General features: G+C 35.9%; 1 protein-coding gene across 1 annotated transcript; it reads left to right on the forward strand.

The window, feature by feature from the left end:
- Positions 1 to 5,817: 5,817 nt before the first annotated feature.
- LOC131042701 (inosine-5'-monophosphate dehydrogenase 2) lies at positions 5,818 to 41,337 on the forward strand. The gene is made up of 5 exons (XM_057976027.2): positions 5,818 to 6,818; positions 8,064 to 8,261; positions 9,825 to 10,004; positions 39,873 to 40,130; positions 41,093 to 41,337. Exons 1-5 carry the CDS (start codon positions 5,997 to 5,999, stop codon positions 41,162 to 41,164), a joined length of 1,530 nt encoding a protein of 509 aa, XP_057832010.2. The 5' UTR covers positions 5,818 to 5,996; the 3' UTR covers positions 41,165 to 41,337.
- The last annotated feature ends 30,752 nt before the right edge of the window (positions 41,338 to 72,089 follow it).

The raw sequence follows: 72,089 nt of genomic DNA on the forward strand, positions 1-72,089 counted from the left end.
ATATCTTTATCTCTCCCTCTACCTCTCTCTCTATCCATTTTTCTCCCTCTTCCTATCTTGCTCTATTTGCATCTCTACATATATCTTCACTTGTACACCTCTATCTCTAGACATGTATCCCTTTCTATCCATCCATCTCTCTTCCTCTCTCTCTATCTCTAGCTCCATGTTTTTGTCCCATATCTCCCTCTATCTCTAGCTCCATATTTTTTCCCCATATCTCCCTTTATCTCTGCCTTATTACCTCTCCATCTCTCTCTACCCCTATAAATCTCCCTCTATGTATCTCTCTAAATATCACTTCCTATCTCCATCTCTATCTTTCTATCTCTCCCTCGCTCATTCTCTCCCTCTCTATGTGTTTATCTCTTCCATCTCTACCTATCCCTCCCTCTCTCTCTCTCTCTCTCTCTCTCTCTCTCTCTCTCTCTCTCTCTCTCTCTCTCTCTCTCTCTCTCTCCTCTCCATATCTATCTTCTTCTCCATTGTCATTTCAATCTCCACCTCCATCTCTATCTTTATCTCATTACCCCTCTCTTTCTTCCCCCCTCTATCTCTCACTCTTTTTATCCCCATCTCTCCTACTCTCCCCCTCTTTCCCTATTACAAATATAACATGAGCCTGTTTGTAATGGGCCCTAATTATCTTCTTGATTTATAAGTTTTGTTTCGATGATGGTTGGATCCTTGTAAGTGGATACATAGTTTATTTGAAGATATCACATCTTTATTAAGACATTTTGTTCCTTCTATATTGATCTTTGTCTCTCTTCTTCCTCTTTTATCCCTCCTTCCTCTACCTATCTCTCTCCCTTTCTCCTCCCCCTCCCTCTCTCTATCTCCTCCCTCTCTATCTCTTCCTCCCTCACTCTCTCCACATCCCCTATCTATCTATCTATCTATCTATCTATCTATCTATCTATCTATCTATCTATCTATCTCTCCATTTATCTTCCCATATATCTCTATTTGTCTCTCTTCCCATATATCTCTATTTCTCATTTTTCTCTCTCACTCTCTACCTCCCTCCTCTCCATCTCTATTTGTGTATCTCTAATCTCTATTTGTCTATCTCCTCATCTCCCTCTCTCTCCCTCTTTCTATATCTCCTTATATCTCTATCAAGTTCTATCTCACTGTCTACATATCTCCCTATATCTCTCTCTCCTCCCTCCTCTCTATCTCTCTATTCTCTCCATCTCCCTTCCTATATATCTCTATATCTATCGCTCCCTTTACCTCTCTCTATCTGTCTATCTATTTGTCTCTCTCTCCCTCATTCAATTTATCTTGCTCTCTCCCCCTCTATCCATCCATCTCTCTTCCTCTTCCTCTTCCTAAACATCTATATGCATATATGTTTGCCTCTCTATCTCTATCTCTCATATTTTTCCTTCCATCTCTCCCTCTAATCTCATCATCTCCACATCTCTCTCCGTACCTATGTATATACTGAACTTCATATCTCCATCTATATATTTCTATCTATCCTCGTATTGTCTCCCTTTATATTTCTCTTTCATCTCTATCTATCCCTCTCTTTTGTCTCTCTGTATCTCTCAATCTCCTTCTCTCCATATCCCTCCTCTTCATCTCCTTATCCACCCTTATCTCTCTCAATCTCCTTCTCTCCACATCCTTCCTCTTCATCTCCTTATCCATCTTTATCTCTATAATCCTCCCTATTTTGTCTTCTTATCTATCTCACGCTTCCCCCCTCTATCTCTTCCTCTCTCCCTTTTCCAACCATAACATTAGCATGTTCATAATGAAACTTAATTATCTTCCTAATTCATACGTTTTGTTTTAGTCATGTATAATTCACTTGAATTTATTACGCCGAAGGCGTCTCTTACTATGGAATGCACCGGTTAAGTTTTGCAAATCAATGGTTTACATTTACGTAGAGGCATGCAAGACGATTCAAACGTTTGCCGCCATTGATCGATTTTCATCAAATTTTGGTAGCGCTTTCCTCCGAAACTTTCATGGGAAATGGTGACATGACAACCGTATTGATATTATTCAAGCACTCAAAGTTCGTTGGCATTTAACAGTTCGCTGACATGACAACCGTATGGTACTGACATGACAATCGTATTTCAAGTACGTCATCGCTGAGGTTTAAGCACCCATTAATGTTAACAATGTGCCTCTGACGTTTTTCCTGCACCATTCCCCCACTTCATTTCCAATTAATCGTACATGTTTTCAATTTCAATCTTCATGACATTGTCGTGGAACCCATTATCGTATGGATTTTGATGTGACCACTCACATAATAAGATTTTGCAATTAATTTCTAGCACTCTGATTTAACATTTGGCAGTGTCAAAGCATAAATGCCCATCTCCTAGTTTTCCCTTGATACCCTTCTATTCACCCTTCTCGGTGTGTGGAACCCTTGGTGATATGCTTAAAGGTGGAGGGTAAATGATTCAGGATAATGGACAAAGTAAAATGCTTAATGTGAAAGACAAACCCTAGACCCGCTTGTTGCTTTTTTGGTTGAATGAATAGATACACATCCATCGAACCTACCAACTTCGTCAGTCTCGATTTTCATTTGTTACTTTTAAACCTGCCGCCATCAAACACGTCCTTCCAAGGTTATCTTGTACGCATGACCGTTCACTCAAATTGAAATAATTTGTATTTTTACGTACTTAAATAACTATACATTGACCTTGCATTCACCTTTATTCATATTCATATAGTTAAGTTCACTTTTAAAATAAAATAAAATACGGGTAACACTTTTAAGGAAGAATAAAGGCTCTTATATATAACTAAGAATAAATAAATAATAAATAATACAAATAATTAAAATATGATTTAGATAAAAAGTAAAAGAAATGAATTTTGTACTTTTTAATTAATTTAATAATACAAGTATAATTATTTTGAATTGATAGGTAATATGAATAAATTAATATTTTATATTATTTATAATAATTAAATATAAGAATGTGAATAAAAAAGATCAATGAGACTTTTTTCTTATAAGTTTTTAATTTATTAAAATAAATAAATAAAATTGTATATGTGATCTTAAATGTAGTTATACAAGAAGCATTCATTACAACTTAAATGCACATAAATAACTTCTAAAAATGTTAAAGATCAAGGATTGGATTGAGTTTGTCATGTGTCATTGTCTTTTAGTCATGCATTGGGAAAAATGATGCCTAAAGAGAGAGAAGAACATATATATGTTGAAATGAGTAAAGTGAATTGTTCAAAATTTACATCCACGCTAACATTTGTAATCATTTTAACAAAATTATCGACATATTCTAAAATTGATGGCTATATAATTTTATTAAGATTGTATTTTTTCTTATCTATTTTCATTTGGCAATGTGCAATGATTTTCTCATGTTCTTGGTGCAATATATTAACTGTCTTGAATGCATGCATACATTTCATGTGTGAAGATGCATGCAAAAATCACAAGGCAAAATACTTTTCATATGGTTATGAATGTAAGTCCTTGGCGATCAATGTTGTTGACATTAATCGATGCTCTTTAAGTTGACTTATCTTGTGATATATGGATCGTTAAGGTCCATACCATTTGAACAAGAACCTAGCATGACCCCTTGTGACTTATTAGGATGATTTAACTTGGATAGTTTAATCAATTGACTTTCCTTGGAATGTGTATAAATTTTATACCTTTCGTGAGATGTTGAGGAACTAGATGGGCATTGTTAGATTGCAACCTGTTGCTTAATCTATGGAGTGTTGTTGAGAAAAACTGATTCATAAGGTGTGAAGCTATAAATCTATTTCTCACATCCCGTTAAAGATAATATTTAATAAAATTTTGAATTTTGCAATCCCTCCCTCTCCTTTTCTCTCTTGTACTCTATCTCTCTCATATATATCATTCTCTTTATATATATTTACCTTTATACATTCTTTATTTTTCCTCTTTCAAATATATTTCTCTCTCTCCCTATCTCTCTTTCTCTTTCTACCTTCATCTTTATCTCAAAATCTTTATATATTTTTATGTTTATCTCTCTTTCTCTTCATCTCTCTCTCTCTCTCTCTTTGTTTCATTAGATTCTTTTTACTCAACTCTTTCTCCATATCCATGATCTCTCTCTCTCTCTCTCTCTCTCTCTCTCTCTCTCTCTCTCTATATATATATATATATATATATATATATATATATATATATATATATATATATATATATATATATATATATATATATATATATATTTCTATCTATACCTCACTTAAATGTCTATTATCTCTATCTATCAATATCTTTCTCTACTTCTATCTCCTTATTTCATCTCTCTCCCTATCTCTATTTATTTCTCTATCTCTCTCTATATCTCTTTATCACCCTCTATCTATATCTCTCCTTCTATCTATATCTCTCCTTCTCCCCCTCTCCCTCTTTATACATTGAGATATATCTCTCACCTCTTTTCTTCCTTATCTCCCTCTCTACCTATCTCTCTCCCTCTCTCCCTCTACTAATTTCTCTCCCTCTCTCCCCCTCTTTCCTCCCTCTCTTTTTGTGTCTCCCATCTCTCTTTCTCTTTGTCTCTCTCCCTCCCTAGCTCACTCCCTATCTCTACCTCTCTTCCTTTATCTTCCCATATATCTCCATCTCTATCTTTCCTTTCTCACATATCTCTATCTCTCCCTCTTTTTTTGGTCCCTCTTTCCATCTTCTCCTATTTATATTTCCCTCTCTCCATCTCTATTTGCGTATCTATACTTCTCCTTGTTTATTTTACTCTCAATTTGTCTCTTTGTTTCTTTTCCTCTCACCCTCTCTCTATGTATCCTTATATCTTCATCACTCTAGCATCATCTATATCTCTCACTATATATTCCTCTTCCTATTCTTCCACATCTCTCTATCTTTTTATGTCTCTTTATCTTTATCTCTCTTTACCTGTCTATATCTCTGCATTGATTTATTTTCCTCATCATCTCTCCCTCTATCTTTCTCTCTCCTCTTCTATCTTTACACATGTCCCCCTCTCTCTATCCATCTATCTCTCCCCCCCTCCCTTTCCCTCTCCTTTGTATACCTCTATATCTATATCTCTTTGCATATTCATTTCTATCTCTCCATATTTCTTCTATTTCTCCCTCTATATATATCTTGTTATCTACCCATCTCTATCTACCCCTATATCTCTCTATCTAACTCTCTCTTCATATCACTCCCAATCTCTAAATTTATCTTTCTATCTCTCCCTCTCTCATTCTCTTCCTTTTTCTCCCTCTATATATTTATCTCTTCCATCTCTATCTTTCTCTTCCTCTCCCACTCTCTATTTTTATCTCTTCCATCTCTATCTTTCCATCCTCCTTTCCTTATCTCTCACTCTCCTCTCAATATCCTTCTCCTCCATCTCCATCTCCATATCTATCTCTATCCACTATCTCTATCTCCTGACTCCTCTCTCATTGTTTGTCTCTTCTCCCTTGATCTCTCCTTTCTATCCTTACCTATCCATCTTTATGTCTCTTTATATTGTAAACATAACATGAGCATGTTTATAATAGGCTCTAATTATTGAACTTCCATGTCTTTTCAGCGTAACCATTGCACACCAAGGTGCAATTGCTAGTCATATCTCTATTGAGACTTTTGCTACACAAACAACAAGATGTAATATACAAATGTATGAAAAAAAAATAGATTAAATTTTTTCCTAATTAACCTTCCATACCTCTTTGGTGTACACAACATACACCAACATACACCAAGGTGCAATTGCTAGTAAATAAATTGAACAGTGTAAATATCAAAACGTTAATTCAACTGCTGTCACATTCATTGGTAGGCGCTGAGGTACTGCGTCCTTTCCCTTATTCATCGCATGAATGAAAAATAGACAATCTGTATATACCATATACAGTAACTATAAGTATCTATTTATTTTCTGTCGGCTTTGGCACGGTTAAAGTTGCAGAGCAACTTGCAATTTGCACCAGAGCTGAAAACCCTCGCAGTCATGGCGATAGTAAACAACAACGTAGAAATCGCTGGTTTAGAAGATGGGTTTTCAGCCCACAAGCTTTTCACGCAGGGATACTCGTATACTTATGATGACCTCATTTTTCTCCCCGGATATATCGATTTTGCTACCGAGTCTGTGGATTTATCTACGCGTCTTACGAAAAATATAGTTTTAAGAACACCGTGTGTGTCTTCTCCGATGGACACAGTCACAGAAACTTCAATGGCAGTAGCCATGGCTGCCCTTGGCGGAATAGGCTTCATTCATTACAACAATCATCCAGAAGAACAGGCCGAGCTTGTAAAAAAAGCGAAAAAATCCCGACTAGGGTTTGTTGCTGATCCGGTCTGCTTTAAACCCTCGGACAGCGTTAAAAAGATCGACGCTTTTAGAGAAACGCAAGGGTTTTCATGTGCACTGGTTACGGAAACAGGGGCCGTGGGGTCCCAGCTCTTAGGAATTGTTACAGAAACGAACTTAGCTTTTGATGCCGATGCGTCTATTGTTGGGAAAGTAATGATGACAGATGTGGTTACGGCACGGGAAGGTTTAAGTTTTGAAGAGGCTGCAAGTATTCTAGTTGATAAGGAATTGGATCATCTTCCTCTTGTTGATGAAAATGGGTATGTCGTAGAGCTTTTGTCGAGGAATGATGTGGAAAGAATTAGGCGGAATCCTGCGTTGGGGAGTCCTTCTGTTGGAGCTGATGGGAAGATACTCGTTGGGGCAGCCATTGGGACTAGAGACTCTGATAAGGAAAGGCTTCGGCTGCTTGTGGATGCTGGTGTGAATGCCATTATTTTGGATAGCTCACAGGTAAGAGAAGTTTTCAAATCCGAGAGAATCATACATATATAAATTTTGAATTGGTGAATTATGCTACTGGGCAAGCTTCCGCTTAGCTTCCATGACCCACTTTGCGCCATATCCATTCAGAACTAGACCCTAGCTATTTTGGCGAGATGACAGTTGGGATTCTGGCACATCAAAATATATTACCTGACTTCAACACTTACTCAAGTTTCCCAGGGATTTGGAGTCGGAGCGCCAAGTTGTAAGGCCCATGCTTTTATCACTTGAGCTGATCCTAGTTGGCAAAGAGTTATGGATTTTCAGAAGTTTTGAGTTTGTGTTGGTTTTTTTCCCTCTTTGTTTTGGGTAAATATTTTTTTGTAAAGGGAAACTACAATAAAAAGCATCTGCGGACTGCTATAGATTACAATCGAGTTCCTGGTAAATGCAAATTCAAACCAAAACACTAAACTAGGATGCTATGGGAAGAAGCACTTCACATTTTTTTTCAACCTTCAAGGGAGATTTTTAAACTAGCTCAGTGTTGAACATGCTACTGTGAAATTTGGGCTTGAATTACTTTACTAGCAAATGGAAAAGAGTAAATCCAATCCACCCATGGCTTCATAAACTGCAGGCAATCTATGTCCTAACGACCTTTGAACTATATGTTTATAAGCCAAAAATAGGTTTTTGTTTGAATAAAAAAATAAAGATGTCTGATCAAGAGTTTCTACGATTTTTCTGCCTAGACGGCATTCTGTCCTTATTATCTTTCCCATCTGCAGCATTTGACTAAATCGAAGCATTAGTATTCTACACTAGGAGGAAATCAAAGTTCTGCCAAGTTTCTTGGAGAAAACCGAGTCTTCTTTTTAAATATTTCAAAACCTGGTACACCTTTCAATGTATCCTGTAGTCGTTATACAACCTTCTTGCTACATATCCACTGGAGTTATGGTCCACTTTTTGTAGTGAGGGTTATTTGGATCCATTTCTTATTAATTCTTCCATTAACATTTTCCACAACGCCTAGGAATTGTTTGGTAAAAAATCTCTAACCTTTCCATTTCATCAAAACTCCTAGAAGAATTTTGGGGAGTCTTTTGAATCAAAATCGAGTTTTGAAATTTGGTCATTGTTAATTTCTTTAAGATTTAATGTCAAATGTGGGTAACTCCTAAAAGAAAGATGAGACCTCATTTTCAAGTGCTCATACCAAACTGATTCAACAATTGATTAGCCATTAATTTTGTTTGTTACTCACAGGGGGATTCCATTTACCAGAGAGATATGTTGGCTTATGTCAAGAAGGCTTACCCTGGATTGGATGTTATTGCTGGAAATGTGGTCACTACTTACCAGGCCAAGAATTTGATAGATGCAGGGGCGGATGCACTCAGAGTTGGGATGGGCTCAGGTTCAATATGCACCACACAAGAAGTCTGTGCTGTTGGAAGAGGACAGGTAATTCAAAGTCATTTTATGTTTCATCATTCGTGTCAATAGTCACATCTAGATTCATTTTTCTGGCTGGTAAATTTGTAAACAATGGCACCATTTTTTGTTTGGTAAACTGGTAAGCACACTCACTGGGAACTGCATTTGCCAAGCTTGATACAACATGGCTAAAAAGCCCTATTATGTTTGGGGTTGTCTATAGGTTCCCCACCCTCAAAAACACAATAAGGATAAAATGTATAATATGTCACATATAATTTAAATCACAACCACCATTAATAAAAATGTACTTCAATTATTTCGATGGATCACATATGCTTTGACAAAGCTTCTAACTTGGTAATTGGCACACAATGGAAGTTTGTTTCCCTACTGCTGCTCAAATGATCATTGAAGCACCACTGCTGCTCTATAAGAGCCACCATTGTAAAGTCTAATTCAGTTCTGCAACATAATCCTGCTACGAAGTTTGAAGTATGAGACAAGCTGGGAGGATGCCGGCAAATTTTGGCCAACACAAACTTGCAAAATGAACTCACCAAGGCCCATTTTGTGCACAGAAAGAGACCGCATTTGTTAAGAACCTTTCCAAAACAATTTTGTGCCTCCTGTTGTACCCACTTTTGCATACATATCTGACAGGATAGTCAACACTACAGTATCTGACAAAATATGCTTTCGGTTATATTCTGATGGAGTATGCAAACAATGCAAACAATAGTTGCCGATTCTGGCTTAACAGTTATACATATTGTATTCATGTCTATCATGGTCCATTCTCAAGAGATAGCTCTAAAAAATAAAATGTGCTTATCATAAATAGTTCTAAAAAATAAAATAACTCACAAGTTCTTAACTAAATAAAAATAGTTCTTTAAATAAAAATAAAGTAAACAGTATAAATAAAGTAAAATAATATATAAATAGGTCTAAAGTAAAATAAAATAATTCAAAACTGACATCTCTTGGCTTTTTTAAGATAAATGTATTTATGATATATATACTATTCATTAATCAGTGGAAACCCCTTAGAAGATACTGATAAAGATTTTGCCATAGCCTTTTCATGATACTGTTATAAGTTTATTTATTTAATAGCTTGATCATTGTAGTTATCCATTTCTTATGTTATTTAGGGAATCATGCAGTGGTAAGAGTTATCTTCTAGTTATAACTTTGGGACTTAAAAGTATGTATCTTGTTCCTAATGTAAGAGCCAGTGATAAATCTTCCCCATCTATATGGTGTGCATGCTATGCTTACGGTGTAACCCAGCCAGCCAGAGATCTTCCTTTGATCACTTGTAGTCTGAATTTTAGCAGTAAGCAATATTATTTGAAGTGCATTTAAGCTGTATGTAACAATGGAGTTTTAAGTTAGCGAACAAAACAGAGATGTTTCCCAAAAGTTAAAAATGTAACATTAAAGATACATGTTGAAAATATTCTCCAGAATTTTATAATATTGAAGCAGGATCTTTACATTTTCTGTTTGCTTTGAGTTCTGTGTAAACTGTAAAGCCTTTAGATCATCGATAGTCCCTTATTTAGCTTTTTTGAATTGGTTCAGGCAACAGCAGTCTACAAGGTTGCATCTGTTGCGATGGAGAGAGGGATTCCTGTCATTGCTGATGGTGGGATTGCAAATTCAGGACACATTGTGAAGGCCTTGACATTGGGTGCATCTACTGTTATGATGGGTAGCTTTCTTGCTGGTTCGGAGGAGGCTCCCGGTAATTATTTTATTCAGGTAAGCTTTGATTTGCATTCACGCATTGTTTTCTAGTCAATATCTGGACAATCTTCTGTATCTACTTTAGAAATGGCTTCAGTTTAACTTTATATGTACTCTACCTTCAACCAACCCTGCCAAACTAAAGCATAATTGAAAGAAACAATGTCTTCCCAAGTTATGGGGACAGGGGGATGGGGTTTTGAGGATGGCAATTTGTTTTTCCTGATTTTGGGAATGGGTATTAAAATAATATAAAAACATAAATTAAAAAAAAGTTAAACAAATAAATAAGAAAATATTAGAGAATTATTTCCAGCAATGTAGGATTCCAGAAAATATTAGAGAATTATTTCCATGTCTGTCGTCAAAAACGAGGACAAAGAATGGCCAAAAGGAATAAAAGTTCCTGATATTGTGAACAAGTGTCAAACAAATTGCCTACAGCGATTATCACCCTTGCAGGTTGCGGACAAAGATTTGTTGCCTGTCAGCAGTGATAATTACTAGACACCACTAAGCATGCAATAGTTTTTACGGGTTGTTATAGTTCATTTTAGAGGGAAAAAGTCCCTAATATTTTAAAACCCTTAATTTTTTTCCTTAAATAAATTTCTTTCCAATAATGGCAAGCTTCCATCTTTTCAAATTTTAGGGTGAATTGAAATGAATTAAAGCTTTTTTTCTAAGTTCACATGATTTTGAATTTTATTTATTGAAATGTGGTGAATCCTGCGAGACAAGCTGTGACTATAGAATCCCCAAATTTGATGGCACTGAAAACTAGAGATAAAAAGAGGTGATACATGTCATATCTAACTGGAAGACATTATTGACAACAATCTCCTTCACCTTCTTCCCTTGCTTTGTTTTAGATTAGTTCTATCTATCTCAATCTAAGTTGCAAATTGGAATTGGAATCAGAATCGGGTACGTGGGTATGGTATGGTGGTTCGTCAATTGTTTTTTGGGAGGTTGGGTACAGCTGTACAAAAATAATAAATAATATATTAATTTATTAAAAATATATAAAATCATTAATATATAAATATTTAGAGCCCTAATTTATTTTATTTTGGTCGGTAATAAGAGTTTTTTATTATATTGAAAAATAGAAAATACATTGTCAAGTATAGATAAACAACTAACCATCCAAACCACCCAGCAAAACATTCAGTTTCAACCACCCAGGCTAAACCAGAAACCACAAACAAAAACCACCACCCAAAACCGTCACCCCCAAACCCCCCTTACATACTATCTGAGCTAAAAAAAATTGCTCGTTACATTGACAGCATTCATAGTCCAGACTAACACAACACTTGAGCATATTCTATTTTCTCAGATTACAAAAAATTTAGGGTTAAACCCTGACAAAAAACCAAAACACAGAGGCCATTAACTTTAAAAAATTTACTGGATGCTACCCGGAGTCATTTTGATGACTTGTTCAGCTCCCATCACCCGCTTTCTCGGCCGCAACCGTCTGCCCTCCAGCAATCTCACCTCTTCGTGTGCCTGTTGCAGAACTTCCTCAATCTCCATTAAATCCACAAATACTTTTAAGGCTTCCCACCTCCTTCTTGCCTCCTCTCTGCAATGTGCCTTTACACCATCATCTTGCCACCTTACAAAGGGTACACAATTCACAGGGACCGCTTGATGAAAATTTTCAATTCCTTCACAAATATCAAACCCGGCACCAGGAACTGTCCACTCAATGATCGAGTCCATTCCCAAGAGGAATTCCTTGGGTACAATCGCTTTCATCACCCTTGTAACAGGTTCCAGTGTGCTTTCCAAGTCTAATCCCCACGCCATGATAAGGGAATAGACATTCATTTTCGTTCTGTACCTGTGGCTCACCACTCCAAACCTCTCTCCCAAGAGCAGCTTCACACACTCCAACAACCTCTCATCCTTGTACAAGAACCAATTCTTCAACCGCCTTTCCGTTACAGGTCCAAGGAAAGGATGTTGTTTATAACTAGGATAATGTATGGGTTCGGATTGCCTTAAGGCAACATCCGAACCCACTTAGGACTGGGCCCTATCCTAAAGGGTAACGTGCCCCAAGGTTAAGCCCAGCCCTATCCTAAAACCCACGCCTCAATAAATATTGGCGCCAAAATTGAAGGAGGCCGACTTGCAAATAAAAGTTAAAGATGCATATAAATGAAGGACACTTTGCAAGTCAGATACATTCATTCACTCAGTGAATTAGCTCTACATGGAAAAGTGCGAACTTGCTCTTGGAGGGTGCGAAATTGTCCAGACTTATGCGAACTAAGTTCTAGAGGACAAAGGCAATTTTGGTGCAGACTTGAAGAGGTTAGAAGTGCAGATCTGTCATTCAAGAAGGATTCAGATTTGTCAAGGAAGCTAAGTATTGTACTTGTGCTATCAAGAGAATATATAATCTGACCTGAGGGTCTTTAATGCTGGGTTTTTCCTCCTTGGAGGTCTTCCCAGGGTATTTGTGTTTGTCTCTTGTTTACTTCCTTCATTTCTGATTGTACTGAATTATGACTTACTAAATACTACAAATCTGATTACAATCTAGGGCATAATTAAAGGATATAAATCTGATTAACAATCCTAGGGTATAAAAATTACATGGTATCAGAGCCAAGGTGTCACTAACTTTTGATTTTAGCAAATCATTTGTTGCATATAGCTGCTGTTTGTTAATAGGTTAAAATGTCAGGTTTGAAGGCTGAAGATAGACTTGAGGGAGCCATTGATTTTGCTGCTTGGAAAGTCCGTATTCTATTGATCCGTGAAGAGAATGATTTGCTGAAATTTGTGGAAGAAGAAAGGCTGTCTCCTCCAGAAGATGCTGAAGAGCTGAAACAGTTCAAGAAAGATTCCCTCAAAGCTAGGAGGATCATAATTGAGTCCGTCAAGAATCATCTTGTCACTGTCATATCAAAGTTTGTGTCTGCTAGGGAAATGTTCAAACACTTGGAAGGGATGTATGAAGTCAACAACCTCAGCAGGGCCCTTGCTCTAAGACAACAACTTCTTCACATGAAAATGAAAGAAGAAGACTCAATCATAGCCTACTTCATGAAGATCAATGAACTAAAGGACAAGCTAAGCACTCTTGATTGCCAAATCTCAGATAAAGATCTTGTTATGATTGCATTAAATGGTCTACCTGATGAATGGGAACCATTCATTCGTAGCATTGGTGGAAGAGCTGATCGTCCCAACTTTGAGCGTCTTCAATCTGATTGCATCGAAGAGGAATCTCGAATTGAGGTAAGAGGAAAACTCACGAAGTCTCACAAAGATAATCATGTTCTCTTAACTAAAACTAGGAAAGGTGGTCATTGGAAGAAAGAAAAGAGAAGCAAAGATTTTAGATCCTCCTCCTATGATCCAAGGAAGAAGTCAAGAGATTCCTCTCACATTCGTTGCTTCAGATGTGATAAGTATGGTCACTATGCCAGAAATTGTTAGAATGATCCAAAGGAAAGGGAAGTCAACTTAAATGAAGTTGTCGAACAAAGTGAAGATTATCTTCTTATCTCTGCTCTAGCCAGCAATGTTCCTACGGATAGCAATACGTGGATACTTGATAGTGGTGCCTCCAGACACATCTCAGGTTTTCGTGAGCATCTCTCAGATCTGATTGAAAAGGACACCAACCTTCATGTAGCAATCGGTGATGATGCTCGATACTCGGTAAAAGGTTCTGGTACTACCTCTTTAAAACTAGATTCTGGTATTTCCTTACAACTCGGTGATATTCTCTTTGTACTTGGTATTAAAAGAAATCTTATTTCCATTTCTGCCTTAGAAGATAAGGGTTTACAAATAGCATTTTCTGAAGGGAAAGTACTCGCTTGGCCTAAGAAATCTAATTTCAAATCTGCTCGTATTATTGGAAATAGATGTGATAGTTTATATAAGCTTGCAGCTAATCCAATTCAGGCTGTCATTCATGAGACCCCTGAATCATGCAAGCTATGGCATAGAAGATTGGGACACTTACACTTTCAAGCTCTTCCCACTCTCGGTAAAATGGTTAAAGGTATGCCTAAACTCAGTTTATCTCATGATGATGCTTGTAAAGGTTGTGCAATGGGTAAGAATGTAAAGAATCCTTTTCATAAAAGCGATAGTAGGGCTAAAGAAAGGTTAGAACTTATTCATTCAGATTTATGTGGTCCTATGTCTATAGCATCTCCTAGCGGTTTCTTATATTATGTTATCTTCATAGATGATTTCTCTAGGAAAACATGGATCTATTTTCTTAAATCTAAAGAGTCTGAAGAAGTCCTAAACAGATTTAATTCAAAGCCTTAGTTGAAAATACTACAGGAAATCGAATTAAATGTTTGAGGTTTGACAATGGAGGTGAATACACCTCAAGTAGTTTTTATGACTTTTGTGTTAAAGCAGGAATTAAGAGGGAGTTTTGCGTTCCCTACCATCCTTAGCAAAATGGAGTTGCTGAAAGAAAGAACAGGACCATTGTTGAAGCTGCAAGAGCCATGATCCATGATCAAGACTTGCAACCTTTTCTATGGGCGGAAGCATCCAAAACAACAGTTTATATTCAGAATAGATGTCCTCATCGCGCCCTAAAGGATGTGACTCGTGAAGAAGCCTTTATAGGAATCAAACTTGACATCAGTCACCTAAGGATATTCGGGAGCCCGGTGTATGTTCATGTGCCTAAAGAAAAATGAACCAAGTTGGATCCATCTGGAAAGAAAGGCATCTTAGTGGGATACATCGAATCTTCCAAAGCCTTCAGGATCTACATTCCAGGTCAAAGCTATGTTGAGGTAAGTAGAGATGTAACCTTTGAAGAAGATATTGCTTTCAAAAGATCTAAAGGTTCATTATCCAACAATAATGATATGGTGATTGAAAATCAAGATTCAATAGTTGATGCTAACACTGAGATACAGGAGGAGTCAACTGAACTTCCAGATCAGGAAGTTCAGAATGACCCATCAGAATCTATGCACTCTACCGATATACCTCAGGATATTGTGGTCTGCAAGAAGAGACCACTTTGGGTTAGAAACACGATTCAAGATTCTGAAGCATTTGCTGCTCCCAGAGGAACTTTTAGAGATAGCAAGAGATTCCAAAATCATGCCAACTACATTTCTGTGATGTGCAATATCATTGAGTCTGAACCTCACAATGTCGAAGAAGCTATGTCCCATCATGCTTGGAAATTAGCCATGGATGAAGAATATGGGTCTATCATCAAGAGTGATGTCTGGGACATTGTACCCAGACCCAAAGGTAAGTCTGTTGTTTCCTCTAAATGGTTGTTTAAAATTAAACATAATGCTGATGGTAGTATTGAAAAATATAAAGCTAGGTTTGTAGCTCGTGGTTTTTCTCAAAAAGAAGGAATAGATTATGAAGAAACTTTTGCCCCTGTTGCTAGATATACTTCTATTAGATCTATAATAGCTATTGTTGCAGCCAAAGGTTGGGAGCTGCATCAAATGGACGTTAAGACAGCCTTCCTCAATGGTGTCATTGAGGAGGAAGTCTATATTGAGCAACCAGAAGGTTACGTAATCCATAAAAGAGATTCTCATATTTGTAGGTTGAAGAAAGCCTTATATGGGCTCAAACAGGCTCCTCATGCTTGGTATGAAAGAATTGATAAGTACTTACTAAGCTTAGGATTTTGCAAGAATGATGCTGATGCTAACATTTACTTGAAAGTTTATAATGATGAGATGCTTATTTTAGTTTTGTATGTGGATGATTTATTTCTCACTGGTGAAAGTAAATTAATCATAAGATGTAAGAAGGAATTAGCCTCAGAATTTGAAATGAAGGATTTAGGTCTAATGCATTACTTTCTAGGGTTAGAAGTATGGCAAAGATCCAATGAAATTTTTCTAAGTCAAGGAAAATACACTATTTATATTTTGAAAAGATTTAGAATGATAGATTGTAAACCTATGCATACTCCTATGGAATCTAACTTAAAGGTTAAGTGTTTCTGCAGCTAACTCTGATTTTGCAGATCCATCTGAGTACAGGCAGTTGATTGGTTCCTTGATGTACCTAGTCAATACTAAGCCAGATATCTGTTATGCTGTGAATGCTCTCAGTCAGTTCATGAGCTTACCTAAACTTGTTCACCTGGTTGCTGCCAAGCACATTCTAAGATACCTACGTGGCACGATTGGTTATGGGCTGAAGTATTCACTTAATACCTCGATTCTCTTGGAAGGCTACTCAGATTCAGATTGGGCAGGAAGTGTCAAGGACAGGAAAAGTACTTCAGGTATCTGCTTCAACTTGGGCTCTGCAGTGATCTCTTGGGCATGTAGAAAGCAATCTTCGGTAGCATTAAGCACTGCAGAAGCTGAGTACATTGCCGCATCTGTTGCATCCAAAGAAGCAGTATGGCTTCGCAAGCTCCTTGTTGGATTATTTGGTCAAGCTAGTGGTCCTACCACCATTCATTGTGATAATCAAAGTTGTATAAAGATGTCAGTAAATCTCGTATTCCATGATCGATCCAAACATGTGGAAACACACTATCATTTCATTCGGGACATGGTGCAAAGAGGCGCCATTCATCTAAAGTTCATTAGCACAAATGAACAGATTGCGGACATCCTTACCAAACCTTTATCCAGAGTGAAGTTCGAATACTTCAGAGACAGACTTGGTGTTGCGGAAAACGGAACCTTGATTGAGAGGGAGCTTCAATCTCAGTGACTCTACCTGCAGCACTTTGAATCATTCTTTGCTTGTGTGCAAAAATGAATTGTGTCCAATCTATGCTTGTGTGCTAGATGGATAATTGTAATTATGTAAAGACCCACTTGTGTATTACACTTTCTATGCTTGTGTGCTATGTGGAAGATGTAATTCTATGCTTGTGTGCTAGATCCATTCTATGCTTGTGTGCTAGATGGAACTCTAAAGGTTCAGATTATGTATTCTCTTCTTCCCTAGTTAAGAGGGAGTGTTGTTTATAACTAGGATAATGTATGGGTTCGGATTGCCTTAAGGCAACATCTGAACCCACTTAGGATTGGACCCTATCCTAAAGGGTAACGTGCCCCAAGGTTAAGCCCAGCCCTATCCTAAAACCCACGCCTCAATAAATATTGGCGCCAAAATTGAAGGAGGCCGACTTGCAAATAAAAGTTAAAGATGCATATAAATGAAGGACACTTTGCAAGTCAAATACATTCATTCACTCAGCGAATTAGCTCTACATGGAAAAGTGCGAACTTGCTCTTGGAGGGTGCAAAATTGTCCAGACTTATGCGAACTAAGTTCTAGAGGACAAAGGCAATTTTGGTGCAGACTTGAAGAGGTTAGAAGTGCAGATCTGTCATTCAAGAAGGATTCAGATTTGTCAAGGAAGCTAAGTATTGTACTTGTGCTATCAAGAGAATATATAATCTGACCTGAGGGTCTTTAATGCTGGATTTTTCCTCCTTGGAGGTTTTCCTAGGGTATTTGTGTTTGTCTTTTGTTTACTTCCTTCATTTCTGATTGTACTGAATTATGACTTACTAAATACTACAAATCTGATTACAATCTAGGGCATAATTAAAGGATATAAATCTGATTAACAATCCTAGGGTATAAAAATTACAAAGGACACAATTGTTTCTTCGTTTTCAGGGTGAAATTGGCCTCCACGACTCTCTGTATCTACAGTGCTACCACCTTACTCCCACCGAAACCTGTAGAAAACTACACTCCAGTGCTAAGGAAAATTTGGGAGACACATAAATGAGAAATGGCTCAGGCTAACATAAAAAACACAGATGTTAGACTTCCACATAAATGCACTGTACAAACAACCCTTCACCGCCCATCTCAATGCATTTATCAGGTGTTTGCATGCATTTCAAAAAGAGATCATAAATGCATGTACATAAATGCACCGTACTTGTCATCAAATCTTTAAACATCCTCTTCCAAGGTAAGAAATCTAAAATCTTCTAACTTCATTTCACCAACTTTGTCAAACGATAAAGCCCAATTAGATAGTTTATCTGCTTCCATATTTCCTGTTCTTCTGACATGGCTAATTCTAAAATCTTCAAAGGTTGCCAACTCCTCTACTATAGTAGAGATCAAATTTTGAAGGTGCCATGCATCAATGTTACCCTTCATTATTGCTTGAACAATTATCAATAAATCCCCTTCTAAATGAATGCTAGGAATATCTAACCTCTTACCAAGTCTTACCGCTTCCAATGCTGCAGATGCTTCCGCATTGTTATTCGTCCCAATCTCCAATCTCTTTGCCCCCATCGCCAAAATGTTGCAATCCCAATCCCTAGCAATAAAGCCAACACCTGACAGTCCTGGATTCCCTTTCGAAGCTCCATTGAAGTTGATCTTTCACCAACCCTCTGAGGGTCTCTCCCAGGCTACAATCTTACCCTCCAAAGGAGCTGGATTAACCCAACAAGCCCTAAAAATTATTATAAAGATATTATATTAAAATTATTTTTGAACATATAAAAAATTAATAATAAATATTGACAAAATCATAGCAAGATAGGAATATCATATCAAATATAGATAAAACTACTTTTCAAAATTTCTAATATAGGTATCCTTCAATAATAATAAATAATATTTTGAATTTAACAATAAATATTAAATAATGTTAAACTTAATAGATAACCAATTTAATAATAATTAACATAATTTAATATAAATAATTACGCCGAAGGCGTTTCTTTATTTGAACTGGACGACCCGCCTTCTCCAATCGACGGTTTACAATGCCTCGTAAGCTTGCAAGACGATTGAATACATCATAACCATCTATTTTTATCGCCGGTTTTTTTTTGGTTCGCATCCACCACTGCACTGTCCATTCGCCAATTTTTTTGGGCTCTGACAATTGCAACGGAAACAATGTTTAAATTTATGAAGAGTGACATTCAATCTATTCAGTCATACAGTCCTCTATTACATTTATGAAATGGACTGTATGACTGAATGATAGACCAAAAGATAGACCAAAAACTCCCTCTTTGACCTTTTCACACCTCTTCGGTGTACCGATTGTACACCAAGGTGCAATTGCTAGTATATAATTAACAAGTATTTTATATTCCAATAAATCAAGTTTAGTAAACAATAATCTTCATTTGTAATAATTAATAAAATTAATATTTATTTAAAAATATATTAATTTTTTTAAAAATCAGATAATGAAAAAAGGTATTAAATAAAATGGTCTAATTCTTTTGATTAAATAAAATTCTAATAAATTAAAAACTGTCTGTATATTATCTCCCATGACCCTAATGTAATGGTAATGAAATATTAAATTAAAAACCTCAAATGAAATGGTTGTTAAGGTTGTACTAAGGCTTTGGGCTTGTCCCATGTATGTCCAAGGTTCAACTCTTGCCGGCTGGATTTAACTGGCTGCTAGGCTGTTTGAGCCTGCTTGGTCGTCCGTAGGGGACTAGTTGAAAAAATACCAGTGTTCCACCGACGTTGGGGATGCGGGGACGGGGGGATGGGTTTCCGAGACGGGGGACCAAGGGCCTAAGTTTGGTGACGGTGGGGGGTGGGGGGGGGGGGTTTGGTGCTGATATAGTTATACATATACATATAGTACTTGAAAAACTAGTTTTGAAAAGATGTATGACAGTATAACAGTATAAGAATTACATTTCAAATGAAACTATAGGAAATTTGAAATACTAAATCTAAATACAAAGATTTCTTCAATGATAATTGCTAATTGCTAATTGCTAAATAAAATTTGACAAATGAAATTGTCAAATTGGAGATTTCTATTATATCGAAAAAGGAAAATATGAATATCTGATGCCATTGCAAAGTCTATAAAGATGATTACATGATTCATCATTACAATGAGTAGCCAAATACAAATACTAATAGCAATAGCATTACAAAAGAGACTAGAGTCAAAGACAAAATGACAAAACTCAAAATTTAGTTGGGGAAAGGGTGGGGCCCACATCCAGTTAGGGTTACCCCCCAACCCCCCAAAATGAAAAATGTCACTTTTTAAAAAAGTTTTAATTTTAAAACTTGCATTTCACGTGTGGCAACGGGAGACGTTTGGGCGGCTCCCTGTCCCTCCAGAAACACCCCCGGGAGACGTCCTCAAGTCTATGTCTCCCAAGGAGACTTGAGGACGTCTCCTTGGTAGACGCGGAGACGTCTCCCCGTCTCTGGCGGTGCTTTGGTGGTGGTGGCGGGATGACAGGGGACCCGTCCCGGAGACGTTGCCGTCTCCGAGACATGGCCAAAAAGGGGGGGGGGACGCCCCCCGTGGAACACTGAAAAATACACAACCAATGCTGAGAGAGAGGGGGGGGTGAATCAGTAGTGGAGAGTTTATAAAACCTCTAACAAACTTGAATCCACATGAAAAGTAAATATAAGAATGCAAGCTAAGCACATAGACAGACATAAATTTTTCTTGTGGAAAACCCTTTCGGATAAAACCACGGCACAATAATCCAATAATCTCTTCAATATCTTAACATGGGTACCAACCCAGATTACAAAAAAACTTCAGAAGGGCACGGAGCCTTTACTCAGCACCAACTGAGAATAGTAACCATACCAACACTTTTTGACAGCACCAACTCTCTTACAAACGGATATATTTAAAAAACAAAAAACTACAGAACTTTTAACAGCCCCTGCATCTTTCTATTGTTAATTTTCTCTTTAGAAATCTATACACAGTGGTACTATCTTCTTAGAATAATGCTCATGGAACTGTAATCTCTTATATCTTCTTGTGATCGCTTCATGCTCCAGGTATCCACAAAATAAATTTTTAATTATTTTTCAGCCCGACTCATAATGATTTCTGTCAAGAATGATGCAGTACCTTTACCCAGCCGCACAACACATCACAAAGCTTATCTCAGTTAATTTAACTTAACGTCTCTGCAGTCCTGTTCGCACAGAATAAATGCAGCGAACTTGGTCAATTCTTTTTCCAAAAAGAAACTCGACTTCCATTTTTAAAAAATATGACTTCTATCTTCTGAAGAATGTTCCAGAAACACGATATATCAAAAGTCAGAGACACCTCACATACAAGTAGGAAACGTCTCAGCTCCAAAAAAGAAATTTAACGTATTCCCACTTTTCAAACACCCAGCCGACCCCAAAGTTGGAGCACTTTTCAAATTTTTGAACAGTCGCTAAAATATGTTTTTTCTAAAAAAATGAATGCGCCAAAAATAGCCGATACCAGAGATCACATTAGAAATTCTACGAACTCCTCCCAGGCATCTGAAATTAAATTCACTCATTCAATTCAAAAGTCCCTTTAATTTACTCCACTCAACCATGAACACCCTTTTTAAAAAAAATTATACATATATGCCGTAAAAAGAACATATATGCTCAACCTGAGTTCAACGCACTTCCCAGAAAATGGAAATTGTGCATAGTAAGTTCTTACGGCACCACTAAGAGTCAATACAGTATACGATATGCAGAAAAAAAAACATAACTCTGAGAGTAATAGTTCTTGACAGCTGGAATGCACAGCCAATACGATATCAATTTGAAACGGACACACACAGCCGGAAATTTAGAGCACGTTACAAAGTCGTGAGAATATGAGGCTGCCGTAGGAAATTCAGAATCTTTTCGTTCAGAATAAAAACATAATCCTCCACTTCATGAGCATGCATATCGACATTTAAAACTTTCGGTTACAAACTCCCTTAATAGAGAATTAGGAACCATATACAGTAGCTTCAAACAATATTCTAACATCGTGACCTGTGCTGCATTAATATTCAAACATGGCATCGTATGCCTAAGATAGCGTCTCTTCCACAAAAAGATTTGAAAGGAATTGACTTGAAAGGAATAGGCCCCACAACATGCTTACGTGGCAACAAGGAATATTCAACATATGACTTGTTAGAAAAATCTGATGTGGAAGTTGATAAGGACAACATAGCATCCACTAGGCAGAAGCATACAAACAGGGATCGTAAGCAACTGAGCTAGCAGCTTAAGCTGTTCAACTAGCTTAATAAAAAAACAAGGTATGTACTCAGCATCTTTACAGACACAGACATCAATGACAAAAAAAAGTTCAACACTAGTCTCGCCTCAACTCGCCCCTTCGTGACCCCAACCTGGCAATAAAAAATTAAGCTCAAGGCAAGGTCTGGCGGGAATTGTTGGGTTGAGATGCGGGGATACCTCAGCATTAAAAATAAAATAAAATTTAGACTCTTAAATATAACACTCGAATAAATTAAAAACGACATTGGAAATCAATTTACATGGTTAATGTAATATTCCAAAGTTAATAGCGAAAAAATTATCTAACTATTTTCTTCCAATTAGGTGTGAAGTATGTATAAAGGATAATGTTAAATTAAAATAATTTTTTTAGTGTTAATAGGGTTCGTAGGAAGTCTCGCTTCTCTTCCCGTCACTCAGAACTCCTGTTACGGACTGGAAAGGCAGATGATTCAAATGCTTCTTCTTGAGATAGATTTAGAATGAGATATCTGACGACGAGTTTTGAGGTGACAATGTTCAGGGAGAAAAAGAAACCCTTCAAATATTTGTGCTTGCAGTTGAAACATGCAGAATTTCGAGTTACGAACCTCCATTTTGTTGTGGAATTGGTCAGATTTGATGTGTAAAACTAAAAAATTTTTCGAGCAAAGAAAATTCATAACCTAATCAAATCCATAGACAATTCAAACCAAGATCTGATTCCGGGACGTTTTTACTCGGAATCAGCTTGTAAATGCAACAATTTGGTTACCTAGATCTCAATCATATGTCATGATCATAATATTGCAAAAATTAATAGAACACAATATTTTAATATTCTATTTATTAATAGGATTGATCATTACAAAGAGTTTCATCTCCTTAGATAGATATTGGAGAAGAGACCACCCAAATGGATAAACCTTACACAACACACTAAAAAGCAAACTGAAAAAATAGAAAGAAATCACTTGCCACTAAGGTGGTTTTATGATCTTTTGGTATGTATCGCCCCGGATGGATATCCACCGAACGAGAAACTCCATAAGCCTTATCTTTTAATAATTTAATATTATTCTAATACCGCCTTTAAGGCTTACTTCATTGAAAGCAAAACATCACAAACTAAAAACACCTTGAACCATGAATATGCCATTCTTTAGAAGCTTTTCTTTGAAAACAGACCATATGCTAGGTAGAACTCCATCAAGCTGCCACGTACCTTCGTAAAGGTGTAGCTCCCGAGTTCTCAGGTTACTGTTGAAAATGTAGCTAGGTCGTATCCCTTGATTGGGCTGACCTAGCTTGGTAAATTTTAATGTGGCCTTCGGCCTTAAAATTTATTGTTTAACTGGGCCTATTTGGGCACACCTCATGTGTAACGTGTAAATTCAATAGGTCAGGACCTATTAATATGTAACTTGTAAAGTGTTATTGGTCAGGTCCTAACCAATGTAACTTGTGATATTGGTCTGACCCTATAATGGCGAATGTGACTTGTGAATTTGTAATTTGGCGCCAAAGCCGACCTAGGCATAAGGGTTAAGGGCATGTATATAAAGGAAGTGAATATATATCAAGCATCACATCTCTGCTACATATGCGAATTATGTAATTGTGGTCTGCACAAGATAAGCAGCGAATCTGATTCTTTCAGTCAGCGAAATTGTCTTCGAGCTGGGCGAACATCCTCCTAGGTCTGCCGAGCCTGCCCCAAGGCTGCCGAACCTGCTCCAAAGTTGCTAAACCTACTTCAGGCTGTGCTACATCTGTTCTAGGGCAAGCAAACTCCCTCACATGATCTGCAATCAACAATCTGGGCAATTGTTCAAGTCTGACCTGAACTGTGATTCAGATAAGTTCTTTGTATGCCCTAGAAGGGCAGTATTGTAATCTGCTGCTATATCTAATCTAATCAGATCCAAGATCTTTGGTTGCTGGGTTTTTCCTCCAAGAGGGAGGTTTTCCCAGGGTACATGTGTGTTATGCGTATGATTTACTTTGCATTTTGATTTTCTGTTCTATACTGCTAATCTGATCACTAAGAACTAACAATTACCACCTCTTCGAACTCTTGAATCATATTTCTCCCGAACCTTTGGACAACAATCCATGTTAAGCTTCTTCATTGAACTCCATCAAGTTGTCTTTTAACCCTCGTAAGGGTATGATTCCCATGATCATAGACTCCCAAGCTAACTAGGCAACCAGCCATTTTGAGTTTTATCCATGTTGGACTCCTCCTCTTCAAAGTGTGGGCTTCTTAAGATACATGCAATTCATTTGACATCGTAATATTTCCAGGCTCTGTTGGAAATGCATTAGGAGGATCTTCAGCAAGGTGACAAAGTGTCTTGGCATTAGCTTGAAGAAGTACCTCAACACATTTTACTTCAAGATACCCATAGACAAAGTGCATAACCTTTTGAGTCTGCTCCATCTTCATTGTGCTGGTCATTTAGAGCAACTCCAACGAAAATTTCTATTTTTGAAAAATATAATGAAATCGAATGTTTTCAAACCTTAGTACCTTCTTGCTGAAATTTTAAATAATTTTAGGATGTTGATTTGCATAAAAGCATCACACAGAACATCCACTGCTGTACACAAGCCTTTAGCAATATGCAGTAGCCAGACCAAGAAATTATGATAGAAGAAATACTCAGAACTTTAAACACCATGATTCCTTTACATGCAAGCACATGCAAGCAACATGCAAGCACATGCAACTCACATACATATATATGCAAGTTATTTCGCATGAAAATTTCTACACGATTCTTTGAAAAAAATCTGCCCACACAGAAAAAAGCCAACCCATTATTTAATTTTGAATTCCTTTTGAGTCTTTCCACAAGACTCAACTTCGTTTCATATGACTTCTTGCTTTGATACAATATTGCAAAAATTAATAGCACAGAATATTTTAATATTCTATTATTTAACAAGATTGATTATTATAAAAAGTTTCACCTCCTTGTATAAAGATTGGAGAAGAAACCACCCAAACGGATGAATATTACATGACACACTAAAAAATAATATAAAGAAAACAAATGCCTCTAAGGTGGCTTTATTACAACTGTAAGCCTTATCTTTTAATAATTTAATATTATTCTAATAATTTTCAAGGGCTCTTGCAACTTAATTATCCTCTCCATTAGAATGAAGTATGAAGAATATTTGTTCCCAACTATTTTGAGGAATTACTTCCGTGAAAAAGACTGGAACAATGGTAATGAGTTGTGGTGGTTGCAATTGAACAGTTGTATAGCTATTGCACCCTCCACAACCTTTTTCACCCACTTGATTTTCTTGATGTCATTGAATGCGTCGTTCATGGCATGCACCCAACAAGGCGTTCAATAATTGTGCCTGTACTAATCTCTCTGCTGCCCTACATGTACATGCTACATCAATAAACTTTTGACTCAATTTTGAAGACCAAGTTCCTCAAGGGCATCTTTTAGGATTTGAAACTGAAATTCAACATCATCGTGTTTTCTTGATTAGTCAATTGCCCTAAGAAAGTAAGACCCTTTTTTATTGTTCTATAATGTTGATGAGTGGGTGATGTGTAATGTCCATCGAAGCATCCATGATTATGCTGTAGCCACGTTATATCTGTTGATGTGTTTTTTAGGCACATGCAAACACAGAATAAAATATCCAAAAGTATCTTATCCTCCCTTGATCAAAGTCTCTCAAATGCTGAAGATTCGCACAAAGATCACTTGAGATAACTCCAAGGTTCTTCAATATGTCGGGTCATGACGTGTGGATAAGCACGGTTAGTCGTTGTGATTGCGGTTTCTTCAAGGGGCCTTACATAGTTCTTTAGGATATGAATGCTTAATTTTCAAGGAATGGTTTTTTTCGAATGATATGCAATGAGGCTCACTTACTACTACTAGATGTTTATCAAAAAATTGCAAAAGATGAGGGTTGAGAATTATTAGAATATTTAATTATATTTTAGTCCCCTATATTTAGTTCCTTGTTTAATGGTCATTTAGCTTTTTAGTTAATTAGCTTTTAAGCTTTATTTAGCATTTAGCTTTTTCTTTTTAGTTAATTAGCTTTTAAGCTTAATTTAGATTTTTAGCTCTTTAATCTTTTACTTTTAACGTTATGTTCTAATTATAGAACATCGTCTTGTAACCTCTATATATACGTGTGTATATCGTTCAATGTTTTTTGTTAATTAAAATTTTTCGAAGTTTTTATTGAACAAATTTTCTTAAAACTGTTTTTTTTTTCTCTTCCTGGGCAGATTTTTTTTGCAGGTTGAAAATTTTCCTAGGGTTTCTGCAATTTTCGACTAGGGTTTTGACCCTTCAATTGAAGTTGAAATTTTATTTTGGTTGCAGATTCTTGGTGGGTTTTTTTGAGACCTCAATTGGGTCATCGTTAGATTTTTCTAGCTGCATCGTTTTTTGTGCCTCAATTTTTGAGCCGTCAGATTTGCATTCTGTTTTCAAATTCTTGGTGGGTTTTTCGAGAGCTTTTCTGGGTTGGTCTCATATTTTTTTGGATGCCTCGTTTTCTGCACCTTGAATTTTGTGCTAGCAAATTTGCCTTGGAATTTAAAAACAGTTCACAATTTCTGCTATTTCTGTGGACGTTGGGATTTTTGCTATTTTTTTTGGGCACCATTTATGCTGTTTTAAGTGTGCAGAAAATTTTAATTTTTGGGTTTCTTCCAAACCTCGAAATTCGTGACTTGGAATTCGTGCTAGAATTCGCCTATATAGGGTTTCAGTTTTTTCAGCAGCTGCTTCTATTCTGATTTTTTTAAAAATCAGATTCTTCTGTCTCTTGCTTTCACTCAGTTGACCTTGATCAACCTTAATTTCCGTGATGGCATCATTAACCAACATCATGTTGGAACACAATCAGAAGTTCAATGGCTACAACTACAACACTTGGAAACAATGTATGCTTACCATCTTTGAGTATCGTTGCCTTGATCAACTTGTTTTGGGCAAGGAATCTCGTCCTACAACAGCAGGTGATGATCAAGACAAACATGATGTGAAGAATCAAGAGGCTGTCATGCTTATCAAACTCTCAGTCACAGATGATCAACTTCCACAGGTGCCTTAAAGTAAAACAGCAAAAGAGATCTGGGATTTTTTGAAGGATCTTCATGAAACGTCCAACAAGAGCCGAGCTTTCTTTCAAAAGAATATGTTGTTTTCTATCATGATGGATGAGAAGTCATCTATCCAGGCACATCTTACGAAGATCAAGGACATCCGTGATCAGTTAGAAGCTATAGGCCGAACCATGGTGGAAGAGGATATGGTAGTGATCACGCTGAAAAGCCTTCCCAGATCCTACGAGCATTTCAATGATACACTCAATATCTCCTCTACTAGTGTTGATTTGAATTTTTCTGATCTTTGCAACAAGCTGCTACAACAGGATCGATGGAAGCAGCAGTTTGGAAGCAACGCTAGTTCATCCACTTAACAGGCTTTCATAGCCTCAGCTTCGCATAAGTACAAGGGTAAAGCTCCGTCCTTCCAGCAGAAAGGACAAGGTCAAGGTCAGCCTCAACAGTCTTCCAAAAAGAAGAGCTTATAGTGTTCCTACTGTCATATATATGGCCATTTGGTGAAAGATTGCCGGAAATTGATAGCATCCCAACAATCCAAATAGGGAGGGTCCAAGCAGAAAGCCTTTTCTGCCACGCATCCTGATCAGAAGGAATTTGCCTTCTATGCGTTCATGGCCCAAACCTCCTCTGATGATGTTCAATCATCAGCTTGGTACATTGACTCTGGAGCCTCTCAACATTTCACACATAGTCGGGATTGGTTTACAGAGTACATGCCTTTCACTGATTCAGTGATCTTTGGTGGAGGCGAAGAGTATACTGTTGTTGGCAAGGGCAACGTTCAGATTTCATCTGGTGGGAGGGATTTAATATTCCTCAATGTATACTTTGTACTTGGTATGAAGCTCAATCTACTGTCAGTCAGTCAGATTATGCAGCATTCACCAGAGCTGGATGTCGTCTTCGGGTTGCACAAGTGCAACATTGTTGACAGGGAGACTCGCACTATAGTTGTAGTTGGTATTGAGGATCATGGTCTTTATAGACTTGTTGATTCTCCTGGTTCTCAGGAGCTCGCCATGGCAGCTAGGAGTACTTCCATCAGCACTCTTTGGCATCAACGATATGGGCATCTCAATGTCCACTATCTCTCTCAGTTGGTTCGAGAGGATCTAGTCGTAGGATTATTTGAGATTCAAACTCAGAATCATGGAGTTTGCAGAGCGTGTCAAGCTGGAAAGTAGCATAGGACTCCTTTTTTAGATGGAGACGCTTGGAGAGCATCCAAGGTCTTGCAACTCATTCATGCAGACATCTGTGGTCCCATGAATACTCCATCAGTCACTAGATGCAGGTATTTTCTATTATTTGTTGATGATTTCAGTAGATGCATGTGGGTTTATTTGCTTAAGCATAAATCAGAGGTGTTCACCATGTTTCAAACGTTTAAGGCCTTAGTGGAAAAAGAGTCTAGTTGTCAGATAGTCACTCTTCGGTCCGACAATGGAGGGGAATTTTGTTCTACAGAGTTCACCAACTTTGTGCATCACATGGCATTAAGCATCAGCTTACCACACCTTACACCCCACAACAGAACGGTGTTGTTGAGCGCAGGAACCGTACAGTCACTGAGATGGCTCGGTTTATGTTGGAGCATAGAAATGTTCCAAAACACTTTTGGGCAGAAGCGGTCTTCACTGCAGTCTACCTTCTGAACCGGTCTCTCACAAAGGCCGTTAAGAAGATGACTCCAGAGGAAGCTTGGTCTGGCAGGAAGCCCAAAATCAATCATTTGAAAGTTTTTGGCTTTACAGCTTATGTTTGGATTCCAGATGCCACGCGCACCAAACTGGATCCAAAGAGTTAGAAATTGATGTTCATCGGCTACAGTGACAACCACAAGGCATATCGGCTGGTTGATATAGACACTAATCACCTCATATTTAGTCGAGATGTAGTATTTGATGAAGAAAGAGGGCCTTTTCAGCCTTCCTCTCCTGATTTGAGCACTGAGGATCACCCTCCAAAGGCTGTAAGTATGGGTGTTCATCTTCCCTTAGCTCCACCTGATGGGAGGGATTTAGTTGACTCTGAAGTTGTGGGGTCTCCCAGGCATGATATTGCACCCCCTGACTTTCCTCGGGATCTTCTTGATCCACATCCAGAGGAGCTTGCTCCAGATATTCCAGGCACTCTTCATCCTGCAATAGATGTTGGTACTTCTACTCTCCGGCCTAAGTGGTGGGCCAAGACCATTGGTGATCTTCATGATGATGAGCTCATTGAGGGTAGATCAGTTAGAGGTAAGAGCAAGCAACACACAATTAATTTTGCTCTTATGGCCAACATTCACAGTATTTATGAGCCTCAAACATATACAGAGGCTAAAGGTGTACCTGAATGGGAAAAGGCTATGGCAGCGGAGCAACATAGTCTTATGAAAAACAACACTTGGGTATTGTCCGATCTTCCTGCAGGAAATAAGCCCATTGGTTGCAAATGGGTGTTTAAAGTCAAGTATAAAGCTGATGGGAGCCTTGATAAGTACAAGGCTCGGTTGGTGGCAAAAGGGTTTTCACAGAAAGAGGGCATCGACTATGAGGAGACATTTGCTCCCATAGCCAAGATGAGTACCATTAGGCTTGTAGGTTTCAAGGTTGCCGGTAAGGAACACCAGGTATGTAGGCTAGTCAAAGCACTCTATGGCCTCAAACAGGCTCCTTGTGCATGGTACATCAAAATTGATAAGTACTTGATTGATCAAGGTTTTCAGAGGAGTCCTTCAGATCCCAATTTGTATGTCAAACATACTAGTGATGATATTCTATTTCTAGTAGTCTATGTTGATGATCTCATCATTACTGGCAATGCAACACATCTGATCATGCAGGTCAAACAGAATTTGTGTCAGCATTTTGATATGACAGATTTGGGACTTTTCCATTATTGTCTCAGTGTAGAAGTTTGGCAGACTGATAGCCACATATTCATTTCTCAGTCAAAGTATGCCAAGAGCCTACTAGATAAGTTTCGAATGCAAGATTGTAAACTTGCATCTACACCTATGGAGATAGGGCTCAAATTATCAGCCAAATCAGATTCACCTGTAGTGGATGAGTCTTCACTCAGGCAACTAGTGGGCAGCCTCATCTATCTCACCGCCATTAGACATGGCTCAAAAAATCGAGGCACGGATAATTTCAACCTGCAAAAAAAAATCTGCCCAGGAAGAGAAAAGAATCTGCTCTTTTTTAAAAAAAAAAACAAACAGTTTAAAAAAAATCTCTTCAAGCAAAACCAAGGAGATAAATAAGAATCCAACCTCTATCAGCAATCCTGGAGAATGATTCGATGAAGAGCTGAACCTGTAAGCTCAAGAAATTCCTTCTCCCACAAATGCCCAAAATTTTCATTCCAAAAATGACAATAGAGGTTCCTCTATGGTACATCAAAGCACTCTATGGCCTCAAACAGGCTCCTCGTGCATGGTACATCAAAATTGATAAGTACTTGATTGATCAAGGCTTTCAGAGGAGTCCTTCAGATCCCAATTTGTATGTCAAACATACTAGTGATAATATTCTATTTCAAGTAGTTTGTGTTGATGATCTCATCATTACTGGCAATGCAGCACATTTGATCATGCAGGTCAAACAGAATTTGTGTCAGCATTTTGATATGACAGATTTGGGACTTCTCCATTATTGTCTCGGTGTAGAAGTTTGGCAGATTGATAGCCACATATTCATTTCTTAGTCAAAGTATGCCAAGAGCCTACTAGATAAGTTTCGAATGCAAGATTGTAAACTTGCATCTACACCTATGGAGATGCACATATTCCAAAAATGACAATAGACTAGTCAAAGCACTCTATGGCCACATATTCCAAAAATGACAATAGACTTTTCAAAGCACTCTATGGCCTCAAATAGGCTCCTCGTGCATGGTACATCAAAATTGATAAGTACTTGATTGATCAAGGCTTTCAGAGGAGTCCTTCAGATCCCAATTTGTATGTCAAACATACTAGTGATGATATTCTATTTCTAGTAGTCTATGTTGATGATCTCATCATTACTGGCAATGCAGCACATCTGATCATGGAGGTCAAACATAATTTGTGTCAGCATTTTGATATGACAGATTTGGGACTTCTCCATTATTGTCTCGGTGTAGAAGTTTGGCAGACTGATAGCCACATATTCATTTCTCAGTCAAAGTATGCCAAGAGCCTACTAGATAAGTCTCGAATGCAAGATTGTAAACTTGCATCTACACCTGTGGAGATAGGGCTCAAATTATCAGCCAAATCAGATTCACCTGTAGGGGATGAGTCTTCATTTAGGCAACTAGTGGGCAGCCTCATGTATCTCACCGCCACTAGACATGGCTCAAAAAATCGAGGCATGGAAAAATTTCAACCTGCAAAAAAAAATCTGCCCAGGAAGAGAAAAAGAATCTGCTCTTTTAAAAAAAAAAAACAAACAGTTTAAAAAAAATCTCTTCAAGCAAAACCAAGGAGATAAATAAGAATCCAACCTCTATCAACAATCCTGGAGAATGATTCGATGAAGAGCTGAACCTGTAAGCTCAAGAAATTCTTTCTCCCACAAATGCCCAAAGTTTTCATTCCAAAAATGACAATAGAGGTTCCTCTATGGTACATCAAAGCACTCTATGGCCTCAAACAGGCTCCTCGTGCATGGTACATCAAAATTGATAAGTACTTGATTGATCAAGGCTTTCAGAGGAGTCCTTCAGATCCCAATTTGTATGTCAAACATACTAGTGATTATATTCTATTTCTAGTAGTCTATGTTGATGATCTCATCATTACTGGCAATGCAGCACATCTGATCATGCAGGTCAAACATAATTTGTGTCAGCATTTTGATATGATAGATTTGGGACTTCTCCATTATTGTCTCGGTGTAGAAGTTTGGCAGATTGATAGCCACATATTCATTTCTTAGTCAAAGTATGCCAAGAGCCTACTAGATAAGTTTCGAATGCAAGATTGTAAACTTGCATCTACACCTATGGAGATGCACATATTCCAAAAATGACAATAGACTAGTCAAAGCACTCTATGGCCTCAAACAGGCTCCTTGTGCATGGTACATCAAAATTGATAAGTACTTGATTGATCAAGGTTTTCAGAGGAGTCCTTCAGATCCCAATTTGTATGTCAAACATACAGTGATGATATTCTATTTCTAGTAGTCTATGTTGATGATCTCATCATTATTGGCAATGTAGCACATCTGGTTATGCAGGTCAAACAGAATTTGTGTCAGCATTTTGATATGACAGATTTGGGACTTCTCCATTATTGTCTTGGTGTAGAAGTTTGGCAGACTGATAGCCACATATTCATTTTTCAGTCAAAGTATGCCAAAAGCCTACTAGATAAGTTTCGAATGCAAGATTGTAAACTTACATCTACACTTATGGAGATAGGGCTCAAATTATCAGCCAAATCAGATTCACCTGTAGTGGACGAGTCTTCATTCAGGCAACTAGTGGGCAGTCTCATCTATCTCACCGCCACTAGACACGGCTCAAAAAATCGAGGCACGAAAAACAATGCACCCAGAAAAATCTAACGATGACCCAGTTGAGGTCTCAAAAAACCCACCAAGAACCTCCAACCAGAATAAAATTTCGACTTGAACTAAAGGGTCAAAACCCTAGTCGAAAATTGCAGAAACCCTAGGAAAAATTTCAACTTGCAAAAAAAATCCTACCCAGGAAGAGAAAAAGAATCTGCTCTTTTTTTTAAAAAAAAAAAACAGTTTTAAAAAAATCTCTTAAATAAAAACTTCGAAAAATTTTAATAACAAAAATTTTCGAAATTTTTAATTTCCATGCTCTGATACCATGAGAAATAAATTCAATGAATGATTCAATAATCGGATGATTACATTGAACGATATACACAAGTATATATAGAGGTTACAAGACGATGTTCTATAATTAGAACATAACGTCAAAGTAAAAGATTAAAGAGCTAAAAGCTAAATGACCATTAAACAAGGAACTAAATATAGGTGACTAAAATATAATTTAATATTCTAATAATAACTTCAGCAACATAACTGCATCTTGGTTACGCTCATCAAACTTGGTTTGGTCGTCGCCCATCGTTGCCGGACGAGTTTCTTTACGCATAACATTCTAGTCAAGGCACTGGTACTAAAATATAGAAAGCATTTGCTGCTTCTAGGTATTGTAGTTGTTGTCATTGAAGCGTTGATTACCTTCCAACATGATATTGGTCAACGATGCCATCCCTCTCTCTTTCTTATGCTCGAAAAACGAGGTGAACTTGAGCTTCAAAAGAGGCTGATTTTTCTGTCAAAAATTAGGCAAAAAGCTTCAACAACTGGTATAAACTTTGAAAAATCTAATTTTCAAGTCAAATCCAATCAAACCAGTCTGACATGAATCTCGAGATGCTGAAAAATAGGCGCAAAGCCCTAGCACAGAGCCCAATGTGCGGATTTTTGAAAACCTAGTTCACTATCTGTAGACAATACTACTGAAAATCGCGATTTGGTAGAAACCCTAGCCATCTTCAAAAGTCCTGTCGCGAGCAAAAATAATTTGGAAAAAAAACGTGGGCAAAACAAAATCTTCTAGCAAACACGAACCCAACCAAAAGTTGTGGAAAAAAGAATCATCACACAAGAACAATGTTGCGTGGGAAGAACAACCCCGTTGTGAAAAAACGGCGTGACACCCAGACAGTAACAAACGCCACAGAAAAAAATGACTCAGGCTCAGTAGAAAATCTACCGAAAATCGGATGCAGGAAAATTGTGCACGCAGCAGTAAAAAAAACCATGACCTACAAAAATGGCGCCCAAAAAATCACAACCTGCAAGAAATTTGCTCTCTAGAAACCCACGGGTTAAAAAACCCTCAAAAACTTCAAACACTAAAAACCTTCAAACTTTTCCACTAGATTTCAAAATTTTTTTTGGAAATAAATTCTAGGTAGAAGGGCCATGAATTAATTTTTTTTTTTCAAAAATCAGAAAGCCTAATCGACATCAGCATACTTTATTGAAAGAATAACAAGCCTTTTAGAGGCAATTACAAGGCATTTGTCCAAATTGGGACTAACCGCTCACAGAAGTCAAACTGGCTATAAAACAAACTCTAAAAATAGAAACTCCCAGTTACTCCTAGTTCTATCATGAAGTCTCTAAAAATATAACAACCAACTAAATGACCGTTAATAAACACACACAACTAAAAATAACAATTAAATATTTTAATATGTCCCCTCCCAAAATACCCACGTTTTTGTGACGGAGATGTCCCTAGGATGTGGGGACTTGGAGGGGAGGTCCCTCCACCTTCCCACCACCACCACCTAGGTTTCAAGGATGTTTCTAGGATGTCCTCTTTCATCTAGATTAATAAAGGTCAATTTAATTATATTTCATTTTCAATTAAAGTTAGATAGATTTGATAACATAACAATTCAACCCTTTGTTATCATAACCCAAGAATTAAAGATAGCATTTTTAACCATTACACATTGGTTAACATGTTACAACTTAAATATTATTCATTATAAAATATTTTTCTCTTAATGTGATATCCCCATATTATCAAGTAATAGTGATTTATATCTGAATATGCTTATATATCAATTATTTAATTATGAGTTTATAGCTCATTCAAATTAAATATATGAATGAACCTCCTTAGTATTAAATAATCAAACTCATCAATAAACAGATTACTAATATGCCTTCATATTAATATTACGTATCACATATTAATAATCGTATTAGTATCAAATATTCATTAATTAATTATTAAACAGTAACAATAAATATTAATTTGCAATTATAATTACAAACAATAATATTCACACTAATTATTAATAATCACAAGAAATATTTACAATAACTATAATATTAATAGTGGATCGGACTTTCTCTTCATGGATTTAATCAACATGCTCAGCCAATTCATGGAGAAACATACATAATGAGCAATTATAATAGTAGTATTGACCATGACGGAATGGCTATTAGAAGACAAACAAATATTAAATAAATAATAAGAGGACAAACCCATTAATATGGAAGATCGCTTATATGATGCAATTAAAAGAAAGAGTGGAAAATGAATTAATAATAGTTAGGAAATGATGTGTCCCTGTTAATGGACAATAGCACTGGAAAGGATGTCTCTCTTAATAATAATCCTTCAACGGATATAAGGAGAGAAAGGATCATCAAAAGATAAGGGGGATCCGTCACAACAGATATAAGATTAATACTACAGAAGGCCGATATATACCATTGGTCAGATCAGAACAGAACTATTATTAAGTTACAGGCAGTGACATCCTTGTTCTTGGTAGTATGCATGGGGATGTGTTTAATAAATATGCTTAATATATGAAGCCCGATAATGTTCTTATGCAGAATTAATAGTAATATTAATATGGACTGCAATACGTATGACAGTCATATTCAATATCATATATAGTGGCAGACCACGTCAGATCTGTCTGCCTTTACAGCCACAATTATACTAACAACTAATGTTTTTAGGCAGCGGCGGTATCAGTAATTTATGCAATAGGTAATTAGCAAATACATTAATAATTGATAATATAATTTAATTCTCACACACACACACACACGTCTTGATCAGAAAATAATAATATTAGATTGTAAAATCAGTAAAGAACTCTTAAATAAACTTTAAAGAGAATATGTATATGCTATTCATTTTTGCTGCTATTATCAGTATTCAAGAAGATAGGAATGAGATGTTCCAAAGAGGGGGCAGTCTAAATCCAAGCAATAGGTTAAGTCCCAAGATAGGGTGGGGATCAGCGACCCATAAGCCTGGAGGGTATAGACCCAAGATAGGTAAGGGCTTGGATCTGTAAACTTTGAGGGAACCTATTGTATTTGGTCTATAAGCGCTTTGGTAACATACATAAACCCTTCTCCCTTAAAACTGAAGTAGTAGCAGGGTCTGATATCTATATTAAGAACTATGAATAATGAAATTAATCATCTAATGAGGAAAATAAATGAGCACTTGTTAATAACGCATAAATTGAAGAATATCAATGACTGGCTTCATGATTAGTCTCTCAATCAATTTTAGTATATTGAAATAGATTAATTATGTTAATCAAGTAGGGGACATTACACTTAATATCCAATACAATAAGGTTTAACTTGCTTAAATTTTCTATATTTAAATATTGACAATTACCTTCACAAAAAGTTAAATCTCGTTAGCCATTTAATGAGAACATACCTCTAAAATAAATGGCGAGACAACATTTTTTATCTCTATTATAAATTTTATTTAATGTAGATAACTATAATAAATAAAGGTCTCGTCCAAATAATAATTATTTATATTTCTACAATAGGACAATTATTTTAAAAGAACTAATTTAAAGAGTGTCTATTGGATACAAAGGAATCATGTAGGACATGAGAACTTTACTTATCATAATAATTTGTTTGACATTTTTAACTGCTAATAAAATAGAGTTCGTGGAAATAGTTATTAGATTCAAGATAGGTCACATAACTTTCCAATGATCAGATTCAAGATAGGTTGAATGCATCTCAAATAGGAAAAAATGAAGTAAAGAAAGTTCGATAGAATTCTATATTTAAATTTGTGAAGCAAATTCATCTTTTTGTGCATGAACAACTCAAAAGTGTAACAATACATTTGTTCTAAACTGAAAGCATAATGTAACCATTCATTTTTCATGGAAAAGGGGTGCTTGCAACAAATTTATGGTCTTAGTCTTTGATTTTGATAACATCAAAAATCATGGCTAATTTTTAATAACTCTGCCCCAAGTTATTCTTGTGAGTACACTGTTACTTTCTAGACGCATGAATACTTGTGAGAGGACTTGCAGAGTTTTTAAAATATGATGAAGACAACTCATCTTGTGCAAGTTCATGAATAAGTCTACAAAGTTCCTTTGTATGGGTATTAAAATTGCCCAAAAGAAGGATATAACTAATAGTGGAATTGGGAGATCTTGTAATATAAGTCAAGGCATGGGTCACCATCAACTTGGATGATGAATGGAGCTTTGTCGGGTGGAAGTAGCAAATCACTATGAGAACTTCTTGAGAGAAGGTGGACCTCACCTCTCTAAACTTGTAGCCACATGCATCTAGAGAAGACATAAAAAACTATTAGTGAAACTTTGGACCCAAGGAAGGCAAGCCACACAACCAGAACCATGGGACTACTAAATCTGCTTCTCTCATGACAAGAAGTTTAAACCCACGAGAATCTTGTGACAGGAAGGAGGGATTTGAGACTCTTATGGGTCTCAATGAGGAAAATAAGAACATGAGAAGCAATAACATCTTGGGAGGTACATGGAGAAGACTATATATTATATAATGACATTGCAACTTCGACAAGCAATGGAATTTCCACCACTACTCAATAGGACTAGAGGTTGTTCTCATATTGCAATTTAGGGTGTGAACACCTAGGAGGGGAGGACCATGAGTGATAGCCCTTTAGTATTTGATAATAACCTACTTGGTATCTTCCCTAGTGATAACAACTTGAATACTAGGTCTTGGAACCTCCTCCACCTAGGATCATATGAGATTTGCTTCAAGAGCTTGAAAATGTTCTCTTGTAGTTTGGAATTGGATGGCAAGTGTGTTATTCGGTAGTGTCCAAGATTTATTGTTCAAGTTGAAAGATTCACACAACTGTGTGTGAATTGCATGTGAGGGATCAACTGGCTCAGGGAGGCCATGAATATGAAGGTTTAGTGCCTTGGATTGATACACCTTCCCTTCTTCAAACTGTGCTTGGGCAACCATTTCCACAACTAGAGGTGTTTTGTTCACCTTAACCACTTGCACCCGTGAGTGTTGTTCCTCAACCTGTTTTGGAATAGATTGATGTTGGGCCATAGTTTCTTTTATAAGGTGATTATCTCTGAATGCCTATTCTGAATTTTGAAATCATTTTGTTAAGTTGTTGGAAGCGTGGAGAGTTAGTTGGCTTGGCTTTGATCTTTTTGAGCTTAGCAATTTTTGCTAGCAAATCGGCAATATTACTATCTTTCTCTTGCAACTGTGCTTGGAATAATGACAAGAGGTCCTAGGGCTTAGAACCTAAAGCTTCAATTCCTGATTCTGATTGTAAATGTTAGCATATTTCAATTTGAGGGTCAGCTACTCGTGATGACGAGGAGTTATAAATTCTTGTGTTAGAGGGAAAATTCTCTCCAACACAACAATTGCAAATTCTTCTTGATGGAAAATAGAGCCTTGCAAAGTCATGCCCCACAAACATTTGCGACTAGAAATGCATGTATTCTAGCATGTTTATGGCTTCAAGACCCCTCCACAAAATGTGTGTTGGAAATATAGCTGCATGACTGGTATTGGTGAATTGAAATTGTGTGCCCTTCATTGCTGAGAAACTCAACTGTAAAATATCGCCCACCCTTTTGCCTGCAACCCGTGTTTCTTTTCCATGCACATGCAGACTTCCTGCCCAATTTGTGTTTTTTTGAACTCCCTCATGTCCTAAAATGAGAATAAACTTTGTGATTTTCTCATTGTGAACCCTTCAAAACTCTTGCAATTGTTTAAAATGCTCAGCTTTATCTCTGTCTACAATACACAACTTCTATAGATCAGGCAAACACTTCTCATGGGCATTGCAAATCATGGAAATCATGCCACAAAATTTACAGCTAGTGCGACCCTTCTAGAGAAGTAAAAATATTCCCACAAAGATATCAACATCAACCGTGAGATTTTGTTGACTTGAGACCTGAAGTATTCAATCCCTATGTTTAACATACCGTACGATCAAATATCATTTTCTATGTTGGTTTGTCTAAGTTTTCTTGCTAATTTTCATTGAACAATCTTTTCAGAAGTTTTACTAGTATCAAACCAACATACACCTGTCATCTTAAGAGTAAAGGAAACACAAATTCTGCAGATATCTGCATCTCAATTTTACACAGTACATGTAGAGAGGCTATGCAATAATTTATTTAGTTTAAGGACAACAGCTGACATTCACAATATCAGCTATGTATTCTTTAAATTAGACAGAACACAATTGTTAATAAGTAGACACCACAACTAAGAGATAAATCTTACGTCAAACTTACCCAGGATTTGTACCCAGCTTTCTTTGTCGGGTATGCCACAGCAATGAGTTTATGTTGTATTTTATCCACTCTTATTATGTTACCTATGAATACAAAGGTGTGGCTCATTTTCCTAAAATCCCATGCTTTTACCTTTTGAGCTCACCCCATTTGATTTTTAGTAATATAAAATTTTTAGTTTAAAGACAACATCCGACATTCACAACTATCAACTATGTATTCCTTAAATTAGGCAGAACACAATTGTTAGTACTTGAATATTTGTTAGATTGAACTATTGGCTAAAAGCCTATTTTTTTGTTTAGTGTTTGTATTATTCTGAATGGCCAAGGCACATGTTTTAGTATTGCATTGTGTGACACAAGATGACAAGCTTCTGTAGGAAGAGTTGGTTTGAATTGGAGGACAAAGGCCAAGAAATGAGAGAATTATTCTTAACATCTACTGTTTATTATGTATTAGACATAGTGACTCTCCCTGTTAGAAGCAAATGGGATTATGCTTTCTCTTAACTTAATTGTTTCTTTGGGCACCTGCATGGTTTATTCTATTAATAAGACCATTGTTCCTATTTTTTCTGAGTCATTGACTTGTATACTAGTAACTGTATTTGAATGGGCATTGTTTCTATATTCCTCAGGAGGGGAGACGTACCAAAAAATATAGAGGCATGGGTTCTCTGGAGGCCATGGCAAAAGGGAGTGATACAAGATATCTTGGGGATAAATCTAAGCTAAAAATTGCACAGGGGGTCTCAGGGGTGGTGACCGATAAAGGCTCCATTTTAAAGTTGATTCCTTATACTATGCATGCAGTGAAGCAAGGCTTCCAAGATCTTGGAGCATCATCTCTGCATGCTGCTCACAAGAACACCAGATCGGGAAGTTTGAGATTAGAGGTATTCCTTTGTACCAACAAAATCAGTGATTTTGCAAAGAACTATTTACATTTGATTGTTGTACCACAGATATGTACGATGCATCTATTTGGTCTCTGTTTTGCATTTCTGATTGCATGCAATACCTTTTTTTCCATCATTTGCGAGCTCTGTCCTTTTTTGACTACATAGTGGGACTAAGGCATATAGTTAGGTATTGCTTGCAAGATATATACGGTACTGTCATCCCAATAGTCTTTTATTGATTTATATGTGTACCAAAATATATAAAATAAATGATGTATTTTATAATATATTTTTGGGTCTAGATGTTGACTTGTTATGCTGTAGGATTCTGGAGTCTACAAATGTTTCCTCAGTTTTTGATATCATTCATGGGAGTTTTGAAAATTTCTCAATGCTGTTACCTCAGTATGTTTTTGTGATTTTAATTACTATTTCCTCTGGATTTCCAGCTTCCAATTGTTTTACAAAGAAGTCTATCACATAGTCTTCCATTTCCAGGCCTAGTTCTTCCTGTTTGTGATATGCATGTTCTCATCATTTCTAAGCACCTGTTGCGATTTCTGTGCGATCCTCCATTTTCCTTGAGTGTTTATGGGTTATTAACTTTAGATGTGGCATACTCCTTTTCTAATTCTGCCATTCCATGGCACAGTGAGATAGAGCGAGTAAAAAGATAAATAGGGGTTCACCTGCACATCACTGTGACTAAAGAATCATTACTGTTTGAACCAGAAGTATCTCTAGGAACAGCATGTATGTATTTTAGAATTACTCGCAATAAAAATTGGGGGAAAGTAGTGTGAAAAGTATACAGCATATTCTTTCTTGCTCATTTTGTATTTTTCTTTGTCTGTAAATTTGCCATATCCTACTAGTCTGTAGATATGCCCATACAGAAACTAATTTCTCTGTATCTCTCTTTCATCTTCAAATGATGAAGTTTATCCTTTGTGCAGGTTCGGACTGGTGCTGCTCAGGCTGAAGGTGGCGTCCATGACTTGTTCTCTTATGAGAAGAAGCGATTTTGAGTTCCAAGTTATTATGGATAGAGGTTTTCTATCACACCACTTCATCTGCACAGATAGGCAATATGTATGAAGTTAATGAATTGAAGGATTCCAAGGTGAAGGTTATAGTTATTTACAAATTTAATATATGATAAGTATCTATATAAATAAATTTGTTTTCCTTATGTCTTTTATATTGCATTTTGTATTTTTCTTGTCTTTATTATCCTGTCTCTTTAAAGCCACAAGATTGTGATTTTTTAAAACCAGTTTTTGAAGTATACAAGAATGTGATGTATTATGCCTCATTGTTATTAATCAACTTCTCCATATCTCTGAGACTGGTTGCCTCTATATCAGACAAGCTTTTCATTTTTTATCTTAATTTAATAGTTCATCATCAGTTTTTCTGCATGTTCATTCACTCTTTCTTACTGATAAATGTTACCAGTTTTCTTAGAAAGGTACATGGTGAAATATACCAGCTCAGGTTTCTACTAATTTTAAACTGTAAAATGCACTATCTCAGAAGTATTCAAATAATGAGACAGAACTTAGACAGAGATCTTATCACATTCAGCATGGAATAATATAGAGTTTAAAATCTTGTTTCCAGAGTAGATGCATTATTAAAATCAATTACAACAGGATATATAACCAATCACAATATGCATTTGATTTGCCACTATCGAAATTCAAATCTTTGAAAGAACATGATCAATCTGCCTTTGATATTGTATTCTGATGAGTGCCTTTGAATAGCATTACGGCTTGAGTCCTCTCTAATCATCCCTACACACAGGCTGACCTGATTGCATGTCTGATCTGTTTTATGCCACATGCAGTGATGACCGCCTCCCCTAATCGCTGAATGCCTCTACATTGCTGTGTCCACAGACAACAGCAAAGGAGAGAGTTGTAACACTGCTACGGTGGATGTATGTCTCTTGACCTGGGACTCGATCTCCTTTCTAGGATTGCCAAGAATACCTTGGCTTCAGACTGACACGATCTCCCTTTCCAAAATATTCTGCTCCACTGGTCTGATATTGAGGTTTGCATCTGAATATCCAGAGCATTCATTTAATGCCAAGTTTCTGAGAATACTTTGATTTTCTTCTTTCACACTCCTCACGTCCTGCTTAGTAAGGATCTGATAGAAGAGTGCAGAAATAAACAACTACTACTGAGTAAAGGTTTCGAACCACTAAGGCCTGCCTACTGGAATTTTCGTTTGCGGAAGCACTGATTTCACCAATGCAATCTCAACTCCAAATATGCGATGCCCCTTCAATGCCTTCCACCTGAATTTATACCAAACACCACCTTCTATCGGCCTAGCAAGGAAATTAGTCTAGCCGTCAGGTCAACATTTAAATTATTTAATAATTTTTATGTGATGCAAGTCAGCCCAAGACACAGACCACCACAACTGGAAAAGTAGGTGTAAATAAATATTATTTTTATTAAAAATACTGGTAGCTGACCTCACATAAAATCGGGGACATTACAGTCCTCCCATCTCAAATTGCTTGTCCTCAAGCAATATCAGCTCCAAAAGCTTGAACCACTTCAATTTGATGTTGTTCTGTGATCCTGGGTACTGCTCTTGTGTATTCTCCAACTCTCCAAACATTGCTATCATGCACAGCTTAGAAAGGCCTTATGTAGATATCCAGAATCTGGTATACACGTCATCACCATGGTATTACCTCCATTCCCCTGATTCTCATGTGGTGTTGTGTCTTTCACATGAGACTCTGCTTCTTTTCCAGATTGCTGAATCTCTCTGACAACCCATAATTTTTGCCTTTTAATGTGACAGGCAGGAAATTCGTCTTGTTCTTGTCTTCATTCAATTGCTGTTCTCTAGATGGCAACTGGTTCTTTGCTGTGGGTTTATCAATTTTCAATATATATGCATGTAATACTATTCCCAACACAAAATGCCCATCCGAAAGCCTCACCACATGGGCCTCAACTTCATATAGCTTCCTCCACTTTAGAGATCCTTCTTCTCTCAATGTATCAGATTGTGACTTTATTGGCACGGAGTTTGGTTCTTTTTGTAACCAATGAGCAATAAAAGCTACCAGAGCAGTGCAAGCACTTTCCCCTATATTCTGTTCATCCAGTTGGTTAGTTGAAACAAAAAATATCTCAGCAGATAGATTCATTTCTCTATTTCTGCTAGCAATTCTTTTCATTCCCAATTGCCAATTGTAGAATTATCAACTCTAAGGTCTGAATATTCAGTTTTATGTGATATAATACCAATATCATCCTGATCATGCAGTACAAGGATGAGTTTTAGAGGAAAACCTACTCGTTAATAGATAGATTCATTTCTCTATTTCTGCTAGCAATTCTTTTCATTCCCAATTGCCAATTGTAGAATTATCAACTCTAAGGTCTGAATATTCAGTTTTATGTGATATAATACCAATATCATCCTGATCACGCAGTACAAGGATGAGTTTTAGAGGAAAACCTACTCGTTAATCAACACCATCTCTATCTTCTTCTTCATATACCTCGATCAATAGAGTTTCCCTTTCTCTACCAATGTTCTGCAACTAACCTTCCCTTTCTCCATGTAGGCTCCATTGGAATGTTTGTAGAACAATATGATCAGAAACTGGAAAAGATGGCTCCTCAACAAGCCTAGGAATTGGCTCCATATTTGGTAAACCATTCATCATTCAATTATCACAACTGTCACCTTCTCCTGAACTCAGGTAGGGAGCACCTTTAACTACAAGGTTGGCTGCAGCCAAGGTTTCGTAATTGAAAAACATCCTAAATCTGTGACCATCTATACCATTAGCTTCATCCTTCTCACTGTCATCAGTGGATCCTGAATCAATCATGTTAGTAGACTTATTTTCTTCACTCCTTGGGAACTGTTGGTTGTAATTAGGGCCAGCGGATTCCTATTGCCTTAGGCAACATTGGAATCCGCCCCCTTTATATAGGGCTAGGCCCATCACCACGGCACTTAAGGTTTGCTCGCCACACACACTCAAATAAACACGCCTCCTTGATAGGGCCGACCCCATCAAGGTAAATTAAAAGGAAAGCAATAAAATGTTTAAAGTATAAAGGAGGCCGACATGTTTAGGGATCTATATGTCACCTATAAATGCAACACCTTCCTCTCATTTAGAACAATCAAGTTTTATGTTGATAAAACAATCTTTGGTGAAGAAGCGAAATTTATACCTATGCAGCGAACTTCAAGCAAGATCAAAGTCTTCCATAGTAGGCAGCGAACTTCAAGCAAGATCAAAGTCTTCCATAGTAGGCAGCGAACTTCCATATAGTGGCAGCGAACTTCATAAGGATTGCATTAGACTTCAACCAGCAAACAGCGAACCTCACATGTTGTAGTAGACCCAAATAGGAGGGTGCGAACATGATCAAACAGCAGCAGACCTTACATTGAAGGCAGTGAACTCTCTTAGAGACAGCAGATCATCATACAACATTGAAGACTCCATTAAAGGGCTGTAATCAGATAAGGAGGACTGTAACCTAATTATTCCACCCTCATGGTGGCTGTAAAACCAGATAAGTGTGTAATTTCCTGATTGAATTCTAAATCATAAATCAGATCTGAGGATCCTTTGGCTGGGTTTTTCCTCTTAGGAGGTTTTCCCAAGGTAACTGTGCATTGTCTTTAGCATTTCATTTCCTTTATTATGCCTAAAGTCTGAAAACAATAAATTAATTAATCTAAATCTAATTTTCTGAATTTTATGCAATCTGAAAGTACTAAAATTAACAGGAACCATTTCTCCTCACTGCCTTCCTCTTCTTCAGCAGCCTTCTTAGTTCTCTCCTGTTGATGTGTTTTTTAGACACCTCTAACATAGAATAAAATACAAAAGATATTTCACCCTCTCTTGATCAAAATCACCTCTGATGCTAAATGTATGATCATCCAAGACGACTCCAAGGTTCCTATTGTCAGGTATTGATGTGTGGGTAACTCAATGGTTGATGTGATTGCTGTATGCACAAAGGGACTTACACAATCGTTCTAATGAAACCTCAAATCTTCATGAATAGAAGTATACTTGCCAAGGTTTTTTGAAATGACTTATGATTTAGTAGGATGAGCACTTGTTCTTATCTCTAACAAAGATCTTGAAATAAAATGTTAAAGGAAAGGGTTGAGGAATTCTATTCTAATCCTATTCCAATCCTAGAGTGCGAGAGATAGTGAATGACTCTATGAAATTCTACTAGGCTTAGTTTTGTCATGCAAAAAACAACTCTACAAAGATTGGTGCAATCTTCTAATCAAAAAATATTCAAATTTATACCCACAACACCAACGCCAACCATTTGATGGATATCAATGAGCAAGTAGAAATTGAAGTTTAAGTTTAGATCAAATTCTAGTTGACCACACAAGGCAAATTTACAATCAGCAAATAGTTAGTGTTATGGATAAGTGAATTTCATACAGATCCATTCAACAATTTCTTCATTCAACTAAAATACTTAAAGCAAAATTCTAAACTAAGTTGAGGATTAAAGAACCACACGATACTCCAAGATTTCATAAAAATCACCCAATTTCAATGATTCAATTCAATTTTGGCAGCATCAAAGTGACAATTCTCAAAATCCCTCCTTTACAAATGAGAGGAGAAGGGGTTTATATAGAGTCTCAAATGAAATCAATGGCTAGGATTCATTTAGAATCAAGGGCCAAGATCACGACAACACAACCCTAATTATGTTTTCTAGCAAAAAATGGAATCTTATCCATATCACAAAGCTCGAGGTATGAGGTCCAATGAGATGTCGCCTAGTCGTCAAGCAAGTTGTCCTCTAGAAGATTCCTTCCTGTATCCCTCTCTTTGGACGCATATTCAATGAATCTGGACATGATTGAATTGAGTTCTTCCATTGTGACACTTGGCAAAACGTCTTGCTGCAATTCGATCACATCCAAGGCATCTGAGCAAGCATCAAAGAGATTTTCCCAATTTGGTGTATGCTTCTGCAAGTTGCTGATGAAGATCATAAGGGAGACCAAATTGTCTAGCTGATTCTTCTTGATAGACTATAGCCCTTGAAAGTAAACAAACTTCATTTATTCTTTCAATCCCTCGAAATTCAAGCTGCTAGAAGTGTTGACATCCCGTCCCAATAATTCCTCAATTGAAGTGAGGATCATTTGATTGTATCTCTAAGATTGATCCTTCCATTTCCATGCACTCATCTTTTGCATGATTAAACACTGATTTCCTCATTGCCAAAGAACAATACCATCCATGGAAATCATACACAGTTCTCTCTTGGACCAATGTTGATGTAGGAATCCACTTCACACCTTGATGCAAGGAATAGTCTTGTCTTGGATCGGTTGAAACTCTTCCCATACTCCCTCCAAGCATTGTATCCAGTTCATAAGTAGTGTTGTCTTATCCTAGGCATGGACAAATTGGATTAGGAAGTCCTTTGCTTGCTTTGAAATATCCTCTATCCATTTTCTAACCTCTTGATATGTACTCCTCATTGCCTCGTGATCATTGAGTGACCCTTAGCAACAACGATGGGTGGAACAAATGTAGGATCATCATGTAATGTCCCCTACCTGATCTATTTCAAAATTCAATTAGTTATTAACAAGTGCTTATTTATTTTCCTCATTAGATGATTAATTTCATTATTGATAGTTCTTAATATTAGACCTTGCTACTACTTCAATTTTAAGGGAGAAGGGTTTATGTATGTAACCAAAGCGCTTAGAGACCAAATACAATAGGTTCCCTCAAAGTTTATAGATCCAAGCCCTTACCTATCTTGGGTCTATACCCTCAAGGCTTATGGGTCATTGATCCCCACCCTATCTTGGGACTTAACCTATTGCTTGGATTTAGACTGCCCCTCTTTGGAACATCTCATTCCCATCTTCTTAAATACTGACATTAATAACATGATTTAGACTATAAGTATACTAATCTTATGTATTATGAATATATTTATGAATAAGTATGATTGTCATATATATTGCAGGCCTTATTAATATTACTATTAATTCTGCATAAGAACATTATCGGGTTTCATATATTAAGCATACTTATTAAACACATCCCCATGCATACTACCAAGAACAAGGATGTTATTGCTTGTAACTTAATAACAGTTCTGATCTGATCTGATCCATGGTGATGTCATTGGATTCTTTTTGTTCATTTCCTTTATATTTCTCAATGTGAAGGAGAGGTCACGCCTCTTCATCATGTATGCCCTTTGGCAAGAGACACACCCTTTTAAAGAGTGCAACTCTTCATTATTTCTGCCGTTTGAAAGGGACACAAACCTTTTACAATCAGATCTGCACTTCTTATTTAAATCAGTTCTGCACTTCGCATTTTCCAAATTCTCCCCTCCTTAAATGAGGTTCTCTTCTCCCTTTTATATCTCACGTTTGAGGGAGTCGCAACTTATCATTTCATGCCTTTTGACCATTCATCAACTTTAATCAAATTTTAATCATATTCTTTTATATTTTTATTCTTTTGTATTTTAAATTTTTTATTATCATTCATTATTAAATTATATTTCAAAGTGGGGACATTACACATCACGCCTTAGGGGATTCAACAACCCCTCAATGTATTCCTTGGGTTTCTTGTTCTCTATTTCTAACATTTCCTTCTTCTCTTCAACTTTGTTTAACCGCGTCTCTCTGGCCTTGCGGAATCATTCAACTCCTGAAACTCTTGTTGCTTTGTGGACAGTCCAAGATCAATTGTTGTAACTTGATAGTCCATGGAAGTGATTTCATCTCTAGGCTTGCCAACTGTTGGGACAACCACTTGCAAAATTCGGGATCCTGAATCGTGTTTAGTAATTTTAGAGAACTTCTTTGCCTCCTTTTCTTTAGCCTTACCAATCTAGGCTAAGAAGTCATCTATATCTTCAATGGGTTGCATTTCGACAACTTTCTTCTTTTCCATACTATTCATCAACCAATCTGGAATTGTAGAAAATTCCATTCCATCCTCGAGCTAATGATCATCATCAATCCCTCTCAAGGCCTAAATTACCTTTTCATCTGCTTTCCTCTTATTGAGGTATTCCACATCATCTCCTAAATGGACCTCAAGCTAAATGGTTGGAGATCTTGGTAGTTGTTCCTTGTCTTCATGTGGTGCCAATTGAGCTAATGCGTGCTCATCCTGATCATTATCTGGTAGGATCTTCATGTCGGAACCTTGTTTGGGTTCATTGTCTTCCTCTGGTATGTCATTCTCCTTAATGGATGAGGAACTCATGGTAGACTATGGAGTGTCGGATTTATGCTTCTTGTGTGTGGATTCTTGACTAGCAATCTCCTTACCCTTTGCTTGTGTTCCTCAAGCTTTACCCTTTCTTCTCTTCGGAGCTTGACCCTCTTCATCATTGCTTGTTATCACATCATCGTTAAGAGAATGACTCCTCGCTTTTCATTTTCTCATAGGTCAATGTGGTACTTTGCCTCATCAAGATTTTCAAGTCTACTACTTCGGGCTATGACCAATCAGGTGATGGAACTGGCTTGTCTTTCTCTTCACTATATTGAGGATGAATATGATTCCCATCATACTTTACTTGATTGGGAATTGAGAAGAAGTTACACTTCCTCATGAAGTCCACTGACATTTGAGACCACATCTTTCTCCTAACTCTGAACTCAACTGTAAGATTTGCCCAATAGTCCTCAATGTAAACCTTGTGTGTAAACTTCTCTCCCTTGGCTGTTAAAATCCTCTGGGATGGATCAAAATGGTTCCTAGCCTTATATATTCCAAGATGGAAAAATTCTAATTCTTCATTAACTGTATCTGCTGTTGTCACGGTGGGGCATATCTCCATCATTTCCCCAAGTGTGATAGGAAAAGTTATACCTTGCCTATGCTTCTCATTCTGTATGCAATCAAATTCCGACAGTTGTCTCACTACCTCAAGTAACACCATCTTGTTTGTTGGATACCTAGGAAGCTTGTAAGGTTCAGAGGTGAATCCTTGGATCCTTATGTATGTGAAGGTAGGGAATTGAATAAACCATGATCCAAACTTTTCTACTAATGACATTGCCTCCTTGGACAACCTCTTATTTACTTCACCCTGTAACAATCGTGCGAGGTACATGGTAAATGTATCATTTACCTGTCTACATTGTTCTTTCTCATGTAGGTGGAGTTGCAGATATTATTCATACACCTTATGTTGTCCCTGCTTGTTCCCAACTTCACCCTTGCATATTAGTCCTTTGTATTTGATGTTTCTTGCTAGCATGTAGACTAAATAAGAAGTCATGTAAAACGACTTCGTTCTCTCCAAGTTCCTCAATTGGATATCCAAGTTAACACTTATGATCTTTACCCAATTTATCATTATTGTTCCAGCTAATATCTCATCAATGAAATAAAACATCCATGTCTCAAATAAAACTCCTGGAGATGCTCCCATGATCCTGTTGAGTAGGAAGATCATATCACTAATCTCTTCTTTGAAATTTGAACTTAGGAGTTTCTTCAGTAGCTTGGAATGGTGATGCCTTGTTTCAAAGATCCACTCATTGTTAATGAGAGTCATACATGCATCTAGTCCTTTCTTGGACATAACTTGGGTGTCCTCTTTAGTTCTGGTTTGCATCCCTTGGTGATTGGGAATCCCAAACGCTTCTCTTACTGCATCTTCGGTGAGAAATGCAAGCACCAACCCCTTAGGTGTCTGGATTGTTCTTGACTGTGGGTCGTAATGCCTGGTACACTCAACCATGAGCTCATTGCATTATATTGTTGCTGGGAATCCAGCTACATGGTAGATTCCACTCTTCATCATGTTGACTGCCAAGGGAGAGGGTAGCTGGTTCTTCGTTCCGTACATCCTTCGTTTCATCTATTTCCTATCCAGGTACTTAATGTTGGTGTCTTCAACCTTTTCCACTTGGAAGATATCTAAGATTCTGGGTAGTATCCCTCAAGTACTTTCTTCAATTAAATCTTCCTTGCAGCTATCCCTGTTTTCGACATGGCACCTGTATGAAGCTAGAAGTCAACAAATTTGAACAAGAAATTTTCCAGAATTAAATTATGTTCTGATTTTAATTGATTTTGAGACTCATTAGCTTTCTAAAATCAGAGAATTGAAACCATGTAATGCTGATTCTGGAAAATACAAAGGTTTTGATTTAAACTTGGAAATTTTGCCTTAAAGAAACCTGATTTTTCAGACTTGAGAAAGGTCTGATTATAATTTGCAAGTCTGAATATATCCTTCAACTCAGAATTAGGAATGGCGTTGCAAACTAATTCGCTGTCTTAGGCATGGGAAGTGTAAAGTTATTTCAATTTTTAATTAAAGAACAAGTTATGAACTATGTATGTTATAAATGGATATGAGGAATTATGTCAATGTTTGATAATTCTGATTTTATCTGCAGGTCTGAAGGAGAGAGATCATTTAATATTTTCTATGTCTACTCCAAATGAATTCAATTGGCATATATATCATTTAGGCAACCGGTCAATTGGTGTATTGACCGGTCATGCCTTTTAGGCATGACCGATCAATGCACCCATTGATCGGTGCCTTTGTAATTACACCATTAACACAATGCTGATTATCGATTCAAAACACCCGATAGCATATTGTAATATCATAATATAATGACTGATCAATGTAATGAATCGGTTCATATAAACACCGATGATTCAAAGTGCACGATGTATGTAATCCAACCGGTGCAGTTGTTAACTAATGTTAATTCCAAATGAAGCGGTGTATTCATTAAACCCGATAACAAATATGCCCGATATAATTACGCCTGATAACAGATGTGAACCGGTGCCAATGGTTATGCACTCTATAGCAAGTATGTATCGGCTAATAACCCGATGACTTATAGCATTTAATATGCTATCGGGTTAATACCCCGATAGCATATTAATGCCAATTAATAATTGACATTAATATGCTATCGGGTTGTTAGCCCGATAGCATAATGATAAGTGATGTTGTACAATCCGATAATCATATGCAATATAAATCTGACATGAAGCATGTAAATAACAGAACAAGGAAGGTTTAGGAAGATCTTATCTTGCATAAGCTACCATGCATTAACACTCCCTCTTAGCTTTGGAAGATAGATAAGGCAACCTGCATCACATTTCCTTTTCATAACTAAGATAATGTCAGTCAGCAAAAAATCATTTATACATGAGAAGTACCATCAAGACATGATACAAAATAGAACAACATCACCTGAGCATGTGACATAAAGTATTATTTTAACATGTGATAAAAGTAAGAGAATCATCACCTGATCATGTGAGAAATCATCAAAACATGTGATCTGTAAGATTCATCAAGATATCACCTAACACGTGACATTAGTATTGCCTAACACGCAATACTTAAGGATAAGTCTATGAGAAAGGTTAGTTTCTCATCATATCCAAGTTGTGATAAGTGCAATAACATTTATAAATGTTTATCACAACATAGTCATGGCAGATCCATGACTTACCAGAGATCCAATCATGATCAATGGTTGAGATATCACCTACACGTGATATCAGTATTGCTTAACACGCAATACAAGGATAACCATATGAGAAGTGTTTAAGTTCTCATTATATCCAAATTGTGATAATGCAATAACATTTGTACAAATGTTGTATCACAACATAGTCATGACACATCCATGACTTACCAGTGATCCAAAATGATTACTGGTTTGACTATCATAAGATCGTCACCTTATGATGTCTATATACAAGTGTTCAGTGTCTAAGAGATCGTCACCTCTTAGATATGAACACAGGTGGCAAGAAGCCAAGAGATAGTCCAGACATGACAAAGAAGTTTACACATTAAATATCTTAAATATATGTAAGTATAGATTACAAAATAGATTACCTTTCTATCATACCTAAACCCTTTTTGAAGTGATCAACCTTCACTCTGGAAAGTGGTTTGGTTAGAATATCTGCAGTCTGATCTCCTGTACACACATATTCTAACTTTATCACATTCCTGTCAACTATATCTCGTACATAGTGATATGGGATCTCAATATGTTTGGACCTGTCATGAAATACTGGATTTATAGAAAGTTTTATACAGCTTTGATTATCACACTGAATGACTGTAGGTTTCATAGGTTCTCCAAATAATCCCACGAGCAATTTCCTTAGCCATACTGCTTCTCGGGCAGCCATTGAAGCTGCAATATATTCAGCCTCTGTGGAACTCTGAGCTACTGAAGATTGTTTTCTGCTAATCCAAGATATCATGGCTGACCCTAAACTGAAGCAGCAACCTGAAGTGCTCTTTCTGTCAGTCACACTGCCAGCCCAATCTGAATCTGTAAATCCATGTAGATCTATGTCAACCTTTTCATATTTAAGACCAAGCTTTAGGGTACCTTGTAGATATCTCATTATATGCTTTACTGCAACCAGGTGTATCTCCTTAGGTTCACACATGAACTGACTTAAGGCATTAACAGCATAGCAGATATTTGGCCTTGTATTTACTAGATACATCAGGGACCCAATCATCTGCCTGTATTGAGTGGGGTCAGTAGGTCTTGATTCTGCTGCTGCTTCTTTAAGTTTATGGAAGTTGGTTTCCATAGGAGAGGTCATGGGTCTGCAGTTTAGCATTCTAAATCTTGTCAATATGTCCAAGGTGTACTTCCCTTGGTTCAGTACAATATTATCAGAATTCTGCCATACTTCCAATCCTAGGAAGTAATGAAGAAGCCCCAAGTCTTTCATATCAAATTCTGTGGATAGATCTTTTTTGCATTGATCTATTAGGTGATTATCTTCTGTAATTAATAAGTCATCAACATATAAAATTAATATTAACATATCACCTTTATTTCTTTTGAGATAGAGATTAGGATCTGCATCATTCTTAGAGAAACCCAGCTTTGAGAGATAGGTGTCAATTATTTCATATCAAACTCTGGGAGCCTGTTTGAGCCTATAAAGAGCTTTCTTGAGTCTACACACATGAGACTTTGCATCATGAATTTCAAACCCTTCAGGTTGCTCTAAGTAGACTTCTTCCACGATCTCGCCATTTAGGAATGCTGTCTTAACATCCATCTGATGTACCTTCCACCCCTTTGCTGCTACAATGGCTAGGACAACTCTTACTGATGTGTACCTGGCAACAGGTGCAAATGTTTCTTCGTAATCTATTCCTTCCTTCTGTGAGAACCCTCTAGCTACAAATCTGGCCTTGTGTTTTTCAATACTGCCATCTGCAACATGCTTGATTTTAAACAACCATTTAGAAGACACGACAGACTTCTTGGTTGGCCTAGGAACAATCTCCCAAACATCATTCTTCATAATGGACTGATATTCTTCAGTCATGGCATCTATCCATACTTGATGTTTGAGTGCATCTGAAACATTGTTAGGTTCAGCTTTAGATAGATCATTCATAAGTGCAACATAGTTGATGAATTTATTAGGCCTTTTGCTTTCCCTGAAGGTTCTTGAAGGAGCAGCGAACTTCTGAGCTTCTACTATAGTTTTGGTGGCCCATAGTGGTCTTTTCTTGCGATTATCTATAGGTGGGTCTTGTGTTTCACTTATAGTTTCCTCAAGATACTCCCTCTGAAGCTCAGGAGTAGGTTCTTCTTCTAGGTTAGGAGTAGGATTATGAATTTCAGGTTCTATTGTATTTTGGGCCCTTTTGAAGGCTAAATCTTCTTCGAAGATTACATCCCTTCCGAGTTCAATATTTCTCTGTCCTTGTACATAGATTCTGTAGGCTCTAGAGGTTTCACTGTATCCTACAAGTATTCCCCTTTTTCCAGAGGGTTCTAGTTTTAGTTTTTTCTCTTTAGGTACATGAATATAGACCGGACACCCAAATATCTTAAGATGGCTGATATCTGGTTTTGTCTTGTTTAAGACTTCCTCAGGAGTTTTATCTTCAAGGTGTGAATGAGGACATCTATTTTGTATGTACACAACAGTGTTAGTTGCTTTTGCCCAAAGGTTCAAGTTTAGATTTTGATCTAGTATCATGGCTTTGACAGCTTCTACTATGGTCCTATTTTTCCTTTCAGCTACTCCATTTTGTTGTGGATTATAAGGTATTGTCAACTCCCTCTTAATCTCAGAATTTTTACAAAAGTCTTTAAATAGTTCTGATGTGTATTCCCCCCCATTGTCAGTTCTTAAGGTTTTAATTTTGTTTTCAGAGAGATTTTCTGTTAATGTTTTAAACTCTTTGAACCTACTTAGGATCTCTTCTGATTCTTTATATTTCAGAAAGTAGATCCATGTCTTCCTAGAGTAGTCATCAACAAAAATTACATAGTACAAAAATCCCCCTAGCGAGGGTACGGACATAGGTCCACATACATCAGAATGAATTAACTCCAAAACTTTGCTAGTTTTCTTAGTACTATTCTGAAATGCATTTTTGGTATTTTTACCTAAGGCACACCCTTTGCATGCCTCTGAATGATATTGCTTCAACTTAGGTAGACCTGTGACAAGGTTTCCCATGGTTGATAAAGCTCTATAATTCAGATGACCCAATCTCCTGTGCCATACTTCATTTGCATTAGTTGCTTCATGGATCAATGCTAGATTGGGCTCTATACATAGCTCATACAAATAACCTTGTCTTCGATCAATGACCTTAGCGTCTTTGATGGAGGATCTCTTTGGCCAAGCCAACACCTTGTTTTCCATGAAGGTCACTCTGTATCCTTGATCTTCTAGTGCTGATATGGAGATTAGATTTCTTTTGATGCCTAGAACATATAGTACTTCTTCAAGTTGTAGTGACATGCCTGACTTCAGTTTGATGGTGCAGGTTCCAATTTCTCTGACTGGATGTGAAGAATTGTCTCCGATGGTTACTTCCTCATCATTTTTCTCTATCATGGAGTCTAGTATTTCTCTAAAGCCGGTGATGTGTCTGGATGAACCACTGTCGATCACCCATGAGTTAGATTTGTTTGAAGTATGGCTTGTAAATGCTGAGTAGAGGACATAGTTCTCGGAGTCATTTTTTTTTCTAGATTTCTTCACTTTTGCAAATGTGGCTTGCTTCCCTTTCTCTGGACAGTTTGCAACATAGTGTCCGAATTTGTCACACCTATAACATTGAACATGTGATAGGTCTTTCTTAGAAGTGTTCTTGCCTTGTTTAGCTTTTCTTTTCCTGAATTGCTTCTTTTTGTATTTTTTATTGATGTTTGTATTTAGGACTTGCAAGTCTTCATCTATATTCTTCTGTTTTATTCCTACCTTGTTCAATCGAGATTCTTCTTGTAGACAGTCCTCTCTTAGTCTCTCAAACTTAGGATATTTAGACCTTGCACTGATGCCTTGGACGAATGTGCTCCATCCACTAGGCAACCCATCTAAAGCAATGAGTGTTAGTTCTTTGCCTCGGATCTCGTAGTCCAGAGTTGCAAGTTCATCTTTTAGAACCGATATCCGCATGAAGTAGGCGTTGATTGTCTCCCCTTTGTTCATGGTGATATGATTTATTTCTCGTTTTAGTGCTAGAGTACGACTTGCATTTGATATCTCAAATGTCTTTTCAAGTGCCTTGAACATTTTATAAGCCGTCTCCTGCTTTCTAATGATGGGCATTATATTATTTCTTACCCCATCCACTATTATTTTAATGGCCTTATCATTTCCCTCGATCCATGTGGATTTTTCGGTTTCATCTTCTGGTTGTGCACTTTCAGTTTGGACATATGAATCAACTTTGTTTTCTCTTAAAATCATTTTAATTCTAAACTTCTAAGCTGAAAAATCTTCGCTACCTTCGAGTCTATCTTCGAATCTGATAGCGTTGGCCATTATGGAAATGTGATGTAGTTTGTAACTTAGTCCTTGAATTTTATCAAAATTGAATAGCCTTAGGTTCGATTACCTTGGCTCTGATACCATGTAAAGTTATTTCAATTTTTAATTAAAGAACAAGTTATGAACTATGTATGCTATAAATGGATATGAGGAATTATGTCAATGTCTGATAATTCTGATTTTATCTGCAGGTCTGAAGGAGAGAGATCATTTAATATTTTCTATGTCTACTCCAAATGAATTCAATTGGCATATATATCATTTAGGCAACCGGTCAATTGGTGTATTGACCGGTCATGCCTTTTAGGCATGATCGATCAATGCACCCATTGATCGGTGCCTTTGTAATTATACCATTAACACAATGCTGATTATCGATTCAAAACACCCGATAGCATATTGTAATATCATAATATAATGACTAATCAATTTAATGAATCGGTTCATATAAACACCGATGATTCAAAGTGCACGATGTATGTAATCCAACCGGTGTAGTTGTTAACTAATGTTAATTCCAAATGAAGCGGTGTATTCATTAAACCCGATTACAAATATGCCCGATATAATTACGCTTGATAATAGATGTGAACCGGTGCCAATGGTTATGCACCCGATAGCAAGTATGTATCGGCTAATAACCCGATGACTTATAGCATTTAATATGCTATCGGGTTAATACCCCGATAGCATATTAATGCCAATTAATAATTGACATTAATATGCTATCGGGTTGTTAGCCCGATAGCATAATGATAAGTGATGTTGTACAATCCGATAATCATATGCAATATAAATCTAACATGAAGCATGTAAATAACAGAACAAGGAAGGTTTAGGAAGATCTTATCTTGCATAAGCTACCATGCATTAACAGGAAGAAGGAAGCTTCGTCTAACCAAGAGATACCAAGTGGCAAATACATCTTTGGCTTGTTCACAACTCCACCACACCTACATTGAGATCAAGGAGTTGATCAAGACCAAGGAGTTGATCAAGTAGATCAAGCTAATGTAGCTCAACCAATTGTGCAGGTGGTCAACTAGACAAATTCCCAATCAAGTTCACAACAAAGCGAAAGCACAATGTAGAACAATCCGCCTCCTCCAAATGTTGGTTCGTGGATGGTCACCAACCCATCCCCACTATTTGTTGATTATCATGATATGCCAAAGAATCCAGATAACTTTTGTTCAAAGTTCAATATCAATGATCCAAACCGGACGGTGGAAGATCACATCAAGCTATTTGAAGACCTCTCTCGGAACAGACCAATTGAGTATGGAGACGTAGCTTGCATGCTTTTCCCTTATTGCTTGGGAGATAAGGCACGTTCTTGGTTCATCCATTTGCCCACAAGTTCCATCACCTCATGGGAACTTATGAAGGATGCATTCCTTGGAAAATTGGGCAACCCAGTTACACCTTTAGAACTATATAGACAATTTATTGATTGTAAGAGGATAGAACATGAACTAATCACTGCAGTCAATAACAGGTTCCATAAGGCATACACAAGGTTGAAAACTCCCAACCTTGTAGTTGATGCGAGAGAAATATATTATTCAGCCTTAGAACCTCATACAACAATGTTTGTAAAATCTCCTCCTGCTCCGATGAATTTGAACGCAATGTATACAAAGGCTGTAGAAGTAAGCAAAGGTTTAGGTCAAAACATAAGTGGACCTCTACTCCATATGGGATCACCAACAATGGAAAATCAAATTCAAGGAATGAATCAAGCCTTGATCCATTAAACGCCAATCTTGATTCCAATTCCATTGTCAACATATCTAGGCACACAACCATCCAATTAGTTGGTGCTCCACACAGGAAATCCAACCTCACAAGCCTCCCAAACATATTTGGTGTACTTGCAAAGTGCATCAACATCCACAAGGATGACATAGGAAAAAATAGGAAATGAGGGAACTAATTGAACAAGTGAAGAAATTGTCTTTTGATGCCACACACTTACGGAATCAAAACAATCAATTGCAGAGTATGCAAAGAAGCTTTCAAATCCACCAAGGTAACCATCACAGTTACCAAAGAAATAACCAAAACTTCCAAGGGAACAACCGGGGTTTTCGTGGTAACAACCAAGGATTTCAAAAGAGAACATGAAACACTGCACCCAACAACGAAAGTGTGCCGTCTCCATTGGACAATCCACCAACGTCAAAGAGTCGACCGACTGACCGACAAATTCTTCCTCGCTGAAGCCACTTTGTCAAATTGGTGTAGGCTACACAATACAAGCTAGCATTCTAAATCACAATGTCCTGAATTCAAGGTTGCAATAGATATATTTCAACAAGAGGTTTGTAACAATGAAACATGAGAGAACTCCGAACGATAGGATATGAATTGGTCCCCACAATGAGATATGATCAAGCCTTGATCATCGAGGATTTTAAATTTCCCCCAAAGTATGATGATGGTTTGGCACATGAGCGAAATGGAAGATTTCCTCCAGAATCTGGTATTGGACCAATGGTGCCGCTAGACTCCCAATTCCCACCTGCTTCTGCAAGTGAATTAGTTGAGGATTCTGAGTATATCTTTCGCCCACTACACAACAATGTCCTAGTTGAAGGAACAAGAGAAGTGCAAGCATTTCAACAATCATCAGGAAATTCAACATCTAAAGTTTACTAGAGGAATTATATAAATCAAGAGCCATTAACCATATTGAATCCTCCGATTAACTTCTCTACACCACACCCAAATGGCAACAATATGCCAAGTTATCCACAAGATTTGCTGGAGTATAGACAATATGTCACACCTCCTCGTAAAGGTGAGTTGAAGAAGTTGAGCTTGTATGTGCTGGAAGAATTCAAAAAGGTCAAGATAAGCTTATCACTATTTGAATTGATGAAAGTACCTGAAATCAGGGAGACCTTGATAAGCAGCTTGAGCGATGCCACCATAGTAAGAGCAACCACTCAAACCACCTCCAACATTCCAAGATGCATGACAAATACTTCTCAAGCTAACATAAATGTAGTTCCACATGAGCCAGATAATGCTCAACAATCACCGAATATGGTATGCATGATTCAAGGTTCATCTAGTGCATTGAATAATGAAGGTCCTATAAAAGAATTAAGTTCGCCAAAGAAAGAGGATATGTTAAAAGGAAAGACCATGCTCAAAAGAGATGATGCCAAGAAAGCCCAAAATTTGACATTTGTAAGTGAGAACCTTACTAAGAATGAAATCACTCCCAAGAGTGAAGTTTCTTTTAAGAAAAAAGGTATGGCCAAGAATGATAAAGTGACAATGAAGGAAAACATCGGTAAAAGTGACAAGAAGAAAGAAGAGAGTCTACAGACTCAAAGGGATAGACCAGTGGTCTTCTATTAGGGCTAAGACGAGCCAACTCCATTTTTACTCTCAGTTAGAATTTTTGGAAAACTCTTGCACAATTGTCTAATGGACTTAGGGTCCTCAAGCAACATGATGCCTCTACCTGTTTGTAGAAAATTGGGCCTAGCCCGTACACCCACCATGAAGAAGTTGACCCAATTAGATAAGACCAAAGTCTTAGTAATTGGACTGCTCAACAACATTCATATGCAATTAGCAGCCGATCCAAGGATTCAACACTTTATTGATATATTAGTTGTAGATATTCTTGATGGATACGACATGCTCCTAAGCAGGGATTGGTCAAGGAGACTGAATGGATACGTATCAACCGACTTTTCTCACATGTGGCTACCATGGAGAGGAATTCCTAACCAAATCAAGATATAGAGCACTTGGTGAACTCACAAAATTGGTTCCCATTTTTTGGTACGTCCTGATTTTTGCTGAAATCATACATTTAAAAAAAATATATAATGATTTAAGCTTTAAGAGGTCCCATTTGAAGTAATTAATTGAAGAGGGTTAAATCAAAGGCTCTTAGATCAAAATTTCTTGGATAGAACCTCTCTACTTCTAAATCATACTTGCAATGGAGTCTCCTTTGCATCTATCAAATGCTGATAAAAAACCAATTTTACATTAACTTTTGGGGGGGTCAAATTAATTTATTTAAAAGTTTTAAAAAAAAAGTATTTAGTCCTTATTATAAGCTTTCCAAATAGTATAACTTTTAATATATTTAATTTCATTAATATATTTTTATTTTATTTCTTATGAATGTAGGTTTTGCACCGAACATGAACTTCTTTGTTCAATGCATTGGGAAAAATAATAAACTAATTCAAAAAAATTCAAAAAAATATCTATGCACTAGGTATTGGTGTTTTCTTTCTAACAAAAAAAAGAAAATTGAATTTTGATATATATAGAACAAGTTACATGTTCAAACGTACACCTATGTCCAAATTATAATTAGTTGAACTTCAAAACTTAATAAAATAAAAAATATTCAACATATCACTATCAAACCAAGTGCATGCCTTGGGTATTGATGTTACAAACCAAAATTCAAAAGAATTAAGTTTTTATCGTTTATAGAAAAAAAATTATGCGTTTTAGGATACATATCACTCTTAAAAAATGTTGTTTGTTGTAAACAACTACTTTTTGAGGGAGATGGAAAAATTAATAAAATTTTATTCAAACAAATTTGCAAAAAATATATTTAGAATCTACAAACAAGATGTTAAAAATCACTAGTTTATATCATCTTCAAATTCTTAACGGTTTAAAAGTTATAGGTGTTAGAAAGTGAAGGTTTTTTTCAAAATATTCATCTAAGTGTCAAAGTTGGTCAAAAAGTGGGAACCAGTATTGTGAGTTCACCCCAGTGCTCCAAGACTTAGGCTCATGATAACAGTATGGGGAAGACAATGAAATTCTATTCCTAGAAACATATCTTGGAAGTTACAGACCAAAAGTTGGAGAAGTTATGATGTTACAGAATCCAAAAGGAGAAGATGATCAACAAAAAGTCATAAATTCCATAGAAGTTTCTACGAAAATAGAATTTCCATTGCATGAATAAATGAAATTGGACTTGAAATACATGACAATCAACTAAGTCCCAACGAGGGACGTTTTTCCACTGAGCAATTAAGTAAAAATCAGCAAAGTCCCAATGGAGGACATTTTTCCACCTCATTCTGAGCATCAAATTACCAATTTAATGTGAAGGACAAGTGAAGTCCTGATGGAGGTTGAATTTCCATTCTAGGATTTAGTTTACAAGCAAATGAAGGTGTTATTGTGGAAAGTCCCGATCACTAAAGAATTTCCACTCAAGACACAACAATGGAAATCAAGACAGTCCCGATGGAGGTCGTTTTTCCATTGAGCTTACAAGGTGAAAATGTTCAAGGAAGGTATGTGTCCCGATGACGCACGATTTTCCACTTAAGTGAAAAGTGACCAAAACAAGGTGAATCAAGAAAAATCATGAGTCTTGATGAGGATTAGTTTTCCACTTGGAGAGTAAAGGATCAAAGTGATACAAAAATGATATGGATAATGTGTCTCCATGGGGCTCTTTCTTCCCTAAATTGAATTAAATTTGAATTGTTACGATTAGGGAAAAATAGTGAATCATTGAAGAGATCGGGCATAAACAGTGAGCTACAAATGTCATGCAGAGCCACTAACTTGGATTTGAGCAGAAAAGGATGATTCGAATCTATTGCTATAAGTTCGGTTTGATTTTTTGGGATTGTGCTGTTGGGTGCCTTGGTCCTTCGAATTTCTCGTCGTCTAAAGGTGAACTTGTTCGTCTCTGCAAATCCTGTCGATCCTCTCGAATGCAACTTTGTACATGTTTTCTGGACACAGAAAGAAGTAGGAAATTGTTGGGAATAAGAGTTTGCTTTAGGTCAAACACCGGTTTTGAAATTAACCATGAAATTGAATTGAAATGTAAATGAAGTACTGCAGTAAAATACTTTCCTTTTGAGGGAAAGACTGAGAATGAATGAAAACCTAATGATATACCTTTAATAAATTTTTGTTTGTCTTCACAAAGAATTAGGGTTTCATGTAGATAATCTTCATAAAACATAAAACATGAATGCCATCTCCAATTTTTGAATTTTGACTTCACTTCTGCTCCAATGCTTGATAGAAGACTAATTGCTTGCTCACTTGAATTTGCTAGAGTGTAATTGAGATCTTTAATTCGTTAGGTGATTGCTTAGGTTTGAAATGAGAGGGGTAGACCTCTTTTTATACTTGTTGGTAAAACAAATTGGATTTTTGACACAGGTCGACACAGGATCCCTGCCCAAAGTAGGTGACCGTTATGAGGTCCCAATATGGGTACTTTTTGAGAGGACCATGGTGCTCGACACCATGGTCTTGGAAATCAAGGCTCTGAGATCAAGGGGAGACAACGTAGTCAAAGAAAAATTATGTTTGATAGTTGGTGTGAGAAGAAGCAGTGCTTCAGTCAGGCCTTAGAGGATGAACACCAAAGTGAGGCCTAAGTGAGGATAAAATTGTATACAATTTATGACACACATTGACATATATATATATATATATATATATATATATATATATATATATATATATATATATATATATATATATATATATATATATATATATATGTTTGTGTGTGTGTGTGTGTGTACACGCACACATCAAGGCAGGTTGGGCACTGGGCTGGGTGGTAGGGATATCCCTGAGTCAACAAAAAAAAACAAAAACTTTTCATTCATGATATTAAGATAATAAATCTTTATCAAACAATATATATTTAGAATGAATATATTATAAAAAAATTATTTTTAATTTACATAAAAATAATAATATACATTTGTAATGGAAGTATTATCAATATAATTCTTGTTTTTGATTGATTAAGTAGGGAACCATAGCTACAACATAAGATTTATTACAAAAAAAATGGCGTGTCAAGTAGGCCTCACTAGTAAAAGAATTAGAGCTCAAAAAGTTCAGACTAAAATCTAATAAACTTTTGGAATTATAGGAGACTAGTTCTTATAATTAGCAGAGGTTTCCAAACCAACATTAAAAACATCAAAGATGGCACACAAGTGATGAACATTATAAACACTACTACAACAAAACAACAAAATATGAAAGATAGCACCAAAGAGCACTTTCATTTAATAAGGTTCTAGTTGGTGGCAATCGAATTCAGGGATTCCTTGCAATCTTCTTCATTTGTGTTCATTTTGTTTTTATGATCCTCATTCTCTTCTTCTGTAGCCTTCGTGTTTTGTTTCTTAAGCTATTTTTTATCTTTGTATTTCTTGGAACAAATCCCATGACATTTTTATTCATTATACCATTTGTGATGTTTATAATAGCATTTATGACTTGTTCAAACTTGTTGTATTTTTTCTTGTTAGTTTGATCCAATCTCTCTTGAAGCTCTATCACATAGTTCTAAAGCTGAACAACTTGGTTTTTCAAAGAAAGAATCTACATATTATTCCTTGATCGAGTATTATCATTCCCACCTTCCCAATGATAGCCACTATCCTAATTATCAACCACCTCTCTATCATCATACTCATCTTTATTTCCTTCTTCCTCTTCAATACCTTTTCTTCATTATTAGTTTCTTCCTCTTCCATGCAATTTCATCATCATCCTCACTATACTCCCCTTTCTAATCATCCTCACTAACCTCAACAACCTTTTCATCAAAATGAGGAGGGTAATTTATCTTCATAGGATTCCTTGTCATCTTTAGGGAAAGGTTATTTTATTGTTCCACAATAGTACGAGTGTTGGATTTTTTTTCTCAATTTTTTTTCCTTGGGAGGTGTAGGGATATTAGGCTTTAGAGACTTCCTCTTTTTTGGAGTAAATTTCACAAGTTCTTCATACGAGGATGATTTATTGGTCACAATTCTAGAAACGACTATCCCCATAGTATCAAAAGTTTTGCCCTTCTCTTTACTAGATTGATTTTTATGAGAGTCAAGGGGTTTACTATTAATTAAGTCAATTTTCATAGAGTTTGTGCTAATGAGGTAGGTTGGAGCCTTTTTACAAGCTAAAATTGATAAATGGATAATCAAGCCTTGATGAAGAGGGGGGCTTGCTCCATATTCAACACAATTATAAAGTGATGAGAGTAGGTAGAAAGGAAATTTTATTTTTTGAGGATGTTGAATATGATTTGACGGGGGGAAACATTATTATGAATAGTTTGAAACCTTCATTCTAAAGTAAAATATTTCATAACAAAGAAACTCACCAACCCCCTAGGAGTAGGAAGCTTGTCTCGGTTGTAGTCATTTGGGTGCCTTTTGATCTTGTCTTTTCCTTCAAATTATCCACAAACTTCATGTAATCGTCATTGATCCATTTGGAAACCTTTCAACCCTTCAAGCCTAAGACCGATATCATGCTTGGATCAACTTTGTAGCAACACAAAACTTAAAGACTTCCTATAGTAACCCATGCCTACTCCCATTAATTGAAAAACATAGAAGATAGTTTGTTGTAGTGATTCATTGATAGAAAGAAATGAGTGAGACCACCATTTTCAAACATTTCACATAATTTGCCATTTTATTGAAGGGTATCACAAGAGGCAAGCTTCTTTCTTTTTTTGTGGCCACCCATTCTTCCACTAATGAGACTATCTTCCTCTCTATGACTACCTTCAAGAACAAAAGTAACCCCTTTGCCAAAATTGGTAGGAGATTTCCTTTTTTGGAGAAAGTAACACACACAGACACACAGACACAGACACAAATATACGTATATATGTACATGTACACACACACACACAGACACAAATATACACACACACACACATACATATATACATATGTATATGTATATACACATACATATGTACACATACAATGTATATGTGTACACACAAAAAAACATATGGGCTAAAACACACTGTTGTGTCGCAATTGAGGCCAAGTGAATACGTTTGTCCCAACTTAGTTTAGCCAAAATAGGTTCGGCTAAACCTATGTGGCAGTTGCGTGGTGCCTAAATGGCACAATAAGTTTGGTCAAAATTAGTTCAACGGAACCTATTTTCTACATAATAAGTTCGGCCGAACATGTGTTTTTGTCATGTGATGTGGCAGCCAAATCACCATTTTCTCTGCATTTCTAAAATTTTCCACTTCTGCTGTATTTTTCTTCAAACAGAATATTTTTTTACAAAAATCGAAGAATACCTTTTTGTAGAGCTCGAAGTCAAGAATTTAGACATAGTTTTTTTAATGTTTTAATTAATTTTAATATGTTTTATATTTTAAACATTGCAAGTAGGTTTTTTAAGTTCGAGAAGAGGCTGATTTGAAATTAAAAAATATATATTAAATAATATTAAATTTTTTTACAAAATATATTTTTCACTCTTTGAGAGAATCTTCTCCAAAAGGGTATAATTTGGGATAATGATAAATTTAATAGACAAAAGGTGACGTCGAATGAAAACTACCAAATTCAGCTATGTTGGATTTTAAAATGTTATTACGAGAAAAATATACATCAATTTTTAAATTTTTTTTTAGCACTGCATATATATGTCATCTATTAGGAAAATTAAAATTAGGAAAAAATAAGTTTGTTTTCATATTTTTGGTGATGCCGACTAGATACCTTAATTTTTAAACATGTCATCTATTAGGAAAATTAAAATTAGGAAAAAATAAGTTTGTTTTCATATTTTTTGGTGATGCCGACTAGATACCTTCATATGTTTTATATTTTAAACATTGCAAGTAGGTTTTTTAAGTTCGAGAAGAGGCTGATTTGAAATTTAAAAATATATATTAAATAATATTAAATTTTTTTACAAAATATATTTTTCACTCTTTGAGAGAATCTTCTCTAAAAGGGTATAATTTGGGATAATGATAAATTTAATAGACAAAAGGTGACGTCGAATGAAAACTACCAAATTCAGCTATGTTGGGACTTTAAAATGTTATTACGAGAAAAATATACATCAATTTTTAAATTTTTTTTTAGCACTGCATATATATGTCATCTATTAGGAAAATTAAAATTAGGAAAAAATAAGTTTGTTTTCATATTTTTTGGTGATGCCCACTAGATACCTTGATTTTTAACATTTTTTAGCAAGAAAAAATCTGTCTTTGGATATATAAAAATAATATATTTAAAAAAAAAAAAAATTAAAAAATAACAGATATAAATTTCATTAATATTTCTACATGTTTTTTTTTTGATCGGTAATCGCTTTTGACTGGAGCTATGAACCAGTGGGGGTCACAATGGGGGACCCCCTCCCCATGGAATTACATGATGAGGTATTAACACCTCCTTGATGATTTGTATGCCTCTTTTTCATATATTTGTTTTGGCACACCTATCTCTCCTTATCACTCCATACGCCTAGTCTCTCCATACTTCTCCTTATCACTCCATTACTTCTCTTCTTATCTCTCCAACATAGGCACCTTATCACTCCTTAATCTGGTGGGGGGCATCTTGAATCATCGACATTCAAACTTGGCGAGGTATCACAACGGGGTAACACGGATCACAAGAATATCGCAACATTGGCATGAACACCAGTTCGTGGCAAGGAAGATCATGAACAGACCACCACAGGAGGAACGAGCACGAACAAACATGTCTCTCGTGTTTGACCAGACATTCAACAACATCAGCCTCCGCGTCAGAAGAGCATGGACACTCAACACTCTTCCATGATGAAGAGTCAGTGAGTACTTGCACGGGCCATCGAAACACAAACACAACGAGCATATTGAAGGGTTCGAGGATTCGAACTGGAGACCTTCGTATCAACACGGAGTTGCAACAACTGTTGCACTACGGGGTCAACCCCTAATATTTCTACATTTCATCAGTTTACATCATTTTGAAATTCAATTTAGAAATGTCACTTTTATGCGGTCGAAGTTAAATAGTTTTAGTTGTGTTGGCTACTTCCTCTATAAAAGTGTGACACAAGTTTGTTCTTTTATTCCGCCCCGACCTATGTCCCCCCACACCTTCCCAACACATACACATAGGTACACATGTATACATATATGTATGTATACATATACATATAGGTACACATACGTATACGCATACATATACGTATACATATACATATACATATACATATATGTGTGACTTGGATACATCCAACATATATTGTTTGGAAATTTCGACCCACTAGTTTTTATTGAAAGAACCAATTGAAATTTAATCCTTAGAAATATATGGCAATTATGATTGTGATACATATAAGTGGGAAGCAAGTTAGATAATTAGGCAACATGATAAGTGGGAAGCAAGTTAGATATCATCAATAAAAACTAAAAGATGATCCATTTCATTGTTCTCATTTATGATTATTGTAAAGGAGATACAAATTAAAGTGTTGTTGGTAATGCATTTTCATTTGAGTAGTAATGAAGTGGGTGCAACATGTGTTTATTAAGGGTCATGATGTAAAGGATGAATATGTGTATCACAATGAATAGACAACAAAAAGAGATAAAATTGAAGGTGAAAGTGAGGAAGAAATTCTTTTTGACTTGATACCTTTTGATAGTTATGATGGTGAGAAGTTTGTACTGAATAAATTTGACTATATCTTTGATATTCTTCCTTTCTATAGTATTGATGATTATGAATACATTGTGTACATATTATATCCATTTTCTTTAATAAGGGTCAGGTAAAAGATTTTAATTTGCAAGAGGATATGATAATATGGATGTAGATTAATTTGATACATGTGTGCTTTCTTTTAAATGATAACGACCTCATGGATATTTCTATGTTGATGAGTTTTTGTAGCTTGGTTTAGAAGAATTGACTTTTTTAGTCCCCGCCTTTAGGCAGAGACAGAGAGATAATTTATTTATAAATATTAAAATTTGGGTATGTTAAGGTTATATTTATTTTTTATGAAGGATATATAAATACTAATTTGTAAGCTGGAATAAGAAAGCATTGATAATTTCCTTTGTAGTAGTAGTGATTGTGTTAGTTGCTAAAAAGAGCTTAATATAGGGAGAAAACATGAAGGGACCAAGGATTCCTATGATGCATATCAAATTGATTCGCATGTTAATTGTGTGAATGATTTTTTGGGTCAAGTACGTTACTTGCATATTGAGAAGTATATGATCATGTTTAATTATTATTATACTAGCAAATTGATAATTTGTAAAGCATAAATTAGTATGAAGAATACCATGATGTAGTTAAATTCTGATTTATGGTTGATCATGTGAATCAACATGGATTATATTCCTATTTCCTATTGATTGATGTTTTTAAGGTTTTAGTAATATGTTTGAGTCAATCTATCCTCAAAGCACTTTCAGTAGCCTGATATTGCACACACATGAAAGATGGCTTATATTGCAACTCAGTGGTGAGTATACTATCAATTTGAGGGTGTTGAAATCCTTATTATCAAGATTCCCTTTTTTTTTTAAAAGGAAAAGTGGTTTAGTGTATTTTATTTATGGCATTATGCCAATAAACTTCTTTGTAGTGGATTACAAGTGTTCTAGTTTTTTGGTTTCTCAATACCCCTCTTTTCTTTCATCTTGTTAGTTCTAGGTTTTTTTTTTTTTTTTTTATCTTGTACATATCATATTCATGTTTCCTATTATGTTGTATTTGTTATCTCTCCATCCTCGTACCTTTTTTTCTACACTATAAAGATATTATTTGGATTGTCACTATGCCTAGAAGAGACACATATCCTTAGGTAGAGCCTATGCTATTCTCACATGCACCAAAAATGAAAATATAATTTTGGATTGGATAGGACAACCTAAAATGTCAAGTTGAAGCTCCTAAACAACTATTATAAAACCTATCAGGGTTATTTCAAACCCTTGTTTCTAAATTATAAACCCTAAATTTTCTATTTCAAATTAGGTATTTTTCAATACCAAGTATGTGGCTTTTGATTATTTAAAAAACACTCATACATCTTATAATAATATCTATTTTTGAATTCTAATATTAGCAAACTAAAACCATCAACAAGAATTATAAACCCTACCAAAACTATTCAAAGTGAAATGATGTTAAGTCATTTTGCTTTCACATTTCACAAGAGCGTCAATCATTGATGAAATTATAAAGGGCTAATATGTCTATTTCAAATCTTAATTTCTAGATTATAAACCATAAAATGTGTATTTGAAATCCTAGTTTTAGATATAAATCCTAAAATGTCTAAATTATGGTTTTAAATTTAGAAGTTGGGGTTTGAAATTGGCATTTTAGGTTGTATAATTTAGAAAGTAGGGGTTGAAATAAACATTCTTAGAGTTTGGAATCTAGAAAGTAGGATTTGAAATGCATAATTTAGGGTTATAATATAGAAGCTAGATTTTCAAATAGACATTTCAATTTGATATTTTAGAGTTAAAAATAGTTATACATTGTTTCAATTTGACTTTTGAGAGTTGAAAATCAACCATATATGGTTTCAATTTGACATTATAGGGCTAAAATATAATTTTATAAAGTTTCTTATGAACATTTTAGGGTTTCAATTTAATATTCTAGGATTACAAAATAGATGTATATTGGTATAATTAAAAAAAATAGGGTTTTGAAATAGTTGTTTAGGATTTTAATTGAATGTTTTAGGGTTTTAAATAGTTGCTTAAGGTTTCAAATGAATATTTTAGGATTTTAAAATAGTTGTTTAGGGTTTCAAAAGACTTGCATATGGTTTCAATTGAAGATTTTTAGGTTTGAAAATAGTTTTTAAAGGTTTCAATTAAAGATTCTAGGGTTTCAAAATAATTGTTTAGGGTTTTGATGGAAGACTTGAGGTTTCAAAATAGGTGTTTAGCATTTCAAATTAACTATTTTGAGTTTTAATTTCAAAATTCAAGTTTAAGAATAACCTTTAAGGTTTAAATATCACCTTCTAGGGTAAAAAATAACATAAATAAAATATTTGAATATCAATTAAAAACCACAAATATGGTATTGAAAAATACTTGTTAAATAAAAAAAGATAGAAGCGCCTCATGGACAATACTTTTGTTCAAATCCACATGGCACAATCTCAAGACAAATGAATGCTTGAAGGCCCTTATCTACTTATTATGTGTGTTTTGTTGCGGTTGACCCATGAAAGTGATGAGAGCTCAATTGTTCATCGTTGGAATCTACAATGTGAAAGTGACATTACTTCTCATCATTTCACTTTTGATTAGTGTTTTTTACATTAAAATAATACCTTGATTCAAAGGTCGCCTTCAAACAAAGGTTTTATTTTAATTTTTTAAACAATAAAATACTACATTCGAGTGAAGGTACCTTCCTTCAAAGGTGTTTGTTGATTTTGACCTACAAGGTAGCCAATGGGAATATTCTTGGGAAAAACATGACAGTAAGTTGTAGCAAACAAGTTATTTCAATCCTCAAAAGTTATCCTTTGATTTTTCATTAGCCATGTTCTTTTTTTTTTCAAAAGTTGAAGGATGAAACTCTAACCATGGAAACAACTTTGTAATTATGGTCAGGTCTCTTAACAAGGCTCAAAAATAATAAAAAGGATTGTAACAAAGAAGATGAAGTAAGAAGTAAAAATGAATAGAAAGATTTGATAGAGAATAACATCATTGGTACTTAGATTGGAAAAAAAGTCAAAGGCAAGTAGTTAAATGAGTTTGAAAACATGTTAAATATTTGACACTAAAACAAGTGCAATGCATGCAATAAAAATCACAAAGATATACAATTTCTAACTGAAGACACTTATGCAAGTGTAGACTTGATTTCAATGAATGCACATTTGAGCATATATATTTAAATTGTAACACAAAAATCAAGGAGCTACCAAATTATATAATCTTGGAGTTAATCAAGCCATAATTTTTTTTGTCTAATTTTTTCTAAGACAAGCAATACTTAAGAACACCTTTGGGAAATATGTCAAATCATGATGGTTAAATTCTCATCAATTAGACCACAAACAAAACAACTCTACAACATTGACTAGAAAATAAAAGACATCAAACGAGCTTGCAAACCTAGGATGATATAATTTGATATCTCTATTATGAAGTTCTCATAAATGCTTTTTGGCAAGTTCTTAAATAAGCCTAAAGTGATCTCTAGTATCTAGTTTCAAATGAGTGAATGAATGTCTTTAAATATATGAAACAAACATAAAAATCAATATAATGTATGCTAAAACTAGCTTATAATAGCTAGTAGAGTTGTAGTGAGGTAATAACTAAAAAAAAATGTCTAAGATTTAGATACATAATTACAAAAGTAACTTAGGTGAACTTTGTACCAACAAATCTAATCTTGAATGAAAAATGATATATACCTAGAAGTTAAAAAGTAAATCTCTAAAATTGATAATAAAAGAATTATGATGTCTCATAAACCAAATTTGCACAAATATGTCATGCACAAATTTATCACGCATGCATTTATTAATAATATTTCACACACTCAAATCAAAATGGACCCAAAACATCATAAATAAAAAAGCTTGAATATTCAACCTTCACATTACAAAATCAAAATAGATGACGAACCATACATTTAGGAATCAAAAAATAAATCTCTAAAAATTAATAATAAAAAGATTTATGATATTTTTTTTTATGTTTCCTAAGTCAAATTCAGACAAAATATGTCATTTATCTATTTTTTATTACATTTAGAACACTAAAATCAAAATGAACCTAAAACACAAAGATAAAAAACTGGAATATTCCATTCTCACTATTACAAAAGTACAAATTTTATTGTTATATACATTCAAAATATTAAAAAAATATTATTTAATCTAAAATACTACTAATATTTTAAAAATTCTTAAATTAAATTTTTCTCTTCAAACCTTCTCCAAGTATTTCCTAAAAATAAATTATAAAAAAGAAAGAGGCTTTAAAACATGGAAAAAATAGTTTAAAATTAGAGTTTACTCTAGAAATCTTAAAGAACATCACGCTTGTAGAATGCAAAATAAATAATCTATTTGAGGGTTTTGAGAGGGGATTTAAAACATGGAAAAAATAATTTAAAATTAGAGTTTACTCTAGAAATAATAAAGAACATCACACTTGTACCATGCAAATAAATAATCTATTTGAAGGTTACTCAGAATTTTCTCCTTCATCCTCCTCCTATATTCTCTGATAATTT

This window comes from Cryptomeria japonica, chromosome 4 (assembly GCF_030272615.1).
Source record: "Cryptomeria japonica chromosome 4, Sugi_1.0, whole genome shotgun sequence".
Classification (NCBI taxonomy): domain Eukaryota; kingdom Viridiplantae; phylum Streptophyta; class Pinopsida; order Cupressales; family Cupressaceae; genus Cryptomeria; species Cryptomeria japonica.

What these genes read in the sequence shown, in the direction of transcription:
- LOC131042701 (XM_057976027.2), top strand. Translation starts at nt 5,997, where the DNA reads ATGGCGATAGTAAACAACAACGTAGAAATCGCTGGTTTAGAAGATGGG. An exon ending in TTATTTTGGATAGCTCACAG is followed by an intron (nt 6,819 to 8,063) that starts GTAAGAGAAGTT and finishes TGTTACTCACAG; the next exon opens with GGGGATTCCATTTACCAGAG. An exon ending in CGGGAAGTTTGAGATTAGAG is followed by an intron (nt 40,131 to 41,092) that starts GTATTCCTTTGT and finishes TCCTTTGTGCAG; the next exon opens with GTTCGGACTGGTGCTGCTCA.